Source organism: Caretta caretta, chromosome 7 (genome assembly GCF_965140235.1).
Source record: "Caretta caretta isolate rCarCar2 chromosome 7, rCarCar1.hap1, whole genome shotgun sequence".
NCBI lineage: Eukaryota > Metazoa > Chordata > Testudines > Cheloniidae > Caretta > Caretta caretta.
In genome coordinates, this window is record NC_134212.1 from 126,440,637 (window position 1) to 126,500,096 (window position 59,460).

Below are 59,460 nucleotides of genomic sequence, written 5' to 3' on the forward strand. Positions count from 1 at the left end.
AACGTAGCCAATAAAAGATATTCCCTCTCCCCTCTCCCCCCATCCCATCTCTCTAACATCCTGGGACTGGCATGGTGACCCCACCACTGCAAACAGAGCTGTTGTAGTAAGTACTAAATAAAGAGTTTGAGGAGATAAATCCTCATGTTTCAGAATTTGAAATAATTGCTCATTATTCAAGGTCAGGATGAGCACTCCGTGGGGGCCAGATGATCCTACATCTGCCTAATGCGAGGGTCTTACCCCTTCTCCTGGCCACTGCCAGAGACAGGAGACTGGGCTAGATGGACCATGGCTCTGATCCAGTCTGACCAGCCCTAGGTTCCTCCATTCCCACTGTTCTGTGATGCCCACAGAAAATCGCCTTCCACTGCCTATCTCCTTCCCCAGGGGTCACAGGGGTATTGTTACCTCACCTCAGGCCCTGCAGCCTGGGCCTGTCGTGTTTCATTTGGTTTTCAGTGGGTAGTCTGGAGGTGGGTTACTAAACCACGTTTGTGTCTCGGAACAGCCTACAGTCCCCATCTCTGCCTCGCTCCTGGCTTGCTGCTATGTGACTCCCTTGCCTGCAGGGCTGTGGCTAGAAAAGCCATTAGCCATTAGGTTCCCTGCCAGCCCTGCTTCTGGGCACTTCACTGTGCTGAGCAGGGCTGCACCAGCTGTTTGATTTCAGTGACAAGAGGAACAGATGCAGGAGTTGCTGAGCAATGGAAACTTCTCCGCTGAGCTTATCCAGACTTGGGGTTTCCCTTCCCTGCCCTCTGAGAGCTGTCAGCATTAATGGGAGAGCTCCTCAGCTGCGGCCTTTCCCACAGGACAGCTTCAGTGCAGGGGACCAGTGCAGGACAAGGAAGAAGTGAAGGAGGGAAAGTGAAGGTGCAGCCCTCCCAGCGGCTGATGGGAAGACTGTGAAGAAAGGCCAGATCTGGGCGAATGATGCACAATAATGCCGCCCTGAGAGAGAGACAGAGAGAGGCAGCGAACTATCCAGATTCCTGGCACCGCCAAGATCACGGGAAACAAGGAACTCACAGCACAAAGGAATGCTAGCTAGGACTCCAGAGAAACGCTCCCCCTCTCCCGGGGGAGCCAGCTCCTGTCACAAGGCCACAAGGCAGCCCCATCCCATCTAAACCCTGCCAGAGGGGTCGCTTGACCTCGAAAGCTTCCCTGTCCCTGTAAGAGTTTCCCAGTGTGGATTTATTGCAACAAGGTTTTTTGGCTGGGCACAGCTGCCTCCTCTTCTCCGTGTCCCCCCACTTGGGCTCAGCCCAGGGCATTTCCCGCTTGGTTTGACAGCTGGATGGAAAAGTTCTGGACTCCTACTGCTCAGCACAAGCTGGAGGGTTCAGGGCCTCCAGGGAATTTTACCTTCTGAAGTTGCTCTCATTTCACCTTCCCAGCTGAGCTCCATCCACGCAGGCCGGTGTGGTGAGCAGCCCCCTTCCCAATCCCAGGGGCACAAATCCCAGGGGCGTCTCCCAGGTGGGTTCAACAGGCCCCAGCCTCTGGGTGTCTTGAATTCCCGGCTCCTCATGCTCCAGGCACTCCAAGGGCACCGCTTCCAGGCTGGAGAGACTATCTCAGTAGTGGCAGGAAAGGCAGCCATTGCCTGTGACCTCCCCTCCACGTCTCTGGAGCCGGTCCTGCTGCTGTGCCTCTGGCCAGGAACCAGTGATCTGTGCCAATGGTTAACCTCAGCAGAGCAGGGAGAAGAGAGGGGCAGGAGAGAGGATTTTTCCTGAGTCCCTCCCAGCCCTGATGGGTGTCTGGAAGCTGCCCTGCTGCCTCTTCCTCACTGCTCTGGGGGTCCCCCTAGTTCAGCATGAGATCAGGTCTCTGCAACGCCCGGCACTCAGCCAACAGTTGGAGTCCCAGCTCTTTGCCCACAGCTCAATGGCCCATGTTCTGTGGTGAGTATTGCGGCTATGCAGAGTGCGACCTGTGTGAGAGGGGGAGGAGCTCATGCACGTGGGAAGGGGTGTGCTGACAGGGGCTTTCTGGACACGAGCCATGCACATGGATAAAGTGACCCTCTTTCTTACGGGGTGGCATGGCACATACAGACCTGTAGAGCCCAGGCTCTCTGGCTGACAGATGGGCAACAAGGCCTGGGCTGCAGTTAGCATACGGGGTCTGCCTAAGTCCCAGGCAATAATGGGATGGATTGATGGCTCTCTCCCACTGTCTCCTGTGTCTGTCACCACTCTATGGGGAGGGGTGTGTATTTACCTCCCTTAGGGGTCAGTCTATTGCATTCACGGTCAGGGTAACTCCCCACACTGTTACATTCGTCGGGACAGCGACGGTGCCCAGCACCGCGAGAACATATTCCGAGGGGGCGGTCTAGCTGCTAGACTGCCAGCTCCACCTCATTTGGACTGGGCCTGAGCCAGCTGCTCATTCACCCAGACTCCAGCTTCCTCTAGACGCCAACAGCATTGAGGGGCTTGATGGCTGGGTGGGGAGAAGCTGCCAGGAATGTTGTGAATTGCTAGTTTCCTTTCCAGTGGCCGGTGCCCCCGTCCCTGCAGGATCTGGTTCTGCTACGTGGAATGTCCCATGAGAGCCTATGCTCACTGCACAGCCCATCAGCAGAGAGTCAGGTTCCAAGCAGAGTCGGGGACGCCTCCCTGGGTGTCAGGGTAGCACCTCAGCCAGGAGGCAGGTTTGGCAGCCTACCCTGAAGGTGCTAAGACTCAGCCTTTGTCTGGTCTCAGGTGGAAGTTTGTTCCGCAGCCCCTGTGAGGTGTTCCCTGGACTCTGTCAGCCAGGCTGCCCAGCTACCCACGAGCGTCTTTGGGTACCATCACTCTGCTCCTCCATCCCCGCCTGTGCTCACAACCCTGGTTCATACTGTGGAACGAAGGCTCTCTGGCATCCCCAGCAGTCAGGACGTTTGCAGAGCATGGAGAGGCCGACCTGTCTGTGGGAAAGGCCAAGCTGAATGAAAGCCCTGCAGTGAGCTGTAGCTCACGGAAGCTTACGCTCAAATAAATTGGTTAGTCTCTAAGGTGCCACAAGTCCTCCTTTTCTTTTTGCGGATACAGACTAACATGGCTGCTACTCTGAAACCTGACAAAATTATCTGTTACTTGCACACTTTAGGGGCAGCCACCCTTACCCTGTTCCTAAGGCTCAGGGTGTAACCTTATGCTCTAGGGCACCCACCTTTACCCTTCTGGGGGCTCAAGGCATAAGCCTGTTAATTTAGGCCCCCATCCTTACCCCATTCCTAGGGCTCAGGGTGTAACCTTAACACTCTGCAGGTTTGTAGGACCTTTTACCAGTGAAAGAGCCTTACACAGTAATATCCTACATCACCTCTATTTATTAACAATCACCAAAACAGAATGCCCCCGCTAAGCAAACAGTGCTCACCACTCCCAATAAGGCAGATGAACTTTTCTTGAGGGCCAGTCAGGATAAGGTTGTCTGGGGGACTCCAGCTTCTGCACAGTGTGGTCGGCAGGGTGTTGAGGTCTGGCAGCTCTGATCTTGGGGGTGTGTCCTGGAGTTGATTCCCAAGAACTTCCTTTTGGACCCCAGTTTATATAACAAAACTTGAGTCCTGCTTAGCTGTACCGTAACCAATCATTTTACTAAAATATTACTAAACAATTCTCTAACCAATCCTAGCATATTGTAAAACAATTCTTTAACCAATCCTACCCCACCACCATGATTGATTTACACCTAGCAAAATTAGTTATGTAACAGACAGAAACAGTCAAAGAAACAGACAGAGACCATACAGATAAACAATAGAGAAGTGGGGACCATTAAGGCAAAACAATAGAAGTATAGATTTTACAATCACAACTGTTGATAAGTTTCAGAGTAGCAGCCGTGTTAGTCTGTATTCGCAAAAAGAAAAGGAGTACTTGTGGCACCTTAGAGACTAACCAATTTATTTGAGCATAAGCTTTTGTGAGCTACAGCTCACTTCATCGGATGCTCATGAAAGCTTACGCTAAAATAAATTTTGTTAATCTCTAAGGTGCCACAAGTCCTCCTTTTCTTTTGATAAGTGTTGATAAGTGATTCCTTGCCAGACAGATGCTATCAAACTAAGTTTTCTTTAACCATCTTAAGCTCTGTTTCTTTATCTGGTGATGTTGGGGGCCATTAGGACAGAAGCCTTCTTAACTGCCCAACATTACCTTGTTTTAATGTAATGTAGATGGAATGTGAGGATGTGACTTTCTGCTTCTTGGTTCATGGCTGCTGCTCTCCTAGCATGGCTGCAGGAAAAGGCCTCAGCCTTACACCACGGGGGTAGGAAAATCCAGCTCCCCATCACTGCGCAGTCATCTGACCCAGTCGCGAGTACAGGCTGATAGCAAACAGGCTCGCCTTGTCATCTGCTCTCTAAGCAACATCTAATCCTGGCCTCTGTTTCACATGCAGGTCCTGCTCTAGAGAGACTCCTCCCTGACTGGCTTGCTTAGGGTGAGCAGACATCTTTGGCTGCTCCGGCATTTTTTTGTTTGTTTTTTGTTTGTTTTTTTTGCTTCCCCCATGTGTCCTGATATTTTCTCTGCTTCATCTGGTCACCCTAGGCTTGCTGGCATCAGTGCCCTGGGTTCGTGTGAGGGCAGCTGGGGAGGGATGTGCTCCGTGACCTGTTCCCCAAGATGCTGGCCAAGACAGCGGCTTCACTGTTCCATCTCCCAGCTTTGCTACAGACCCTCAGAAGCCGATCTCCCCAGGTACAGCCAAGAGCTCTCTCATCCCATCAGCTCATTCTCCTACCCCAGACTCCAGGCTTTGCCCTGGCGTGGCTACCCGTGGTGTCTACAGCAGCCGACAGTGACACTCTGCACCAGGACAAGGGGGCAGGGGAAAGGAAGAAGGGAGCCACTGAGCTCTGCCTCCTGAACGCACACAACGACTTGCTCCCCAAGGAAGCCTCAGGAAAAGCCACCGCCAGCCAAGAGAGCAGCCGAGCCTCAGGGAACCTGATGGTCAAAGAGGAACCTTGTGATCCAAAGAGGAACCTTCTGGGCTGGGGCCACATTCACAGCAGGCAAAGCAAGACCCTGCACCCAGGCACTGGCCTCAGTGCACAAAGCACCTGGTCCGACCACTTCCCCGGCAGCCCCAGTGGGCTCTGTTCCTGGAGAGCCGGGTTTCTCTGGGTACGGTGGGGTTGGTGTCCCTGCAAGATGCCTGGTGAGGGAGAGCATTTCTCTAGGTCCCTCTGATCCCATGACTGTGCTGAGCCAGGCTTCTCTTGGGGCTCCCACCTTTCTCAGCTCATAGAGATCAACTGTGAAAAACAGGAAACAGGTTTGAGATAAAAGCTATAGGTTGAGGTGTGTCTAAACTGGCAGCCCCCTCTGTACTGGGGAGTGTCTCTGTGGGGAAAAGATCTCACGCATGGTCCAGTGAAAGCTGGCGGGACCAGGCCTAGCCAATCACAACCGGTCCAGGCCAAGGGCACTGGCCAGTCCAGTGGATTGTGCCTAATCTGACGTTAGCTGCACCTAGCAATACTAAAAATCTTGTGAAGTAAGCAAGGCAGAGGCAGGAGCAGGAGCTGGGACAGCCCTAGGAAACCAGGCAGCCCATCTTCCCGGGGCAGGACTGGTCCTACATTCCTACAGGACGTTTTCTCCTGGATTGTCCAGTCCAGTTTTGTGTGAGCCAATCCATGGAGCTCCCACCCCTCCCCTGGGAGATGGTTCCACACCTGGATACGGCCCATCTCTCCTAGTTACATACCCTGGAGTCACTCTACATAACACCTCTGCCCCTTGGGTGTTTACATCCTTTACATATTGGGACAGGTTTCAGAGTAGCAGCCACGTTAGTCTGTATCCACAAAAAGAACAGGAGAACTTGTGGCACCTTAGAGACTAACAAATTTATTAGAGCATGAGCTTTCGTAGGCTACAACCTACTTCATTGGATGCATAGAATGGTACATATAGTAAGAAGATATATATATACATACAGAGAAGTTGGAAGTTGCTATACAAACTGTAAGAGGCTAATTAATTAAGATGAGCTATTATCAGCAGGAGAAAAAAACTTTTGTAGTGATACAGTGTCTCTATCTCAGACAGGCTGAATGTTAATCTCTTCCTCGAGCCCTGGCCATTTTTATGCTTTTCCCGCCAGTTTACCAGTAACCTGGTACCCAGAACTGAATGCAGATGCCCAGGCCCTGCTGCTTGGAGAGAGACCCTACCCTCCCTGCTCTGGCCTATGAGGCCCTCCATGCACAAATGGAATTGTGCTGGCTTTCTGCTGTCATATCACATGGTAAACACATGCCTAAGTCACTGCTCATTAATCCCCCACTTGTCTCGTCTTTCCTGTTATTCCAGTTTCTCTCTCTAGGGTGAAGGAGAAGCAATGTTGCCAACTCTTGTCTTGGTGTATTTCTTACAGCCCCAGCTCCGGGAATCTTGGCTTTCAAGAATCCATTTCCTTAAAAATCTCATGAGTTTTAAGCCACTCCCATGCTTTTGGGGCCTGACTTGGGTTGTGTGAATGCCCACGGTAGGCGATGCTGAGAAGACGCTCTTGTGGCACTGTCTGGAGAAATGCTTTGAAGGACCAGGTGCCCTGTGCAAGGGGAAGGTGCAGTCCCAGGTCCCCACAGGCTGTGAGTGGGGCTCAGTTCCCCTTCTTTAGCCATGTTTCCTAAGCCCCCTCCCTCAGTTCCATTGCAGGCAGTGTTGGGGGGTGGGGGGAGGGCTCCAGCACACCTGACTGCCTCTGGCGCAGGTGTGGGGCTGGACTCCAGGCTCCCAGAGATCTGCCTTTGACAGCAGCTAGCTTTGCAGGGGGAATTAGCGTTGCCAGGTTTGTTGTTATAAGACTTAGGGTGTTTGTGCAAGTCGTCGGCACCTGATCTTCTCCGGCCTTGTTTGGAGTTTCCTGTCACAGCCGAGAGCTCCTGTAGGCATGCGTTAGAACTAGGTAGGCCAGGTGTGAACCTGTCATCCCGCTAAGCCAGGAGAGTGAGCTCAGCAGTGCCCCAGGGCACCAAGCCAGCATGGCTGAGCAGGACCAGTTTACAGAAATCCATGCAGCTCTGCAGGGACCGTGCAGCTGGGGTGAAAGGGAATCAGCTGTGAGCTCCCCATCACACCCCTCACGAATACCCTCTCGCCACAGGATGAAAGATTCACAGATTCCAAGGCCAGAAGGGACCATTGTGATCACCCAGTCTGACCTCCCGGGTAAGACAGGCCGGAGACCGTCCCCAGCCAAGCCACCACGCAGCTTGGTACATTGTTCCAGTGGTTACTTACTCTCTCACTGTTAAAACTGTGTGCCTTATTTCCTATCTGAATTTGTCTGGCTTCAACTCCCAGCCCTTGGATCATGTGAGAACTTCCTCTGCTAGACTGAAGAGCCCATTGTTAAATACTGAATGATGACAACTGGTCATTGCTGACCTGTTCCCTTGGGAAACCCATTGACTTGTTGCATGGGCGGGTCTATTCTCTAGATGGCAGGTTTGCCATCACTTTTCACAGTTACATTTTCCCTGTTCAGATAGACATCTTGCTAGCAAACCACCATTCCGCTGTTAAAAATCTGTACGGAGTTGTCTGACAACCATCCTGCATAAGTTTTCCTCTTTAGAACCTATGGGGCTAGCTTTCATAAGAACGGCCACGTTGGGTCAGACCAATGGTCCATCTAGCCAAGTATCCTGTCTTCCAACAGCAGCCAATCCCAGGTACTTCAGAGGTAATGAACAAAACAGGGCAATTTATTGAGTGATCCAGGCCTTGTCATTCAGCCCCAGATGCTGGCAATGAGAGGTTTAGTCCACTCAGAGCATGGGATTGCATCCCTGCCTATCCTGGCTAATAGCCACCAATGGACCTGTCCTCCATGAACTTATCATGAACTTAGTTCTTTTCTGAACCCACACTTATACTTTTGGCCTTCTCAACATCCCCTGGCAATGAGTTCCACAGGTTGACTATGCATCATGTGAAGAAGTACTTTCTTTTGTTTGTTTAAAACATGCTGCCTATTAATTTCAGTGGCTGACCCTGGTTCTTGTGTTAAACTAAGGGGTAAACAGCACTTCCTTATTCACTTTCTCCACACTATTCATGATTTTATAGACCCCTATCATATCTCCCCTTACTCATTTCTTTTCTAACAGACCAAGTCTTTTTAATCTCTCCTTCTATGGAAGTTGTTCCAGACCCCTTATTTTTATTGCCCTTTTCTGAACCTTTTCCGATTCTAATATAGCTTTTTTGAGATGGGGCAACACCAGATTGAAGGTGTGGATGTACCATGGATCTCTATTGTGTCATTATGACATTATCTTTCCCTTTCCTGATAGTTCCTAACATTCTGTTATCTTTTTTGACTGTTGATGCACATTGAGCTCTAAGATCTCTTATTTGAGAGGTAACAGCTAATTTAGACCCCATCATTTCATATGTATAGTTGGGATGTTTTCCATTGCATTTATCAACACTGAATTTCATCGGCCATTTTGTCGCCCAGTCACCCAGTTTTGTGAGATCCCATTGTAACTCTTCACAGTCTGCTTTGGACTTAACTAACTTGAGTAATTTAATATTGTCTGCAAACTTTGTTATCTCACTGTTTACCCCTTTTTCCAGACCATTTATGAATACGTTGAACAGCACTGGTGCCAGTAAGATCCACTGTGAAAACTGACCATTTATTCCTACCCTTTGTGTCCTATCTTTTAGCCAGTTACTGATCTATGCAAGGCCCTTTCCCTCTTGTCCCATGATGGCTTACTTTGCTTATGAGCCTTTGGTGAGGGATCCTGTCAAAGACTTTCTGAAAGTCCAAAGTACACGATATCCACTGGGTCTCCCTTCTACACATGCTTGTTGACCCCCTCGAAAAATTCTAGTAGATTGGTGAGGTCTGATTTCCCTTTACAAAAACCAGGTTGACTCTTCCCCAAAGTATTTTGTCCATCTATGCGTGTCTGACAATTCTGTTTTTACTATATCTTTAAACACAGGCCTAGTTTGACTTCTATATTTGGGCTGGGGGCGGCTCCAGTCAGGCCAATGGGGCCGCGTGTGGGGGTGGGGGACAAATTCTGTGCCTGCCCTCAGGGCGCCATTTCAGATTTCGGGGGAGGGGAGCGCAATTTTAACTGTGATTCCAGGGGCTACTTATGCAACCAAAAACTCTAGTGTTCTTGCAGATAATAACTTAGAAATTATCTGACAGGAGCATTGTATCTAGTCCCTATATCAAGAAAGAAAATTAAATAAATATTAGACCCAGTCAGTTCTAATACTAACATGTTCTGACATCTTGTGGCAAGTCACTTATGCGACACTGGTTAGGTTTAAAATTGTAATGTCTATTCTTACTCAGATAATCTTACTAAAGTCAGAAGGGACCATTGTGATCACCTAGTCTGACCCCCTGCATATTGCAGGCCACAGAACCTCCCTCATCCACTCCTGTAATAGACCCATAACCTCTAACTGTGTTACTGAAGTCCTCAAATCATGGTTTAAAGACTTCAATTCCAGAGAATTCACCATTTACATTAGTTTAAACCTGCAAGAGTCCCCTTGCCCCATGCTGCAGTGGAAGCCAAAAAATCCCCAGGGTGTCTGCCACTCTGGCCCAGGGGAAAATTCTTTCCCAACCCCAAATATGGTGATCAGTTAGATCCTGAGTACCCAGCAAGACCCACCAGGCAGATACCTAGGAAAGAATTGTCTGTAGTAACTCAGAGCCCTCCCCATCTCGTGTCCCATGTCCAGCCGTTGGGAATTTTTGCTACAGGCAGTCACTGCTGGGCCATACTCCATTGTAGGCAGTCCTGTCAGATCATCCCCTCCATAAACTTATCAAGCTCAGTCTTGAAGCCATTTAGGTTTTCTCCCGCTGCTCCCCTTGGAAGGCTGCTCCAGAACTTCACTCCTTTGATGGTTACAAACCTTGACCTAATTTCAAGCCTAAACTTGTTGATGGCCAGTTTATAGCCATTTGTTCTGGGGTCCACATTGGTGATTAACTTAAATAACTTATCTCACTCCCTCATATTTATCCCTCTGATGTGTTTAGAGACAGCAATATCTCCCCTCAGCCTTCATTTGGTTAGGCTCAACAAAACAAGCTCTTTGAGTCTCCTCTCATAAGACAGGTTTTCCATTCCTCAGATCATCCTAGTAGCCTTTCTCTGCACCATTTCCAGTTTGAATTCATCTTTCTTAAATATGGGAGATCAGAACTGCACAAAATACTCCAGATGAGGCCTCACCAGTGCCTTGTATAATGGTACTAACATTTCCCTGTTTCTACTGGAAATACTTTGCCTGATACATTCTAGGACTGCATTAGCTTTTTTCACAGCAGCATCACATTGACAGCTCATAGTCATCCTGTGATCAACCAATACCCCCAGCTCTTTCTCCTCCATTTTCACTTCCAACTGATAAGTCCCCAGCTTATAGCAAAAATTCTTGTTGTTAGTCCCTAAATGCATGACCTTGCTTTTTGCACTATTAAATATCATCCCATTTCTATTACTCCAGGTTACAAGTCATCCAGATCTTCTGGTATGATATTCCGGTCCTCCTCCATATTGGCAATACCTCCCAACCTTGTGTCATCTGCAAATTTTATTAGCACTGAAGTTAGGCTTATTGGCCTGTAATTGCCAGGATCACCTCCAGAGCATTTTTTAAATATTGACGTCACATTAGCTATCCTCCAGCCATCTGGTACAGAAGCTGATTTAAATTATAGGATACAAATCACAGTTGTAGTTCTGTGATTTCATATTTGAATTCCTTCAGAACTCTTGGATGAATAGCATCTGGTCCTGGTAACTTATTACTGTTTAGTTTATCAGTTTGTTCCAAAACCTCCTCTATTGACACTTCAATGTGGGACAGTTCCTCATATTTGTCACCTAAAAAGAATGGCTCAGGTGTGGGAATTTCCCTCACATCCTCTGCAGTGAAGACTGATGCAAAGAATTAATTTAGCTTCTCCGCAAAAGCTTTATCTGCCTTGAGTGCTCCTTTGGCACCTTGATCGGCCAGTGGCCCCACTGGTTGTTTGGCAGGTTCATTCACTATGTGGCAAAATGTCTTATTTACTGCACACTGATCAAAACCTAATCTGAAGACAATTATTTATTTCTTCATGGGTTTTTCCATGATGCTCAGCATTATAGAATCATAGAACAGGAAGGGACCTCGAGAGGTCATCTAGTCCAGTCCCCTGCACTCAAGGCAGGACTAAGTATTATCTAGACCATCCCTGACAATTGTTCGTCCAACCTGCTCTTAAAAATCCCCAGGGATGGAGATTCTACAACCTCCCTGGGCAATTTATCCCAGTGCTTCACCACCCTGACAGTTAGGAATTTTTTCCTAACGCCCAACCTAAACATCCCTGGTTGCAATTTAAGCCCATTGCTTCTTGTCCTATCCTCAGGGGTTAACAAGAACAATTTACCACCCTTTTCCTTGTAACAACCTTTTATGTACTTGAAAATTGTTATGTCCCCTCTCAGTCTTCTCTTCTCCAGACTAAACAACCCCAATTTTTTCAATCTTCCCTCATAGGTCACGTTTTCTAGACCTTTCATCATTTTTGTTGCTCTTCTCTGAACTTTCTCCAATTTGTCCACATCTTTCCTGAAACGTGGTGCCTAGAACTGGACACAGTACTCCAGTTGAGGCCTAATCAGTGCGGAGTAGAGCAGAAGAATTACTTTTCGTGTCTTGCTTACAACACTCCTGCTAATACATCCCAGAATCATGTTTGCTTTTTTTGCAATAGAGTTATACTGTTGACTCATATTTAGTTTGTGATCCACTATGACCCCCAAATCCCTTTCCACAGTTCTCTTTCCTAGGCTGTCACTTCCCATTTTGTATGTGTGCAACTGACTGTTCCTTCCTAAGTGGAGTACTTTGCATTTGTCCTTATTAAATTTCATCCTATTTACTTCAGACCATTTCTCCAGTTTGTCCAGATCATTTTGAATTTTAATCATATCCTCCAAAGCACTTGCAACCCCTCCCAACTTGGTATCATATGGAAACTATATATGTGTACTCTCTAGGCCAGTGGTTCTCAAATTTTCTTTTCGCAGACCACTTGAAAATTGCTGAGGCTCTCGGCAGACCACTTAATAATCTTTCCAAATGTTGTTTGCACCATTAGCTAACTATTGTAAAGCACTTTAGATAAAAGCTGTCATAAATATAAAGGGAAGGGTAAACCCCTTTGAAATCCCTCCTGGCCAGGGGAAAGCTCCTCTCACCTGTAAAGGGTTAAGAAGCTAAAGGTAACCTCGCTGGCACCTGACCAAAATGACCAATGAGGAGACAAGATACTTTCAAAAGCTGGGAGGAGGGAGAGAAACAAAGGGTCTGTGTGTCTGTCTATATGCTGGTTTCTGCCGGGGATAGACCAGGAATGGAGTCTTAGAACTTTTAGTAAGTAATCTAGCTAGGTACGTGTTAGATTATGGTTTCTTTAAATGGCTGAGAAAAGAATTGTGCTGAATAGAATAACTATTTCTGTCTGTGTTTCTTTTTTGTAACTTAAGGTTTTGCCTAGAGGGGTTCTCTATGTTTTTGAATCTAATTACCCTGTAAGATGTCTACCATCCTGATTTTACAGGGGGGATTTCTTTATTTCTATTTACTTCTATTTTTATTAAAAGTCTTCTTGTAAGAAAACTGAATGCTTTTTCATTGTTCTCAGATCCAAGGGTTTGGGTCTGTGGTCACCTATGCAAATTGGTGAGGCTTTTTATCCAACATTTCCCAGGAAAGGGGGGGGGGGTGCAAGTGTTGGGAGGATTGTTCATTGTTCTTAAGATCCAAGGGTCTGGGTTTGTAGTCACCTAGGCAAATTGGTGAGGCTTTTTACCAAACCTTGTCCAGGAAGTGGGGTGCAAGGTTTTGGGAAGTATTTTGGGGGGAAAGACGCGTCCAAACAGCTCTTCCCCAGTAACCAGTATTAGTTTGGTGGTGGTAGCGGCCAATCCAAGGACGACGGGTGGAATATTTTGTACCTTGGGGAAGTTTTGACCTAAGCTGGTAAAGATAAGCTTAGGAGGTTTTTCATGCAGGTCCCCACATCTGTACCCTAGAGTTCAGAGTGGGGGAGGAACCTTGACAAAAGCGCTATATAAAAAAAATCTTAACTTTTTTTGTTCTACAAATAAAAGCACACAACTCATATTTTAATATCAGTAGTCTTACCTTTCTAATGCAATGGATGTGCCCTCTCTCCCCCGCCACGGCAACCCCACAGCTGGGGCTGGGAAGGAGGGGGGGTCTCTCCCTCATCACAGCAGCCACAGCTCTGAGGCTGGGAAGGAGGCTCTCTCTCTCCTGGCAGCCGCAGCCCTGGAGCTGGGGAAAGTCACCTCTTTCTCTGGCTGCCACAGCCCTGCACGTCCAAGATTCCCCCCACCAATTGTTCTCACCTCACTGCCCCCTCCCACTTGCCCCTATTCCCCTCAAGGCCACCACCTCACCTTACATGTGCATCTTCTCCAGGGTCCAGGCATCTAATTAGTGGAGACGCACAGACATGGCTCCACTAATTAGGTGGGTGGCCCTTCATTTTCTCGTGCAACCGCCCAGGCACACAACTTACAGGGAACTATCCGTGGACGGCCTGAATGGCGCTTGCGGACCACTGGTGGTGTACGGACCACAGTTTGAGAACCTCTGCTCCATCAATGATTTAGAAAATGGCATAAAGATATTTAACAGAACCAGAACTGATCCCTGAGGGACCCCACTCATTATGCCCTTCCAGCATAACTGTGAACCACTGATAACTACTGTCTGGGAATGATTTTCCAACCAGTTATGCACCCACCTTATTGTAGCTCCATCTAGGTTGTATTTCCCTAGTTTGTTTGTGAGAAGGTCATGCAAGACAGTATCAAAAGCCTTACTAAAGTCAAGATATACCACATCTACCGCTTCCCCCCTATCCACAAGGCTTGTTACACTGTAAGAAAGCTATCAGGTTGGTTTGACACGATTTGTTCTTGACAGATCCATGCTGACTGTTATTTATCACCTTATTATCTTCTAGGTGTTTGCAAATTGATTGCTTAATTATTTGGTCCATTATCTTGCTGGGTACAGAAGTTATGGTGACTGGTCTGTAATTCCCTGGGTTGTCCTTATTTCCCTTTTTATGGATGGGCACTATATTTGCCCTTTTCCATGACTTTTCAGAGAAAATTGCTAATGGCTCAGATATCTCCTTGAGTATTCTAGGATACATTTCATAAGAACCTGGTGATTTGAAAACCTCTAACTTGTCTGAGTAATTTTTTACTTGTTCTTTCCCTGTTTTAGACTCTGATCCTATATTTTCACTAAAAGAAAAGGAGTACTTGTGGCACCTTAGAGACTAACCAATTTATTTGAACATAAGCTTTCGTGAGCTACAGCTCATTTCATCGGATGCATACTGTGGAAAGTTTAGAAGATCTTATTATATACACACAAAGCATGAAAAAATACCTCCTCCCACCCCACTCTCCTGCTGGTAATAGCTTATCTAAAGTGATCACTCTCCTTACAATGTGTATGATAATCAAGGTGGGCCATTTTCAGCACAAATCCAGGGTTTAACAAGAACGTCTGGGGGAGGCGGGGGGTAGGAAAAAACAAGGGGAAATAGGCTTGAATAGAGACTGGGAGTGGCTAAGTCATTATGCAAGGTAGCCTAAGTTAATTGTACCCAATTTGCAAATGAATTCCAATTCAGCAGTTTCTCGCTGGAGTCTGGATTTGAAGTTTTTTTGTTGTAAAATAGCGACTTCCATGTCTGTAATCACGTGACCAGAGAGATTGAAGTGTTCTCCAACTGGTTTATGAATGTTATAATTCTTGACATCTGATTTGTGTCCATTTATTCTTTTACGTAGAGACTGTCCAGTTTGACCAATGTACATGGCAGAGAGGCATTGCTGGCACATGATGGCATATCACATTGGTGGATGTGCAGGTGAACGAGCCTCTGATAGTGTGGCTGATGTTATTCGGCCCTGTGATGGTGTCCGCTGAATAGATATGTGGGCACAGTTGGCAACGGGCTTTGTTGCAAGGATAGGTTCCTGGGTTAAAAGAAAAGGAGTACTTGGGGCACTTTAGAGACTAACCAATTTATTTGAGCATGAGCTTTCGTGAGCTACAGCTCACTTCATGCTGTAGCTCACGAAAGCTCATGCTCAAATAAATTGGTTAGTCTCTAAGGTGCCACAAGTACTCCTTTTCTTTTTGCGAAGACAGACTAACACGGCTGTTACTCTGTTCCTGGGTTAGTGGTTCTGTTGTGTGGTATGTGGTTGCTGGTGAGTATTTGCTTCAGGTTGGGGGGCTGTCTGTAGGCAAGGACTGGCCTGTCTCCCAAGATTTGTGAGACTGTTGGGTCATCCTTCAGGATAGGTTGTAGATCCTTAATAATGCGTTGGAGGGGTTTTAGTTGGGGGCTGAAGGTGACGGCTAGTGGCGTTCTGTTATTTTCTTTGTTAGGCCTGTCCTGTTGTAGGTGACTTCTGGGAACTCTTCTGGCTCTATCAATCTGTTTCTTCACTTCCGCAGGTGGATAGGGTAGCTGTAAGAATGCTTGATAGAGATCTTGTAGGTGTCTGTCTCTGTCTGAAGGGTTGGAGCAAATGTGGTTGTATCGCAGAGCTTGGCTGTAGACGATGGATCGTGTGGTGTGGTCAGGGTGAAAGCTGGAGGCATGCAGGTAGGAATAGCGGTCAGTAGGTTTCCGGTATAGGGTGGTGGTTATGTGACCATCGTTTATTAGCACTGTAGTGTCCAGGAAGTGGATCTCTTGTGTGGACTGGACCAGGCTGAGGTTGATGGTGGGATGGAAATTGTTGAAATCATGGTGGAATTCCTCAAGGGCTTCTTTTCCATGGGTCCAGATGATGTCATCAATATAGCGCAAGTAGAGTAGGGGCGTTAGGGGACGAGAGTTGAGGAAGCGTTGTTCTAAGTCAGCCATAAAAATGTTGGCATCCTGTGGGGCCATGCGGGTACCCATAGCAGTGCTGCTGATCTGAAGGTATACATTGTCCCCAAATGTGAAATAGTTATGGGTAAGGACAAAGTCACAAAGTTCAGCCACCAGGTTAGCCATGACATTATCGGGGATAGTGTTCTTGACGGCTTGTAGTCCATCTTTGTGTGGAATGTTGGTGTAGAGGGCTTCTACATCCATAGTGGCCAGGATGGTGTTATCAGGAAGATCACCGATGGATTGTAGTTTCCTCAGGAAGTCAGTGGTGTCTCGAAGGTAGCTGGGAGTGCTGGTAGCGTAGGGCCTGAGGAGGGAGTCTACATAGCCAGACAATCCTGCTGTCAGGGTGCCAATGCCTGAGATGATGGGGCGCCCAGGATTTCCAGGTTTATGGATCTTGGGTAGTTGATAGAATATCCCAGGTCGGGGTTCCAGGGGTGTGTCTGTGCGGATTTGATCTTGTGCTTTTTCAGGGAGTTTCTTGAGCAAATGCTGTAGTTGCTTTTGGTAACTCTCAGTGGGATCAGAGGGTAATGGCTTGTAGAAAGTGGTGTTGGAGAGCTGCTGAGCAGCCTCTTGTTCATATTCCGACCTATTCATGATGACAACAGCACCTCCTTTGTCAGCCTTTTTGATTATGAGGTCAGAGTTGTTTCTGAGGCTGTGGATGGCATTGCGTTCCGCATGGCTGAGGTTATGGGGCAAGTGATGCTGCTTTTCCACAATTTCAGCCCGTGCACGTCGGCGGAAGCACTCTATGTAGAAGTCCAGTCTGCTGTTTTGACCTTCAGGAGGAGTCCACCTAGAATCCTTCTTTTTGTAGTGTTGGTAGGGAGGTCTCTGTGGATTAGTATGTTGTTCAGAGGTATGTTGGAAATATTCCTTGAGTCGGAGATGTCGAAAATAGGATTCCAGATCACCACAGAACTGTATCATGTTCGTGGGGGTGGAGGGGCAGAAGGAGAGGCCCCGAGATAGGACAGCTGCTTCTGCTGGGCTGAGAGTATAGTTGGATAGGTTAACAATATTGCTGGGTGGGTTCAGGGAACCATTGCTGTAGCCCCTTGTGGCATGTAGTAGTTTAGAAAGTTTAGTGTCCTTTTTCTTTTGTAGAGAAGCAAAGTGTGTGTTGTAAATGGCTTGTCTAGTTTTAGTAAAGTCCAGCCACGAGGAAGTTTGTGTGGAAGGTTGGTTTTTTATGAGAGTATCCAATTTTGAGAGCTCATTCTTAATCTTTCCCTTTTTGCTGTAGAGGATGTTGATCAGGTGATTCCGCAGTTTCTTAGAGAGCGTGTGGCACAAGCTGTCAGCATAGTCTGTGTGGTATGTAGATGGTAATGGATTTTTTTACCTTCAGTCCTTTTGGTACAATGTCCATCTGTTTGCATTTGGAAAGGAAGATGATGTCTGTCTGTATCTGTACAAGTTTTTTCATGCAGTTGATAGATTTCCACTCCATACGGCTAAATGCAGTGCCTTGCATAATGACAGGTTTCAGAGTAACAGCCGTGTTAGTCTGTATTCGCAAAAAGAAAAGGAGTACTTGTGGCACCTTAGAGACTAACCAATTTATTTGAGCATGAGCTTTCGTGAGCTACAGCTCACTTCATCGGATGCATACTGTGGAAAGTTTAGAAGATCTTATTATATACACACAAAGCATGAAAAAATACCTCCTCCCACCCCACTCTCCTGCTGGTAATAGCTTATCTAAAGTGATCACTCTCCTTACAATGTGTATGATAATCAAGGTGGGCCATTTCCAGCACAAATCCAGGGTTTAACAAGAACGTCTGGGGGAGGCGGGGGGTAGGAAAAAACAAGGGGAAATAGGCTACCTTGCATAATGATTTAGCCACTCCCAGTCTCTATTCAAGCCTAAATTAATTGTATCCAATTTGCAAATGAATTCCAATTCAGCAGTTTCTCACTGGAGTCTGGATTTGAAGTTTTTTTTGTTGTAAAATAGCGACTTTCATGTCTGTAATCGCATGACCAGAGAGATTGAAGTGTTCTCCGACTGGTTTATGAATGTTATAATTCTTGACATCTGATTTGTGTCCATTTATTCTTTTACATAGAGACTGTCCAGTTTGACCAACGTACATGGCAGAGGGGCATTGCTGGCACATGATGGCATATATCACATTGGTGGATGTGCAGGTGAACGAGCCTCTGATAGTGTGGCTGATGTTATTCGGCCCTGTGATGGTGTCCGCTGAATAGATATGTGGGCACAGTTGGCAACGGGCTTTGTTACAAGGATAGGTTCCTCGGTTAGTGATTCTGTTGTGTGGTATGTGGTTGCTGGTGAGTATTTGCTTCAGGTTGGGGGGCTGTCTGTAGGCAAGGACTGGCCTGTCTCCCAAGATTTGTGAGACTGTTGGGTCATCCTTCAGGATAGGTTGTAGATCCTTAATAATGCGTTGGAGGGGTTTTAGTTGGGGGCTGAAGGTGACGGCTCGTGGCGTTCTGTTATTTTCTTTGTTAGGCCTGTCCTGTTGTAGGTGACTTCTGGGAACTCTTCTGGCTCTATCAATCTGTTTCTTCACTTCCGCTGGTGGGTATGGTAGTTGTAAGAATGCTTGACAGAGATCTTGTAGGTGTCTGTCTCTGTCTGAGGGGTTGGAGCAAATGCAGTTGTATCGCAGAGCTTGGCTGTAGACGATGGATCGTGTGGTGTGGTCAGGGTGAAAGCTGGAGGCATGCAGGTAGGAATAGCGGTCAGTAGGTTTCCGGTATAGGGTGGTGTTTATGTGACCATCGTTTATTAGCACTGTAGTGTCCAGGAAGTGCATTTTCACTGGCATTCACTATGTTAGACGTCCAATCGCCATTAACCTTCTTGGTGAAAATCAAAGCAAATAAGTCATTAAGCACCTCTGCCATTTCCACATTTTCGGTTATTGTCTTTTCCCCCTCATTGAGTAGTGGGCCTACCCTGTCCTTGGTCTTCCTCTTGCTTCTAATGTATTTGTAGAATGTTTTCATGTTTCCTTTTATGTCCCTAGCTAGTTTGATCTCGTTTTGTGCCTTGGCTTTTCTAATTTTGTCCTACATACTTGTGTTATTTGTTTATATTCATCATTTGTAATTTGACCGTGTTTCCACTTTTTTTGGGACTTTTTTTTGAGTTTTAGATCATTGAAGATCTCTTAGTTAAGCCAGGGTGGTCTCTGGCCATACTTCCTGTCTTTCCTACACAGGGGGATAGTTTTCTCTTGTGCCCTTAATAATGTCTCTCTGAAAAACTGCCAACTGTCTTCAGTTGTTTTTCCCCTTAAAAGTGCTTCCCATGGGATTTTACCTACCAACTCCCTGAGTTTGCTAGACTTCCCTCTTGAAATTCATTGTCTTTATTGTGCTGTTCTCCCTCCTACCATGCCTTAGAATCATGAACTCTACTATTTCATGATCACTTTCACCCAAGTTGCCTACCACTTTCAAACTCTCAACCAGTTCCTCCCTATTTGTCAAAATCAAATCTAGAACAGCCTCTCCTCCATAGCTTTCTCCGTCTTCTGAAATAAAAAATTGTCTCCAATACATTCCAAGAACTTGTTGGATAATCTGTGCCCCGCTGTGTTACTTTCCCAGCAGATGTCCTAAGCAAGCTGTACCCTTCTATACCAATATTCCAGTCATGTGTATTATCCCACCAAGTCTCCGTGATGCCAACTATGTCATAGCTGAGTTTATTTACTGGCATTTTGAGTTCTTCCTGCTTATTCCCCATACTTCTTGCATTAGTATACAGACATCTCAGATACTGATTTGATTCCCCTCCCCCGACTTCTGTCTTGTCTCTCCTTTATTTCTGCTATAACAGCCCATGCTCCCCCCAGATTCTGATCCTTCTCCGAGGTCTCCATGTTTTTTTACTTACCTGTGGGCTTTGGTCACCTGCCCCCATCGAACCTAGTTTAACGCGCTCCTCAGTAGGTTAGCCAGTCTGTAGACATATATGCTCTTCCCCTTCCTTTATGAGGTCAGCCTATCTCTGATTAGCATCCTTCTTCCTGGAACAGCATCCTGTGGTCAAGGAAGCCGAAACCCTCCCGGCGACACCATCCTCGCAGCCAGGCATTCACCTCCAGGATGCATCGGTCTCTGCCTGGGCCCCTACCCTTAACTGAAGAGAACAGCACCTGCACTCCCAACTCCCTCACCCTTACTCCCAGAGCCCTGTAGTCACTTCAGATCTGCTGAGGATCAAACCTCGTAGTATCATTTGTGCCCACATGGATGAGTAGCATGGGGTAGTAGTCAGAGGGACGGATGATCCTCGACAATCCCTCCGTAACATCTCAGATACGGGCAGGCAGCATACCTCCCGGGATGCCATGTCAGGGCAACAGATAGGTGCCTCCGTCCCCCTCAGAAGAGAGGCTCCCATCACCCCTACCCTACGTTTCCTCTTGGGAGCGGGGGCTGTGATCCTCCCAGCCTTGGGGGTACATGGCCTTTCCTCCTCCACCTTTGGGAGCAACGAGTGATGAGGAATCGCCAGGGCAGCATATCGGTTTTCCATCCATCATGGTGGGTGGGTTGGGAGTAGGGATGGGGCACAGCCTGCTGCTGGAAGTCACCAGCAGCCAGTGTCCTCCCTGTGACAGAGCCATATCCTCCTCCCCCGGCGGCATGTGCAGTCCTCTCTAGCTGGATAGCGTCCTCAGCCATGGAAGCCTCCATATGAAAACTGTCAATGAATTCCTTGTGGGCACGGATGCGCATCGGCCTAGCCACCTCCTCCTGTAGCTCTCCCCCCTGCTTCCTGAGAGATTCCACCAGCAGGCACCTTTCACATTGGATGCTCCCCCCATCCTGGCTTTCTGAGAGTGGGAAATGCAGGGCCCAGTCTCTGCAAGTTCATGTCAGGATCTGGGTAGAGACATCCACGGTTAGGTTCTCTGTCTGGATACAAGCGCAGGAGACAGGAGCAGTGTGGGCACTGGCCATGTGGCCATTCCTAAGCATAACAATAATATTATGACTCCCTCCTACAGACTCCTCTCTCTAGCTCCCCTTGGTCGCTTAGGCTCTGACTTTTAAGGCCTTCCGTCCTAGGTCAGCCCTACCCCTCGTTAATCACACAGGGGGAGGGTGATCACAAGGCTGACTGAGGCTGAGCAAGGGAACAATGGCTCAGACTGTCCCCAAACACACAATCCCATTTGACCCTGTAACTGAAATAACCTGAAAGAAAAAGAAAAAAACTGCCAAACAAACTCTCACCCCAAGGTTAGTACTCACACTATAGTATCTGAATACTTCACAGATATTAATGAATTTATTTTCACAACATCCCTGTGAGGTATGAAAAGGGATAGCCTCTGTTTGCAGAAGCTGGGAATGGGCAACAAGGGATGGATCACTTGATGATTCCCTGTTCTGTTCATTCCCTCTGGGGCACCTGGCATTGGCCACTGTCAGAAGACATCCGATGAAGTGAGCTGTAGCTCATGAAAGCTTATGCTCAAATAAATTTGTTAGTCTCTAAGGTGCCACAAGTCCTCCTTTTTGCGAATACAGACTAACACGGCTGCTACTCTGAAACCTGTCAGAAGACAGGATATAGGTTTGATCCTAGATGGACCTTTGGTCTGACCCAGCCTGGCCGTTCTGATGGTCTTATGTTATGTTCTTGTGCTGGTTTCTCCTTCTCTTCTCTCTCATATTGACACTGCCTTTCCTGGTCTGCAAAATGCTGGAGTTCCAGGCACCCTCTCCTGCTCCAGCCGTTGGGTTGTCCACTGCTCCGGTTGCAGTGGGGTGCTTGGCCAGGATGGAACAGGCTGCAGCTTTCATCAGCCTCGTTCCTGCTTCCCTCCAGGGCATTGGCCCTAAGATTCTCCCCATCTGCTGGACCCTCTGCCAATGCGCTGGAGGTCTGCGGAGAGCCTGGACCATCCTTCCCTGGCTGGTTATTAGGATAGACAAATTGTGGTTCTTTGTGATCACAAATTCACCACAGCTCCAGCTCAGAACAAGCACCTCAGTAGGCCCAGTCCTTCCAACTGTACGCTAAGGACTGGGGCCTTCCACAGACCAGGGTCCTGTCCATTTGCTGGATCAGAAATAAGGCCCTGAGCCAGTTTAAAACCAGGCTATTTATGCAAAAATCCTGTGTGTGTGTGTGCGCGCACGCACATGTGCCCTGGAGAATCTGATTTGAACCAGTACATGCATCTCTGTCCAGGGGGGTGACTTCATAGGGTTGCTCAGGGAGGAAGTACAGTATGAGAGAAGGCACGTACAATGCCACAATAGCATGTACACAATTACACATTTAATACAATGGACCCCAAAGGCATCAATGCTAATCCTAGAAGGTTTAATGTCCTTAAAGTTTCTCTCACTTATATAAGGTTTGTTCAGGATATTACAGCATATTGTCTGTCTGTCACAGCCCGTGCAGGACAGACCCATTCAAATAATCCATTGGAACAAGCTAAAATTGTGAACAGATGTTAATAGACATTAGATACCATAAATGCTAAGCACTTCCTCCAGGGAGTCATCTTGTGTGTGGCAATGTGGGCTAGCTGCCTCGCCTCCAGGGACCCCCACAGGGCATTGTGGGGTATGTGCAATAAGCCACAGGCTCTGCCATGCCTGCGGGGAGAGCTGTGTGGATGCAGTGCACCATCCCACATTGCACCAGTTCATTCACACCCCCAGTGCAAGAGGCCATGGACTGTCGCCATGTTTCAGAGGCCAATTTGTGAAGGTTTGGGGCCGGGAGAGCAGGGAGTAAATTCCAGAAACCCCTCTGCAGTGAACAGAGAAAGGCAGGGGGAGCAGTGTGTGGAAAGGCCAGGACTAAACCCTGCGACCAAGGCCTGACTGGTCCTGAAAGCATTTGTCCTGGTCTCACCAGCATTACTGGCCCTGGCAAGTCACAAGGAATCAGATCTTAAAATGATCAGTTATTGGTGTTCTGGTAGCTCCCATGACGTGCCATGTGCTACCTACATGTAGTGGGAGACAGGCTGTGAATTCTTGGCAGAGAGCCCTCGGTGGAGATAGAGGTGGTTAGAGACTATTTAGAAAAGCTGGACGTGCACAAGTCCATGGGGCCGGACGAGTTGCATCCGAGAGTGCTGAAGGAATTGGCGGCTGTGATTGCAGAGCCATTGGCCATTATCTTTGAAAACTCGTGGCGAACGGGGGAAGTCCCGGATGACTGGAAAAAGGCAAATGTAGTGCCAATCTTTAAAAAAGGGAAGAAGGAGGATCCTGGGAACTACAGGCCAGTCAGCCTCACTTCAGTCCCTGGAAAAATCATGGAGCAGGTCCTCAAAGAATCAATCCTGAAGCACTTGCATGAGAGGAAAGTGATCAGGAACAGCCAGCATGGATTCACCAAGGGAAGGTCATGCCTGACTCATCTAATCGCCTTTTATGATGAGATTACTGGTTCTGTGGATGAAGGGAAAGCAGTGGATGTATTGTTTCTTGACTTTAGCAAAGCTTTTGACACGGTCTCCCACAGTATTCTTGTCAGCAAGTTAAGGAAGTATGGGCTGGATGAATGCACTACAAGGTGGGTAGAAAGCTGGCTAGATTGTCGGGCTCAACGGGTAGTTATCAATGGCTCCATGTCTAGTTGGCAGCCGGTATCAAGTGGAGTGCCCCAAGGGTCGGTCCTGGGGCCGGTTTTGTTCAATATCTTCATAAATGATCTGGAGGATGGTGTGGATTGCACTCTCAGCAAATTTGCGGATGATACTAAACTGGGAGGAGTGGTAGATACGCTGGAGGGGAGGGATAGGATACAGAAAGACCTAGACAAATTGGAGGATTGGGCCAAAAGAAATCTGATGAGGTTCAATAAGGATAAGTGCAGGGTCCTGCACTTAGGACGGAAGAACCCAATGCACAGCTACAGACTAGGGACCGAATGGCTAGGCAGCAGTTCTGCGGAAAAGGACCTAGGGGTGACAGTGGACGAGAAGCTGGATATGAGTCAGCAGTGTGCCCTTGTTGCCAAGAAGGCCAATGGCATTTTGGGATGTATAAGTAGGGGCATAGCGAGCAGATCGAGGGACGTGATCGTTCCCCTCTATTCGACATTGGTGAGGCCTCATCTGGAGTACTGTGTCCAGTTTTGGGCCCCACACTTCAAGAAGGATGTGGATAAATTGGAGAGAGTCCAGCGAAGGGCAACAAAAATGATTAGGGGACTGGAACACATGAGTTATGAGGAGAGGCTGAGGGAGCTGGGATTGTTTAGCCTGCAGAAGAGAAGAATGAGGGGGGATTTGATAGCTGCTTTCAACTACCTAAAAGGGGGTTCCAAAGAGGATGGCTCTAGACTGTTCTCAATTGTAGCAGATGACAGAACGAGGAGTAATGGTCTCAAGTTGCAGTGGGGGAGGTTTAGATTGGATATTAGGAAAAACTTTTTCACTAAGAGGGTGGTGAAACACTGGAATGCGTTACCTAGGGAGGTGGTAGAATCTCCTTCCTTAGAGGTTTTTAAGGTCAGGCTTGACAAAGCCCTGGCTGGGATGATTTAACAGGGAATTGGTCCTGCTTTGAGCAGGGGGTTGGACTAGATGACCTTCTGGGGTCCCTTCCAACCCTGATATTCTATGATTCTATGACTGACACAACAAGCAACATATGAAGAGGGAAGGACAGGGATAAACCAGACAGCCAATGCACACAGTTTGAAATACACAGCCCTGGAGCCCAGCCCTGGAGCTTTGCCATAACCTCCCTGCTGAACAGTCTGGGTTTGGACAGCTCTAACAGATCCAGACTAGCCAATGAGGCACACTGCACAGAAACTTCAAATCGGAACCTGATGGTCCCAGGAGCAACCCTTAGAAATCAGAGACCTCCACCAAGTGGAACAGCCAAAGATTTGTGCAGTTCCTGCCTAATGCCTCTGTAATAAATAAAGGTCCCACCTCAGCTTCTGGCTCCTAATAAAAAAGCAGCCGTTGTTACGCTGTCAGATTCCATTGGCCCAGCACTGCTCCTACAGGCAGCCACGCTTCCAGATAGTGAAAAGGAAGCAGAGCCTCCCTCTGGAACCCTACGCCCTGCGCTGACAATGGACTTGGAGACAGAGGTCCACAGCAAAGGGGTGTAGCCCTTCTGCCAACAAAAAGGGAAAACAAACAAACAATACTACCCTGGGCACCTTTGGTGAATAATACTTCCCCACTCACCAGCACCGAGTCCAGAGATATGAAACAAAGAGAACTTTACTGGGGGGTGCGGGTGGGGAGGCGGGGCGGGAGACACACAAGGTGGGAGCAGGACAGCAGAGTGAATTGGGGAAAACCTGCAATTAACAAATTCTGTGTGTTAAGACTCCCCCATGCCATGGTATCTTAACAATAGTCCCAACCTCAGTCCTCCTCCAGCATTTATGAGTGGCGGGTGTCTTCTACCACTTCCCTCCTGCACTGTTCCCCAGTCATAGTTTATTGTCCTGAATCACAGATGATCAGAGTTGGAAGGGACCTCAGGCTCAAAGCAGGGCCAATCCCCCACTAAATCATCCCAGCCAGGGCTTTGTCAAGCCTGACCTTGAAAACCTCTAAGGAAGGAGATTCCACCACCTCCCTAGGTAACGCATTCCAGTGTTTCACCACCCTCTTAGTGAAAAAGTTTTTCCTAATATCCAATCTAAACCTCCCCCACTGCAACTTGAGACCATTACTCCTCGTTCTGTCATCTGCTACCACTGAGAACAGTCTAGATCCAGCCTCTTTGGAACCCCCTTTCAGGTAGTTGAAAGCAACTATCAAAACCCCCCTCATTCCTCTCTTCCGTAGACTAAACAATTCCAGTTCCCGCAGCCTCTCCTCATAACTCATGTGTTCCAGGCCCCTAATCATTTTTGTTGCCCTCCACTGGACTCTCTCCGATTTTTCCACATCCTTCTTGTAGTGTGGGGCCCAAAACTGGACACAGTACTCCAGATGAGGCCTCACCAATATCGAATAGAGGGGAACGATCACGTCCCTCGATCTGCTCGCTATGCCCCTACTTATACATCCCAAAATGCCATTGGCCTTCTTGGCAACAAGGGCACACTGCTGACTCATATCCAGCTTCTCGTCCACTGTCACCCCTAGGTCCTTTTCTGCAGAACTGCTGCCTAGCCATTCGGTCCCTAGTCTGTAGCAGTGCATTGGATTCTTCCATCCTAAGTGCAGGACCCTGCACTTATCCTTGTTGAACCTCATCAGATTTCTTTTGGCCCAATCCTCTAATTCCAAGGATTCTCCCAGGCCCATGCTGCTCATGGGACTCTACCCCATGACTCACCGGAAACAACTTCAGCTTTAATTACTGGCTGGGACGGGCTGCACGCAGCCTGCCACACACTGTGGTTTTATCTTCAAACACACCATCACCCTGCAGCGCAACAGTCACCACATCTACCCTGCCGAAGCAGCTACAGCAAAGCCACATCCACGTGTCTGGAACAAATCAGTTTAACTTAAAACCCGCACGTTACAACACCTGCCCCTTCGCTCCACCCCTCCCCTTTGCCACCAGCGTTTCCAATCTCCCTGACCCAATTGGGCCTCACCGCAGCTGTGGTCAGGGTGACTCCAAACACCTTTGGGTCAGTGTTTTGTCCCTTCTTTTCCCAAAAGGGTCAATGCCACTGGATTGCCCCAAACTCAAAGCTTAGAGGTAGTTAAAAAACGTGGCCCAAACGGCCACGGAAAGGAAATGCAAATGAGGCAGGCCCGTTCAGCCCCTTCCCCCCTGCTCTCCAATGGACAAGCAGAGAGCACCCTTCCCTAGGAGCCCCTGGCCACCTGGAGCTCTCAGGGAGCTCTGAGCAGCTCTTCCCTCCAGTCACCAACAGTTATCAATAGCGAGCTCCATTCTCTTTAAGGCCACAAGGCTTATAGAAAAAAAATCAGACCAAAGAAATACTTTTCCATGCAACACACCATTGGCCAGTGGAACTTGCTGCTACATGAGACCATTGAGGTCAAGAGCTTTGGAGGATTAAAAAAAGGATTTGATAGTTCTTGAGAGAAGATCCAGAAGTTATAGTAAAAGAATTGGGGGAAGCAATCCAATCATTCACAGGCAAGAACCAACCTATCTGGGCTCACAAGGAAGTTTTCCCTGCAGGCAGAGGAACCCATGCTTGCCTATCCCTGCATGTCAGTGCAAGAAGTACCTAGGATTGGTCCCTGCCAGAGACAGGTCACTGGATTAGCTGGCTTATTGCTGTGATCCAGTACAGCAATTCCTATGCTCCCATGGCAAACAGAGCCAGCTGTCTTCCCAGCACTGCATGCTGGACAAAGAAGGCAGCAGGAAGGTATTTAGGGCCCAGAGTATCAGTGAAGTTAAGATGCAAGAGACTTGTTCACCAAGGAGGCTCTGACCCAAAGGCCACTCAAGCCTTTCCATTTATTTCCATGGGTTTTGGATCAGCCCTATGTCCATGTCTGTGCCAGCAGAGGAGACAGCCCCAGAGGTGATGTGTTACATACATTGGCTCAGCCAAAGGCCAGCAACTGGCTCATCTCCCCATGGGCAGGAAAGCTGTAGCCCCCTCCTGGAGCATTGCAGAGCACTGCAATTGCCCTATGGGCTGTAGCTCCAGTCCTCTCTAGCATTAGCCTGCATGAAGCCAAGAGCCCCCAAAATGCCACCCACTGCTCTTATTCACACCCTCTCCATCTCACCCATGCTCTTCGCTGACCTTCCTGGTGCAGGTGAACTGTCCTGAGAGCACCTGTATTTCAGCCACACCACACCCTACAGACACTCATGCAGAGCAGCTAGCAGAAGGTCAGTCCTGTAGCCCAGACAAATCTCCTGCAGCCTCTCCCACTTCTGAGCATGATCCATGCCAGCTGCTGAGCAACAGGTCATGGGCTGGAAATAAATAACCCACCCCCCAGCTGGAAATAAATAACCCATCCCTACCACTGAGCACCAGGCTCTCTCTCACCTTCTCAGAGGGCAGCCAAGGCTCCCACTCCTCCTTGACTAGCAGCCAGAGGCCCTTCCCATACACCTACTCCTCCCTCCCTCAATAGCAGCCAGGAATCTCCTCCCTTTACTCCCCAACTCTGCAGGAACCCAGCCCCTGCCTAGAGCTCTGGAACGATTCCATAGTGAGGGCCATACCTTGAGAGAGCTTCTCGGCATACATCCCATTGACCACTAGCTGGTCCCACTTCTCCCAATAGGGATCATCAGCCAGCCCAGTCTCCCTTCCTTTGCTGTCACTCAGCTCCCCCTTTCTCCGCTTTCCCTCCCAGCCACTGCCGTTTTCCCATCGCACCTCATTCGCCACCACCCTGCCCATTTCCCAACTCTCTGGCTGCTGGCTAACAGCCCTGCCTCACCACCAGCCTGCCACATTCTCTCCCGCCTCTCTCCCAGCTCCAAGCAGGGAGCTTTCAGCAGAGTTAGTTACATCTCCCCAACGTGCAAGATGGGAGCACCATCCGCAGCCTGTACAACTGCATAACACTCGCTGGAGAGCTACTGAAAGACCCCAAGCCAGACCACAGGAGCTGGGCTTTACAAGAGTAACAAGGGACATGACAATAAAGCAGAATTATTTATTGGAGGCGCCAAGAGTAGGAACAATCACAAACCTACGAACTCCCCTCCCGGGCAATCCTTCCTGCCAGCTGGCAACAGGGCAGTCGGTGTCAGGCGTGCATCTGTGTGTGCGTGCTGCTAGACAACGGCTAAGCTTACACTTCCCCCAGCCAGAAACCAGCCAATAGCCCTTGGCACTCCAGGCAATGGCAAGGACCTTTCCTGAGCACCTTAGCTTTGACTTGCCAGTGGTGGGTCATGGTATTCGTTATCCCCAGAGAGACAAAGCTTTACTTTCAAGGAGATTTGGTAGGGGGAAGAGCAGGAACACAGCTCCTAGGTGGAAGTGCAAGGGCAGGTAACCTGGGCTGTAGCTTACAGGATGACATCACTCGAGGGTTCTGGGGACAGGGGCAGGCTGTGCTGTCTGAGCAGAGCTGCAGCAGCCCCAGGCAACAGATGGCCTTGCTAGAACCCAAGGGCTTTCCTGCCTCCCCGTCTCCCGCACAAACCAAACCAAAAGGGAGACACCGAGAGGCAGAGGCAGGGAGGGGAGATTACATGGGCCCAGAGCAGGGCCAAGCTCTGATTCACTTCCCAGCCCGGCGCTCCTCCTGGCGCTTGGTGAGGATGTATTTGAAAAACTCATACACGGACCAAGCAATGGCTGTGGAGGGCATCTGGTAAATGACCCGGGCCTGGACCCCACGGAAGTAGGCGGTCACACCGCCCACTCGGTACACCGTCCTGAAGGCATTGGCCATGCCTGTGATATGTCCACTGATGTTGGAGTTCAAGGCCAGGGACTCCTGGGTGTTGAGCAGTGTTTTGCAAACGTCCAATGGCGTGGTAGCAGCGGCGGCCACAGCACCCGCGCAGGCCCCTGAGACCACATGGGAGCCAGGGTTATACTGTCTTTGGGGGTTGAGCTGCTCCTGCAGAAACTCGTAAGTCATGAAGTGGATGGCTTGGAAGGGGATGTTCATGGTGAGCTGGGTGGTGTAGCTGCGGTAGAAGGCCCCAGCCCCTTCGTTGCGCCATACGGCCTGCACACAGTCCGTCACCCGCTGGTACGGTGAGTTGTACATCTGCATCCTCTGCTTGACCACTTGGGGCAGATGACAGCAGCAAGCAGTCAGCGACAGCGTCCAGTGGCCAAGCCACCAAGGGGATAATGAGAGAGAGAAAGGATGAGTATAGGGCTAGGGAGCTCCCTGGCTTCTAGTCTCACTGGCTTCAGAGACAACTGACAACTAAGACCAGAAAACCCCTGGTTCAAGATCCGTAACTCCCAGCAACCCCACACCCAGCCAGGAATCTAGCTAGAGCAGGGGTTCTCAAACTGGGGGTCAGGACCCCTCAGGGGGTTGCAAGGTTATTACATGGCGGGGTCGTGAGCTGTCAACCCCCACGCCAACCCCACTTTGCCTCCAGCATTTATAATGGTGTTAAATATATATAAAAAAGTGTTTTTAATTTATATGGGGGGTGGGGGGGTCGCACTCAAAAGCTTGCTATGTGAAAGCGGTCACCTGTAAAAACGTTTGAGAACCACTGAGCTAGCACTGCTCTTTGCAGGGTGCCAGCTACCTCACCATATTAGTATCCGGCTGCACACCCCAGGGTTGCTACACTTCGTTTCAGTCAGCTTTCGCACACTGAGCTCAGCACCAAGCATCTACGCCATCCCTTGGAGAGACCAATCCCTCCCTCTGTTGTTACAGACCTATGAGGCAGTCAGAGAACATCATTCCGTCTCTCAGATGGATCTCAGCATCTGGGCAGATCCCTGCATTTCTACAGCATCTTCCATCCCAGAATATCCCCAAGTATTTCACTAATTCAGCCAGACACATGTGCTCATTTACAGCCACAGCCCAGATTACTTCCAAGTGGAAAACAGCAGCTGTTCAAGAGCCTAACTCAAGCTCTACGCAGCAGAGCAGAAACAACTCTCTGACTGCGACTGCAGGGGGATTCAGGAGACAGAACACAAATAACTGAGCTGGAATTTGGGCGGGACACCAGGCCTAACACCCCATGTCCTGCAGAAAGAGCCAGACCACACCTTAGTGTGGGGCATAGGGGTCAGCCTCACCACAAGGAGGGAATGTCATCTACTGAGCCAAAAGCACCTGCATGTTCTTGGGGAGTAACATCCAAGCAATGGGCAAGCCCAGCTCTTTGCCTTTGCAGGTGCACTCAGACTCAAGAGGCATTTGGCTGCAAGTATGTATCTTGCGAAGGCTCTCCTAGGAACACCCTACAAAGGGGATGCAGAACCTTGAGGGAAGGCCGCTTCCACAGAGCAGTGTTTCCCAGCACTCACACCCTCTCCCTAGCCTCAGCACAGGTGGGCCTAGGTGAGAACTGCACTCACCACAGCCCAGATCGCTGGTAATCTGAATCCAGATCCACTAGCTAGAGCTGCTGCTTTTTCTGCTGATCCCCATGACAAGTCCCTTGGGGGAAATGGCTGACTCCCTCACTCTCTGCCACTAGATTCCCCAGACTGAGGCTGGCTCCTTTTTCCTAGGACAGGAACCTTCTGGCTAATCCAACTCCCTAAATGGATATCACTGAGCTATCCAGGCCTGGGCCTTAGGCAGGGGATGTTGCTCTCTGCAGGACTCTCCCTCATTAGGGCAGAATGAGAGCGCCCCCTGGTGCCACAGACAGGAGCACAGCACAGAGATGAATTCAGCTCCCACACAGAGGAAGCACCACACACCCTCACCCCCGCCTATGGGGCCTCCCCTGCAGAGGAGATGGGGTCATCATTACCTTCCACAGGGTTCATAGCTGCATCATGGAGCAATGTTGCTACACACCCCGCTGCACCTGTAAAACAAGAACTGACACATGTGAGGGGAGGAGATGGCGAGAGACCCGGGGCTCCACTGAGCCCCAGAGCCCCTCGCCAGAGAAGAGGGAGACACCCACTGCCAGGACTCCACTACCAGAAAGGAGAAGACTGGTAAATTCCTAATGCAGCCACCACATCCTGCCCAAGAAGAGGGCCAGATGCCAGCAACCCCCAGCTTCAGAACCCACAAATTGAGGGGAAGTGCAATAATCTGCCAGATCCCTATGGAGACGACTAGGCCTCACTTAATCCCAGCACCTACTAGAGAGAAGATGCAAACAGACTCACAGGGACCCCATCGGACCATGCCTCACCGTGTCCCAGAGTGAGAAACCACTCCATAGTCAGGATCCCACTGAACCCCAGAATCCACCAGGGTAAAATACACCCTCCAATGCAGGTCCAACGAGTCCCAAATCTGTTCAAGCACAGCAGCGTGGGGAGCCAGAGAAAGTCAAAGGCACCCTAGGAGTAAGGCACGGGAACTCTGAGGGCTGCATCCTGAACCCTGCTCCACTCTACCTACCCACAATGCTGCAGTCAATCCCAGCTCAGAGACGAGGGGAAGTCCTGCAGGCAGCTCCCATCCACAGGTGTTGCTGTGAGCAAGGGGAAGGTGTTGGCCAGCTCCCAGCCCCACTAACCTGTTCCTCAAAGTCAGATACCTGGGAACATCTCAGACAGGTCTATGAATAGGTTCAAGCACGAGTACAGTACTTCCCCTTGCCCAGCGCTGGGATTGGTAGGGAAGGGTGATGTGGAACCAGAGCACTGCGCAGATGGGCTGCTAGCTAATGACTGGAGAGAGGACATTGCTTAGGACATCTGCTCCATCTTCAGCAGACTGGCCTGAGTGCAGCACATCTAATGCTTTAAGCCCACCGCACTAAGTATCAGCCTCGGCTATTGCTACCAGTTGTGTCTCCCTGCCCATTGGCCACCATCACCAAGGAAACCTTGCCTTGGGCTGGGCGAGGAAACTGGTGGCCTTACAGCACCTTGGAGAGCCACACAGCAAGCCCAGGCCCCTACGCCTGACTCCCCAAAGAACCGGCACACACGCACCGTGCTCCCCTCCCATTAGCTGGGGCACAGTTGTTTTCCTTATTGCTGCACCTGGCCCCATGAACAGGTCTAAACAGTAGCAAGCACCTCTAGTGCCACTCATGCTCTCCCCTTGATGCACACAGCCCTTGCCTGCTCTACCGCCAGTGCAGAGGAGTGGACACAGAGGCCCAGCAGAGCTGGTACAGAGCTATGCAGGTACAGGTCAGGGCACAATGTCTGGGAGATGGTACCTATGCAGAGGGAGAGAAACAGCTCTGACAACCAGTCTGAGCTCTCTTGAGTCATCCTGAGGGAGCACAAGAGACCTGGCTTCTGGGGATGCCCTGTCCTTGACTTTACCACCCCAGCCAGCAGGGCTGCCCTCAGCTGCTCTAACCCGTCGGGGATGGTGGTGCAGGGAAGCGGTGCAGGAAGGATCAATACCATTGGCCACATGGCTATTGCCCCCAGCATGGATAACATCACTCAATGTCTTTTTTAACTTTTCATAGCAGGCAAAATACAAGGCGTGGGCAGGGCCGGCCCCAGTGGCCGTGATGTTCATGCCCCGCATTGGCCTCCAGAAACCCTCTGTCTGGACGATCCGCCACAGGGCCTCGAGCACGTTCCGATAGCGGGCGGCAGGCTCCGGCTGCAAACTCTGCATCCGCGTCTGAAAGGGCAGCAAGAGAGGGGCGTTACGTGCACCGAACAGCTCTGTGGACAGCCCAGCCCTGGCCCCCAGCTCTCCCCAGGCTGCCTGGGCTGGGCTGGAGAGCCCAGGCAGCAGCGCCAGGCGGGATGTCGGGCCGGCCGGGAGGGAGGGTCCTGCCCCGGGCCGGGATGTCGGGCCGGCCGGGAGGATCCAGTCGCGGGCCAGGGAGCAGCGCCAGGCGTGAGGGTCCTGCCCCAGGCCGGGATGTCGGGCCGGCCGGGAGGGAGGGTCCTGCCCCGGGCCAGGGAGCAGCGCCAGGCGGGAGGGTCCTGCCCCGGGCCGGGCCGGCCGGCCGGGAGGGTCCTGCCCCGGGCCGGGCCGGCCGGCCGGGAGGGAGGGAGGGAGGGTCCTGCCCCGGGCCGGGATGTCGGGCCGGCCGGCCGGGAGGGAGGGAGGGTCCTGCCCCGGGCCGGGATGTCGGGCCGGCCGGCCGGGAGGGAGGGTCCTGCCCCGGGCCAGGGAGCAGCGCCAGGCGGGAGGGTCCTGCCCCGGGACGGGACGTCGGGCCGGCCGGGAGGGAGGGAGGGTCCTGCCCCAGCCAGCGCCAGGCGGGAGGGTCCTGCCCCGGGCCAGGGAGCAGCGCCAGGCGGGAGGGTCCTGCCCCAGCCAGCGCCAGGCGGGAGGGTCCTGCCCCGCTCGCGGCGCGCCCCTCACCTTGACGCAGTCCACGGGGTACATCACGCAGTGCTCCAGCACCCCCGCCACGGCCCCGGCCAGCATGTGGGTGGAGACGGCGGCGCCCTGCGGCAGCGCCTCGTAGTCCGGGTCGGAGGCGGGCTCCGGCCTCCGCGCCGCCTCGGAGCCCCCGGGCCCGGGCGCGGCCTCCGCCCCGCCCCGCCGGGCCCAGCCGTGGCCCCCGCCCAGCAGCAGCAGCAGGATGCGGCCCGGCCGCGGCCCGCCCCCGGGGCCCGCGCCCGCCCCCGCGCCCGCCCCCAGCTCCATGGCGCCGCCCGGGGCCTCGGATCCCGCTCCGGGAGCCGCCGTCTCCGCCACGGGCCGCGTCCAGCCGGGGGCTCCCGCTCAGCCCGCCACGCCTCCTCAGCGCCTATTGGCCGGCGGCACTTTCCGCCCCGCCCGTCAGCGGCCTCGATTGGCCAGACTCGCCGCCCGCCTACCGACACCTTCGATTGGTTAGCCGCGCACTGGGCCCCAAACATGCCCAGTTCCCATTGGGCAGCCGCTCCCTCCGACACACGCATCCACAACGCCTACTGGCCAGCTGCGTCTTCAGCCACGCCCATCCGCAGAGCCTATTGGCCAACCGATCCTTTTCTCCCGCCCATTTGAAGAGCCGATTGGGCTGGCGATCTTTGACCTTTTGTACTCTTCAAGCTTTATTGGTTCTTCCTTTCCCTCAAAATCGACATTATTATGGCAGAGGAGCAGCTATTGGGTTTTTCGGCTGCCACTCAGAATCGCGGATCTTGGTTGGCTCTTGCTTCGAGGGCCAACGCAACTGTTATTTGTTTGAAAGCCCCTGATTGGTTCTTTCATGATGGTGACGCCCGAGGAGGAAGCCGGATAAGCGTTAGCTGGTACTGCGATTGGCTGAGAAAACCTAAAATAGAGCGCGTATCTGCAGATGACCCCGCCCAAAGGGGCAGAATCACACTGCGGCCCCTGCGATTGGACAGCGCTCCGGTGACATTCGCCAATGAGAGGGAGCTACTGATCTGAGATTCGGTGTCTGATTGGCCACGACCGTGACGCAAGAGGAACTGCTGGGCTCCGCCAGCATTGTGATTGGCTCCTCACGCTGTGGGGGTGGGGTTCCGGCGCAGAACAGGGCACTGATTGGGTTTTGGAAAGATGGACAGGTCCAAGATGATCCATTCAGAGGACGAACCTTGGGGAGCCCCCCTTCCCTCATTGCTGTCGCCTTCGTGACGTGGCCGCCGCTGTGCCCGGCCCAGTTCGCGGCGCGGCTGAGGGGAGACGCGCTCGGGACCGGCTGACGGGCGGGGCCCGCGGAGCTTCCTGCCCCTGGCTCGGCGCCCGGCCCGCGCCCACCAGCCCGGCGGGGCGATGCCTCTGCGGCCCGCCGCGGCCCCGGGCCGGGCCAGGGGGGAGGGGAGGTGACGCGCCGCGGCCCGCACCGAGAGCGGGGCCCATGGCCAGGTGAGTGCGGGGGGGCCCGCGGGGAGACGGGGCGGGGGGGGCCCGCGGGGAGACGGGGAGACGGGGGCCCACGGGGAGACGGGGCGGGGGGGGGGGGGCCCGCGGGGAGACGGGGCGGGGGGGGGGGGGGCCCGCGGGGAGACGGGGCGGGGGGGGGGCCCACGGGGAGACGGGGCGGGGGGGGGCCCGCGGGCCGCCGCCGCCGACCCTGGGGGGCTGCCCGGCCCCGGGGACACGCCAGCGCCGCCCCCGCCCCCGCCGGGCTGCCCGCGGCGCCCCCGGGACTGTGTCGGCGCCAGGCGTGCGGCGGGCTCCCCGCCTCGGTGCTTCCCCAGGGCCGGCCCCGCCGCGGCGCCCGTGCGAGGCCGGGCAGCGCTGGGCGGCTCCTGCGGGCGCTGGGAGCGGGGGCCCGCGGCCGCAGTCGTGGCAGAGCAGCGACCCGGGGCCGGTGTCCTGAGCACTGGGCTGTTCTTCCGCCCGCCGCCGCCGCTTGGCTTTGCTGTGGCAAGTCGGGGCGGGACGCCCTTTGGGGTTTGCGGTAACCTAAGAAGAGCCCGGTGCCTGACTGTTCCTCGTGCCTGGCGCCTCTTCTCACCCGCTTCTCACAGGGCCAGCCGCGCTTTGGGGGTGAGGTGGGATCCCTTGGCTTGTGGGCGCAGATGTAGGAAGGTGCGAGCAGTCTTGTTGTAGTCATGTTGGTCCCAGGATGTTAGAGACACAGGGCGGGGGGGGCGTGTGTCTTTTGTTGGTCCCACTTCTGTTGCTGAGAGAGATGAGCTTACACAGGCAGAGCCTCTTCTTCGGGTCTGGGAAATGAACTCAAGGTGCCTCAGCTACATACAAGATGGAACAGATTGTTTAGCCTCAGTAGTTAACACACATTTCAAGGTTAAGTGACCAGTTAACATTTCTCCAGTCATGGGTGCCAGGACGGTGGTGGGAAGAGGCTGTGGGAGCTGGTTTACATGGATTACAGATGGTTGTAATGAGCAATCAACATTGCTCAGAAAATGAGTGAAGAGCATGGAGAACAATTACATTACACTAATGCTGCTACTTACTAGAGTCTCCATCTTCCAGCAATTTCCTTAATGCTATTTTCCTTAACAGTACTTCTAGAGTAAAATCAGAGTCTGCACATACATTTTAGAGCACTTTGAAATATTAACTCTTAAACCAGAAGTGTTGCTCTCAGGCAAAACTTCCAGAAAACACCCATGCAGAACGCAGGCAAGGAGCAGCTAATCTGCTGAACGCACAGTCTCCAAAAGCTGCAAAGGCAGGACTCAAACTCACAGTTCATGGGTGCTGCTCCAGATTAGTGGCCACCCACTTACTCTGCTGTCCAGGTGCCTGCAAACACTCTGGCTTGCAAGAGCCTCGTCCTGCTTCAAAGGCACAAATGACTTTCTCTAGCTTATCGGTTTTGCTCAAGCCACATTGTAGGTCCAGCATTTCCCCCTGAATAGCTTTAAAAATATTGTTTCCCCAAAGGGGCAGTGGGTGTTTGACAAAAGCTATGATCAATCCTGAGCAGGTGATAGCAGGTTGGGGAGAGTCAGAGCCATAGTTTGAGCCCCAGATTTGCAAAAAATTTGATGTCACATGTTTTTTTGGGGAGGAAGGGAAGGGCGTCTGTGTCTTGGGAACCCCTTGCTCCAATGTCCTCCTGTTTGGGTTGCTACCCTTACTCCAGCCCCATGAGGCACAGCAAATTTCAAGACCATCCAAGTCAACATTTGGATTTTAGACCACTTAGAAAATTTGGCTATTAAACAATAAGCTAGTCTCAGCCTTAACTATAGTGATGGTACTGTCCCACTACCTCTCATGAGTGAGCATCTTATCTCAAGGGTAGCAAGGATCCAATGCTGATGGGAGTGGGTGTGACAGGGAGGAAATTGCAGTGGAAGCTGCAGGGTGGGGTAGGGGAAGAGTTGGGGATTCAATTGGTGTGTATGGGGTGGAAGGAGGAGGTATAGGAGAAATCAGGGTGTTTAAAAAACAAACCAACCCCCAAATCCACACACTAGCATATGTATAACTGACAGACCATCACACCCCAGTGTGTTATACACCCCTTCCTGCCGCCTTAAGGTGTGGACAGTGCTAAGCGCACTGTGGGAGCCAATGGCAGGCTGGACAGTGCATCTATACCTATGAAGGAGGGCCTGGGGACATTTCTGGTAAGTGAGTAGGAGGCAGTGTGGGCTTGAGGGCCCTGTAGGGTCCTCCAGGTACCTGCTGGCTTTTTGTGCTCTCACTGCTCCCTTCTGTCCTCTTTCAGAATCAGCATTTCCTGCCTGTGCCCAGCATCATGGCATTTCACTGTGCCCCTGGTGAGCCTGTGTCCCCGTCAGCGACTGGCCCTGCTGGGACTCTTTCTTGGAGTCTGTCTCCTGCTACTCATGGCAGCCACAGATCTGCGCAATTGGGGCTCCTCTCCCCCCCCAGACAAGCAGTTTGAGAGGTGAGTGAGCCCTGGGTTTGAGTCTTTTCTCTGTACCTGGCAAAGGAAGAGGAGCTTGGCATCATGGGCATTTCAGAAATGTGGTGAAATGACAAATTGGTGGGACGCTGTATGACTTAGAATTAGATTATACAGGCAGGACAGATTATGCCATGAAGGCAGGGCAGCAGACCAGGACACAGAGAAGATTCTGCAGAATCTAGCAAGAGAGAATTTTTGAGGGGAGAGGGCCACACAGCAGGATCTGTACAGCTACAAATCCTAACCCATAAGAATGTGATTATACATGTCGGGTTAGCAGCCTCCTGCCCGGGGACTGGAGACTGAATGCACGAAGTGGAGAGGGATCAAAGTCTAATGAAACCAGTAATAATGTGTGACTTGGTATAAGCTAGTGAAATGTCTCAGCAGGACAAGGTTTAGAGAAGCCATTTGTTGAAACCTTAAACAACTGCTTCTTGAAACCACTAGTTCCAGAGCACACAAGGAGAGAGGTTATTCTCACCTTAGTCCCGAGGAACATGCAACAGCTGATTTAAGGAGGCACAGTTGATCTACTAAGCGGTCTTGACAACAATATAATCAAGTCCAGCATCCTCAGGAGACAGAGGGTTGGGACAATAAACTTCAGAAAGGGGGATTTAAAATAAAATAGAGACTCAACAATAAAAAAATAAGGAAATGAAATTCCTTAGACTGCCCAGAAGCTGCTTACACACGTCCCCCTCTGTGTATAGACAACAGCTCATAGTAAATTGTTCAGAGAAACAGAAACATTGTACTAGTGTAGGGAGCTCTGTGTCTTGCTTTCACTCTTTGCTCAGAGCTGTTGCCTTCATCCTCACTAGCAGTACCTCCTCTGGGGTTTATCAGGCAGATGATCCTGCCAGGTGCATGTGTTTGACTTCGTCGCCACTTAGCCCTTTCCTGTTAGACTTCTGAAGAACGGCACAGATGACAGAAATGTTATGCAGTTTACTTCTCATTGGGTGACCCCTGGTCTTGAGTCCCGTATCTTCCCCATAGATGGGGAGCATCTAGCAAGGGAAGTGTGGTGCTTTGCATTCATCCACAGTTCCTCTCCAAGATGACATTGGAATTTAAAGTTAAAAGACCCTTGGTGTTCTGCTTGGAGTGGACTAAATCCCTCAGCAAGTCTACCCAGCTTCTTCTTTCTCCAGACACCAATTCAGTGGACAGTGCTGTTCCCAAGAGTACTATGGATGTCCAACTGCATGTCACATTGTATCTGTCACCTGGCTGGCCTGACACTAGAAGGCAACAGTAGGCTGTCGCATCAGCCAGTCTCAGGAGTGTCTCCATCACAGCTATGTGCAAAGCTGCTCTGTGGTCCTCTTCCCCCAACGTCCCCAAGCATCAGTGCTTGCACTGGCTACCAAGGAGGAGTCCTGTTTCAGCCCCTCCACCCTACAGAACTCGTTTCCACAGTAGAAAGGCCAAACTCTCCGGCCCCCAAGAAAAGCTTTGTTCTCTCTTGGGGAGTCCTGTATTAGCAGTTGGCCAACCATGGGCACAGGGCTGTGTCCCTAATTGCTGCTCCTGCACGTTGAATGTTGTCTGAAGTTGCCCTTGAAAGAAGGGATTTGCTCCTTTCTGGGTCTGTTTCTACGTATGGATTAAAGAAAGCCCTGTGTGGAAAGTTCAGGAGGGGGTGGCATGTGACTGATGTGAAACTGCCGTGCTATTGTTGCTCTGGGGGAGCTCCAGGGATCTCACGTGGCGGGGCTGAGAGGCCAGAGTGAGTCCTGCTGGAGCAGCATCTCCAGAGGCACAGGCTCACAAGGTCAGTAATTTTCCCCTCCCTTGTCAGAGTGCCGAGGGCTCTGGCTGTAACACAATTACCCCAGAAGGGCCAGTGAGGCGCCAGCTCTGTGCTGGGCAGTTCCACTTTCAGCACCAGCTTTGGGGCTCAGGGAAGGGCAGGCGTGTCCCACAGTGCCACTGTAATTGAGTTGAGGTTGTTTATTGTCCATATTATAGCCCCGGGGTCATCGGAGCCTCATGGAAGCGGATGCTCTGGATTGGATAATGGTGCTGAGCTAGGGCATCCTAATTCTGTTATTCCTTTTACTAATGGAAAGTGAAGCTGCAGCCCCCTGGTTCTGCCCTGACTGCGCACATGTGGGCAGCTAGCATTGCGCTGACTCAGCCAACGGGCACAGCTGCATGTGCAGCCAGAGGGGGGCTTGTGAGGGAAAGGATCAATCAGCCATATTGATCTCCTGCCCTGAGGATCCAGAAGAGCTCGTCAGTGCCCTGAGGGAGTCTGGAGCTTTCTTGCCACTTTGGAAGCAGAGCTCTGAGGGCAAGTTCTTTGTGCAGCATCAGCAGAGCCTACAGCATAGGCTAATGAGGAGAGAAGGCCCCGTCAGTCTGTGGGTGGTTACATCTGCCCTATGGCCTCTGGAAGGACAGACCAGACATTGTGTGGGGGCAAAGCCCTCCTAAGGTTCGCTGTTAAGTTCATGTCCCTGGACTCTGCCATCAGCCACGGCCAAGCCCCTACAGTGCCCTTGTCTGATGGGTGTATGTGTGTAGGGGCGTGACTCCTCCCTGACTCCTACAATGACTGGTTGATGTTCTGACCCCTGATATTCAGTCCCCCCTCGTAGCCTCCAGCCCCCATGTGGCTGATGCCTAACGGTTGGTGCAAACATTCGGTCCAGTAGACACCTCTCCTGGCTGCTGGGCTGATGGGGGCTGGTGTCTGAGGAACCTGCCCGGCTACAGATGCTGTCAGTGGAATTTCCCCAGCACCACAACTGCCCTGACTGCATGGGATCCCTCCCAGTGCACCCTGGGTGGAACTGAGTCCTTGCTGGCTTGTCCCATCTGCTCTCCATTCTCCTCCCCTGTGCAAGGCCTACCCAGGTCTCACCCTTAGGGAGGCAGAGAGCTACACGTTATCGCAAGGCAGTGTTGTGTGGAACAGGCTGGCTCCCAGCGCTCATGCTAGCCTGATCCTGGTCATGCTCATGTTGCTATGGGGCTGTGCCTTGGGTGGCCCTCTGCTCCTCCTGCCTATTGGGCTGATCCTCCCTCTTCCCCTCTCCCAGGTACCTGGCAAGGGTGGGAGACCTGGAAGCTACAGACACAGAGGACTCAACGCTGAACTACGGGATTGTTGTTGATTGTGGGAGCAGCGGCTCCCGGGTCTTTGTGTATTTCTGGCCACCGCACAATGGGAACCCTCATGACCTGTTGGATGTCAAGCAGATGAGAGACCGGAGCAGCCAGCCCGTTGTCAAGAAAATCAAGCCAGGTCTGTGCCCCCTTCTTCCCTACGCGAACCCAAGCAAGGGTTGGGGATGGATCACTTGCTTTTCCCTTCATGCAGGTGGGGACAGAGCTGGTGAAGGCCATGCAAGTGAAGGAGCTTGTCCACCCTGCAGTCTGGGGCAGTGATCTTGTCCCTTCACCTCCTTCAGACTGGGGGGGCAGTCCCTGCGCTGTGTCTAAGTGACAGAGCTTTGCTGCCTTTCTATGTGTGTATGTGACACTGATTTCTTACTTTTCCCCGTGCAGGGATCTCCGTGCTGGCAACAACTCCTGACCAAGCCAGTCACTACATGCGCCCGCTGCTTAGCTTCGCTGCAGCTCATGTGCCGGTAACGAAGCACAAGGAGACTCCGCTCTACATCCTGTGCACGGCGGGCATGAGACTGCTGTCTGAGAGGTGAGTGCCCCCCAGTGCACCTTGCTTATGTCACTGGGTTCCACCAGCATTAGGGGCACCCAGTCACTTGGCGAGCCAAGGAGGGCAGGGAGTTCGTGAGAGAACCCTGGTGCCACGAGCAAGGGAGAAAGGCGCATGCTGCTCCTGAGACCACCCAGTAGGTGTGCTGGGGGCAGAGAGGATGGCTTGGGGAGCCCAGGTGTGGAGACAGAGGGGAGGCTTCAGGAATCCTGGAAGGGTGTGGACGGGGGTGTTGGAGTCACTGCAGCCTTTGTGATGAGGGGCAACATTTCAGTCTCAAATGAAGTAGCTAAAATCCCAATCCCCTGGCTCCAAACCAGAATGGGCATGTTGAGGGGGATTCATTGTGCCTTAACCCAAAGGGAAGGAGAGTCAGCCATTGGGCAGGATGCTCACTGCCTGTCTCCTGTACCCTCCACAGACAGCAGGCTGCGATCCTGGAGGACTTGGTGAGGAATGTGCCCCTGGAGTTTGATTTCCTTTTCTCCGAGTCGCAAGCTGAAGTGATCTCAGGGAAGCAGGAAGGTGGTAACAATATCTAGCTCCTCTAATACCTAAACATGTGTTATGAGTAGGGAGCCTGGGGGAGATAAGACTTCACCAGGTGCCTGTAGGAAGAGGCTTGGCTGCTCCCTCCTGGGGAGTGTGGTTCTAGGGGCAGGTGGTGCTAATTATTATTTTCAGGAGGAGGGGCCAGATGCTGGAGTGGGAACAGTGCTGTACAAGCATTGTGGGAGCCCTGGTGCGTGCTCTGAGATGGTCTCACTCTGAAGCCAGACAGCATAGGCAGGGTGAAGACGATGGGTCTTTGTACACTTTATTCCCTGCCACTGAGCTGATAGTGCAGACTCACCAATCTGCTGGCCTCTGCACTCCCTTAGGCCTGATGAAACTATCCTGTCAGATGCTGAAAGAACCCCCCGAGTGCTGGTCCTTCTCCAGTCTAGGGACTGCAGATTCCAAGAGCTAACTCTGGCTCCAGCGTCCCGGCTGCTGCAGGCGCTTTGCCTAACGAACTGGTTTGTGTCCCCCCACCTAGGGGTCTATGCCTGGATTGGGATCAACTTTGTCCTGGGGAGATTCGATCACGAGGAGGGTGAGTCCAGCCAGTACCTGCGTCTCTCTCTAGCCTGTGGGGCTGGGGCAGGTGGATCTCTGCTGGAGTGAACCCAGCACCCAGAGCAAACCAGGGCCTGGCACGTTGACAGTCCAAGGCAGCAGACCCCGCCACAGGGGAGGGAGAGTCCCTGAGCCTCCGTCAGGTGGGGAGAAGGAGGTAGTAGAGAGCTGGGGGGTCAGTAGGGATGGTGGAGCAGGGATGGGAGGGGGCGGGGCAGGGCAGTAGAGATGGAATGAGGTGGTGTGTTTGGAGTTGGTGTCTCAGGATGTTGTAGGAGCAGAGGCTTGCAGAAGTGGTGGAATCTCTTTAGTTGCTGTCAGCCATTTATGCCACTTTGTGGAGCTCCCTGCATTAGGCAACAACCAGATGGGATCCTGGCCCCGTCCCTGTCCCCAACACAGTTCAGTTCCCAAGGCCCTGACCTGGTGGGGGAGGGAGGCTGCCATGTGAGATTGGTTCCTGGGACCCTGTTAGTAGCGTGCAGAGCAGGAGGCTGCCCTGTGCACTTTGGTCCCAGGGTCCTGCTAACATACTTCTGTGGGCTGCAGAGGAGGATGCGATGATCACTGTGGCCCTGGGGGGTCAGGCAGAGTCCCTGGTGCGGAAGCGGACGGTGGGGATCCTGGACATGGGTGGTGCCTCTCTGCAAATTGCCTATGAGGTGCCCAGCATAGAGACCTTCTCCTCCCCACAGCAGGTGCGTATCTTGCTGGCAGGGCAGGAAAGCAGCCCTTAGGGTCCCCAGGGTTGGCCCTGCTGCTCACCCCTCTCTGCCCTAGGAGGAGGCTGCCAAGAGCCTGCTGGCGGAGTTCAACCTGGGCTGTGATGTGCAGCACACAGAGCATGTGTACCGTGTCTATGTCAGCACCTTCCTGGGCTTTGGGGGCAACTTCGCACGGCAGCGCTACGAGGAGCTTATGCTGAACCAGACTCGTGCCCTCAACAGGTAATGCTGCCCCAGGATCAGCAGACCCCCACTGGTACTTGCCTGCAGCGGGGAGTTCCTCGGAGGTCCCAGCCCCTGGAGATGTAGGGCCTGTAACTGGAGGGTGACCTCTGTGAGGTCTAATCTCAGCACTCTCTGCAGAAGCCTAAAGGGTGATGGTGTAAGATGACTGCTTTAAAATGGCCCCTCTTAGTCTGCAGGGCTACTCCTCATGGGTATGCATCGGAGCTGGAGGTCCCGCTATCTCTGAGTATGTGGAGGCCAGCACGTGGGCAGTCAGGGTTCTATGGGCTCTGCTAACAACCATTGGCCCTGCAGGGCCAGCCCAGCCTGTGCGGGGCTGGGTTCTACGTGCTCCCATGGAGATCAGCCAGGGCTTGTGGGAAAGAATCTCAGCTCCAGCTGGAGGAGCATGTCCAGGGCTCACTGCCCTTGTTTTTATCTGTTTGGGGGACTCCCCAGTGCTCACCCAGGGTATCTACCTGTTCTCATGGGATGCTCTCCTGTTGCATGGGATCTTCCTGAGGGTGATTAGCTGTGGTGTTACCCTCCCTCCAGCCTCCTCTTCTCCAGGCAGCCGACGCCTTGCCTCTCCAGCCCATCCTCTCCTGGGATTGATGCCGGGTGCCTCCCTGCAGCCCATGCCACCTATCTCTGGACCCCACCGTGGGCTGGGACGGCACCAGGGCCCTCTGCAGAAGTTGCGGACTGGAGTGGGTATTTGCTCGTTTCAGTCAGGGTGAGATTCTCCAGCAGGTTTAGGCAGATGGGCGATGAGGCAGCAGCTAGTGCAGCTGTATGAACACATGTGGTCCTAGCACCCAGAGCACAGCGCTGCCCCTCCCAGCTTCCCAGTACCCACCGCCCCCTGGAGGCGGCTGTGCCTCAGTTCCCTCCCCTTCCTCAACCTGGCCTCTCCCATGTCCCCTAGTGGGATGACCCAGCTGCCGGAGCCCACGTCAGCAACTCTTCTCCCGCTCCTTGCTGACCCAGTCTCTCTCTCTGATGTTTCTCTCCTGCTCTCCATTTCTCTAGTGCCTGTCTTGGAATGCCATGTGGAGTTGTAGCCAGGGCCAGACACACTCAGTGCCCAGAGCAAACCTCCCTGCCAGAGCTTCAGGGATAGTCTAGTGCCGGTAACCCTGTTTCTGCCGCTGAGGCCTGGGGCTGTGTTCCTCCCATTGGGTGGGCAGGGTGTCCCTTTGCACAGCTGTGTGCTCTTTGCTGTGTGTGTGTGCGTGCCCAAAGGCAATGTGTGCTTGTCAGGTTGGGAGGATCAGCCCAATAGGCAGGAGGAACAGAGGGCCACCCAAGGCACAGCCCCATAGCAACATGGGCATGGCCAGGATCAGGCTAGCATGAGTGCTGGGAGCCAGCCTGATCCACACAACACTGCCTTGCGATAACGTGTAGCGCTCTACCTCCCTAAGGGTGAGACCAGGGTGGGCCTTGCAGGTGTGTCCAGCAGCTTGGGGTGTGTAGCAGTGGGCTGCGCTTGTTGGGGTGTGCCCAGCTGGGCTGGGGGAGGGGGAATGTGGCTCTTAGCAGGGGGTGACTCTGCACTCGGGGTTATTCCCAGTGGCCGGGGCAGTGAGCACATGTGCGCCTAGCAGGGGGCACAGCTCTGTCAGTGCAGAGCCCTGTTAATCAGTCTCTTCCCTGGCTCTCGTTCCAGGCTGCAGGGCCAGCAGACGGGGACAAGTGCCGAGACACCCTTTCTGGATCCCTGCCTGCCTGTGGGGCTCGAGGACACAGTAGAAGAGGGTGGCCAGACCCTGCATGTCCGAGGGCGAGGAGACTGGCAGGCCTGTGCACAGCTGCTACACCCTCTGCTGGCAGGGGTCAACGGCAGCCAGGCCTCCCTGACCCACACTTACCAGGCGCCCATTGACTTCAACAACAGTGAGTTCTACGGCTTCTCTGAGTTCTTCTACTGTACTGAGGACGTGCTGCGTCTTGGGGGCCGCTACCATGCACCCAGCTTCACCCGCGCTGCCCAGGTGAGAACTGCCCTGACCTAATGCCCGGGGGGTGGGGACCGGGCTGCACCTGGATGGCCACTCTGCCCAGGTGAGCACCACCCTGATCCAGGGGATTAGCTGGGGGATGAGCATGTTACTTTGTGCCCAGATTCACTTGTTACACCCTGACCCTTCTCTAGCTCCTGTGGGGATCCTTCCCTGACAGGGTTACTGGCCTGGTGGATGGGGGTAGCAATAGATAGGATTTCTTGATTTTTAGTGAGCCTTCTGGTGCATTCTCATAAACAAACTAGGGAAATGTGGTCTAGATAACGTTACTATAAAGTGGCGCACAACTGGTTGAAAGATTGTGTTTGCTGTCGAACTGGGAGGGCATAGGTATCTGTTGGGGTCTGCCCTTCGTCTGGTGCTATTTACAATGTTCATTAATGACTTGGAGCAGAGAGTGTGCTTATAAAATGTGCAGATGATACCAAACTGCGAGGAGGTTGCTGGCACTTTGGAGGACAGGATTAGAATTCAAAATGACTTTGACTAAGTGGAGAATTGGTTTGAATTCAACAAGATGAAATTCAATAAACAAGTGCAAAGTGCTTCATTTAGGAAGGAAAAATGAAATGCACAACCAGGAAATGGGGACTAACTGGCTAGACAGCAATACTGCTGACAAGGATTTGGGGGTTAGAGTGGATCACAGATTGAGAATCTATAATATGCAGTTGCAAAAAAGGCTAATCTCATTCTGGGGTGCATTAACATGGGTGTTGTAAGACGCAGGAGATAATTGTCCTACTTTACCTGGCACTGGTGAAGTCTCAGCTGGAGCACTGTGTCCAATCCTGGGCACTATGGTTGAGGAAAGATGTGGATGAAGTGGAGAGAGTCCAGAGAGGAGCAACAAAAATGACAGGTTTAGAAAGCCTGACCTATGAGGAAAGGGTAAAATAACAATTGTTCTCCATGTCCACTGAAGGGAGGGCAAGAAGTAATGGGCTTAATGTGCAGCAAGGGGGATTTAGGTCAGATATTAGGAAAAACTTTCTAACTATCAGGGTAGTTAAGCTCTGGCCTAGGCTTCCAAGGATGGTTGTGGAATCCCCATCACTGGAGGTTTCTAAGAACAGGTTTGACGAATACCTGTCGGGGATGGTCTAGGTCAGTGATCCCCTATGCGGTGCCCGTGGGTGCCGCAGTGCCCGCTGGGGCATTTACATGTGCCCGCCTAGTGAGAAGGGAGCGCTTCTGCCAGACAACCCGCCTCCGAGGAGCGCGGCCGCTGGACAGCCAGCCACCGAAATGACGCCACTTCTCGGTGGCATTTCAGCAGTGACGCTGCTTGATGACGCCGCTTCTCGGCGGCATTTCAGCGGCTGGTTGTCCGGCGCCCACCACACTCTTCTGGGAACATGAATATGCTATAGCACCCGAAAGGTTGGGGACCACTGGTCTAGGTTTCCTTGGTCCTGCTTCAGTGCAGGGGGCTGGACTTGAGGTCCCTTCCAGCCATACATTTCTGTGATTCTATCTGCTGTGCCGGTGTTACCTTGTGCCCAGTGTCACTGGTGCTGCCCTGTGCCCCGAGGGAGGGGGCACCAGTCTCTCCACTGACAGTGCGCTCTCTCATTTGCTGCCCCAGGATTACTGCAGCCTGAGCTGGTCAGTGCTGACTCAGCGGTTCCAAGAGGGCCTGTACTCACCACACGCAGACCAGCATCGGGTCAAGTAAGGAGCTTCCCCTCACCACAAGCACAGTTGGGGCTCCTGTCAGTGTGTCTAGCACCAGGGGCTCTCAGAAGCAGGAGGCCTGGTATCTGGTTGACTGTCCCATGTGCTCTGTCTGTAGGTATCAGTGCTTTAAATCTGCCTGGATGTACCAAGTCCTTCATGAGGGTTTCCACTTTCCCCTGGATTACTCCAGCCTGCACACAGCCCAGCTGGTGTACGACCGCGAGGTGCAGTGGACCCTGGGAGCCATTCTCTATAAAACACGGTTTCTGCCACTCAGGTAAAGCAAATTTGAGGTGGGAGCCCAGGGGCTGCCCTGCAGTGCTTGGCCTGCAGAGAGGGATTCATAGATTCCAAGGACCGAAGAGACCATGGTGATCATCTCATCTGAGCTCCTGTATAGCACAGGCCAGATAACGTCCCTACAGTAACTCCTAGAGCAGAGCTTTGAGAAACATCCCATTTTGATTTAAAACTTGTTCCAGCTCGCAGTCACACACCAGCGCGAGCTCCTGGCTACTCCAGTCCCAGCAACGGCATTGTAGGGAGCAGGGCAAAGGCACTGGCTGTAAGGGGAGAGCCTGACCTCTCCCAGCAGGGGGCACTAAGTGCCGGGAGTAAGATAAGGTGCATGTGCTGCATTGCCACCTTTCATGGTAATTCTTCAGTGGCGGGTGCTGACCTCTCTTCCTTTCTCCCCGCCTAGGGATCTCCGGCAGGAGAGCAGCCGGCAGGCCCACAGCCCCTGGCTCCGCCTCTCCTTCGTTTACAATCACTATCTCTTCTTCGTCTGCATCCTGGTGGTGCTGCTGGCCATCATCCTCTACCTACTGCGGCTGCGCCGCATTCACAGATGCCAGCTGCGCTCAGCTCCGCTCAACCTGCTGTGGCTGGAAGAGGTGGTGCTGTTGCCAGGCCAGGAACTGGGGCCCTAATGCTGCCACAGCCCAGGAATCCGTCTGAGCCACAATTCAGCCTGCTTCTAGCTCCCAGTTCCAGCATCCGAACTGGAACCTAGGCTGGATGACAAGTGCCCAAAGTCTCCTGTCAGGAGGTCCATCATCTCCCCCTCCTAGAGCCAGAACCAGTGTCCGACAGGTCCCGAGCAGCACAGGACGTGGCTCTGGTGCTTGTATTTCTGACCAACACAAAGGCCTGGAGGGGCTTCCTGCTGAGGCAGGAGAGGTGATACCCACTAAGAGGTGGCATCAGCAAGGCAGAGCTAGCACTTCCTACGCATGGAAGTGTAAAGGCAGCACAGTTGTAGCATTTCCTCTGATCTGCTATCTTGCAAACCTGTGGAACTCACTGCAATAAGATATCAGTGAGGCCCACAGTTGGTAGAATTCAGAGGATGACTAGACACTTGAAGGACCAACAAGCACAACTGCGGTTCCCTCTGAAAAGTCAATCCTAAAGGACTTACAGGTGCCTAAGCCAGCTTCTGCCTGCGAAGGAGCAGGGAGCCCTAGCCCCTAAGTCTCTGTCCTTCTGCCCTGTTGGGGACACAGAGGAGCCCCTGCCCCTCCTGTCTTCACAGACAGGCTGCACCCTTTGCTCAGTTTTTCTCTCCAAGGGGACGGGACTGGGACCTGGAACCTTGGGACTGGGACCTGGAACCTTGGGACTGGCTTTATGTTCAGGCTGTGCCTGCAGCAGTCGGAGAATTGGCTGGAGCTGGCCAGCCAGCCAGCATGATGGGCTTCCTTGGGCACTACCGGCCAAGCTGTCACATCAACTCCCTGGAGCCAAAGGGCCAGAGTCCCTCACCTCATCTTATCATAGAATATCAGGGTTGGAAGGGACCTCAGGAGGTCATCTAGTCCAACCCCCTGCTCAAAGCAGGACCAATCCCCAACTAAATTATCCCAGTCAGGGCTTTAAGCCTGACCTTAAAAATATATAAGGAAGGAGATTCCACCACCTCCCTAGGTAACGCATTCCAGTGTTTCACCACCCTCCTAGTGAAAAAGTTTTTCCTAATATCCAACCTAAACCTCCCCCACTGCAACTTGAGACCATTACTCCTTGTTCTGTCATCAGCTACCACTGAGAACAGTCTAGATCCATCCTCTTTGGAACCCCCTTTCAGGTAGTTGAAAACAGCTATCAAATCCCCCCTCATTCTTCTCTTCTGCAGACTAAACAATCCCAGTTCCCTCAGCCTCTCCTCATAAGTCATGTGTTCCAGTCTTCACAGAAGGAGAGGAGTTTGACCCAGCACAAAGGGCTGAGCAGCAGAGAGTCTGTTTCCATTGATGTGTCCTGTTCCCAAGCAATGGGGTGCCTCGTGGTCCATAGGGCATAATGCCTCAGTCTGAGCCATGGGGTCTCTCAATTTCAGACAGGGGTCAGTACTTGGAAACTGCATAATTCTGTGCTGAAGTGGGTTTCTTCTCCCTATGCCCCTATCCCAGTCTCGGGGCTTTAAGCCTCTCTCCAGCCCACCTCTGTTTGGTAAAGAGGTGCACAGACCCAATACTGCATCCCTGCAGCTCTCACCCTAAGGAGGGGCGCTGTTATCTCAGATTACATTTGATGTCTTGTAAGGGCTGATAAGACACTGGCTGCAGCAACAGGACTGGAAGGGCCAATAGCTTGTTCTCTGGAAGGGGAGGCAGTACTTGTCTGTGGGTGGGCAGGGGCCTTCCTCATTCCAACCCTATCCTATGCTCATTTGCTGCCAAATCACTTTCCCTACCAAGGGCAGCAATCCCTCCCCCAGCCAGTGCTGGCTCAACTTGGCCATGGAACCCCTGCTGAAACCTGCCTCCCCTGGCTCCAGAGGCTAGCTCTGGAATTCTTCTGGCTGGGACTGCACTGGGTCTCTGCAGGGGTTCCGAGTCTTCCCCCACAGCCAAGTCCATGTCTTCAGCCTCCAGGCCCTGCAGAGACTCCTTTATGGTGCAGGTGGTCAGGCAAAGAGCATGTTGGTGCTTGCCTTCCTCTGCCATGACTAGCAGCTTTTTCCTCTAGCCTAGGGGGTCTTCCCCCCCAGCCTCTCAGAGCGGCCAGCTTTCTGTCAGAGCTGCCTCCAGACCTGAAAGCTGCTACCGGTGAGAACGGAGCCTCTGCTACACGACCCCATCTGTGTGTACAGGTGGTAGAGTTCCCGTGGGTGAGCTGGAGGCTGGTCCTGGCAGAAACCACCAGAATCTGAGACATCCTGGACTACAACTGGGTGGATCCCCAAGCGCTTGGTCAGTGCATGGGGCTTTCCACCCTGTGCATACTGCAGGGGGTGGGGGAGGCCTTGTTGCCCACCTCTTGAGTGGATCCTGTGAGAGGGTGCTCCCTATCCATCCCAGGCCCTCCGGATCTTTTCCTTGGGCCCCCCCCTCCCCTCGATGATCTGAGCCGGCTGCATATTATGCAGCCAGTTCAATTTCAAACCATGCCAAGGGAACAAGCATACATGCTTGTGCTCCACGTTTCACTTCCACACCCTCGTGTCCTGCCCTGATATCAAGTGGTGGGACTTGGGAACCTCCCCCAGTGGGCCAGCCTCTATTCCACACTGGTCTCTCAGTCCCCCAGGGATATTGAGACCTCCTGGCCCTGGACAAAGTGGCCATGTACACCACCAGGAGGATGCTGGATGAGGGGATGCTCTGTGACTGGGACCTATTTCTGGTCCTCCCTAGTCTCATGCATCCAGGCAGAATTCCTCTGGGCAGCACCCACTGGCTCCCTAGACAGGTTTGAGGGTTCTCTGCTCAGTGTCCCCATCTAGAACTCCTCTCCCATCCCTGTTATTCCTTAGTTATCCCCTGTATTCCTTTGGATCCTTGGTCCAGTGGTCCCTCTCAAAAGGCTGAGGGAGGGGCCTTTGGACACAAGTGGTCTTGCACCCACCTGCCTCCTGGAAATTCCAATAAGGCCTCCCCTCCTTGAGCTGGGCTGTACATCCACTGTTTGAACCCACTTGGATTACTTGAACCCCCCCACTCCAGTTACTAGAGCAATAAACAATCTATTGACCACCCACAACAGCCTCTTTGTCCATATATGTGCTGGTAACAAGCTCTCGCTGATCATGTCCATGCTCACTATGGTCTTTGCTGCAGGACCTCTTCCCCTCCATACTCTGTGGGAAGAGACCCCAGGAGGAAGCTCCACCCAGTCGCAGATGCTGTGTCTCACATCAGCTGTTTGCAGCTATCAGCACATGCTGTTGTCCCAGGTGCTCAGCACAACATGGGTAGCTCTGATCCAGGCTGCACCTGCTGACATGATCACTGCAGAGGGCACAGGCATGAACAGCTGACAGCCAGGGACAGGAACTGCAGTGTTCCACCAATCCCCTTAGAACAGCTAGGAGGGGGAGTAAGAAATCAGAGCAGCACAATGCCTTGCCACCAGATGTCCTTCAGCTAGGAGGGATAGCTGCCTTCCCCAACCCAGCAGGGCACAGGCAGGGGCCTGCACCCGAAAGGGGTTACTGAAATCACATAGCCATTGTTATTATGAGATCAAAGTAGACCTGAGACACAACTGTGCTCCCACAGCTGTTATGGGAAGGCAGCTGCACTCAGCTGACACCGCCTCCACCACACACAGTGTTGTGAAGACCCAGGCTACACACAGAAACAGCACCATGGTACTCAGAAGTAGCAAGAAGGGTAGATTTCAGAGTGGCAGCCGTGTTAGTCTGTATTCGCAAAAAGAAAAGGAGGACTTGTGGCATGCATCCCATGAAGTGAGCTGTAGCTCACGAAAGCTCATGCTCAAATAAATTGGTTAGTCTCTAAGGTGCCACTAGTCCTTTTCTTTTTAAGAAGGGTAGAGTATATTCTGCATCCTCCCCAAAACAGTTCCCATGCTAAGTCCAGGCAAGGCCCACATTTCTTCTCCCCTGCAGCAAGGCCAGCTTGGGGGCAGGGGAAGGAAGAGATGCTGCACCTAGGGCTTTTCCTAGACCTTTTGGCAGTGGCAAGAGAGACCAGAGTTGCTGCTGCCAGACACACTTACTAGAAAAACATTTATTTTCACAACACAAATTTACATACCAAACAAGACAAATAAATACACTGCAGTTAACCAATAACTATGGGAAAGGGAGGGGTAGGCCGGGACACTGCCCAGATTATCAGCACCTGCCCCACAACCAGAACACGCAAGAGGGGGTGGGAGTGGCAACCCTTTGAACAGAGAAGAGCCTGGTGTCTGTGGTACCAGCTCCAGGACCAGGATCTCTGGGAGGCTCAGGGGGAGGGAAAGAGGAGTCCTCTCCCTCCAGACTGACACAGGAAAGTCCCACCCTGACCTACCCACTCACCATGTCAGTATCCTATTCCTTAGGACTCCCCCTCCCAGAAATAGGTTCTGATTGGTGGCCATTGTTGACTATCTTGAAAGCAGGGATGCTGGTCCAGGTACCTCACCCCAAGGGGGCTCAGTATTCAGAGGATGCCTCGGGTTCTGGTTCTCACATGCACAGGCCCAGAGGATAGAGGCTGCCAGGACCAGAAGAGGCCTAAGATTCTATGGCTGGTTTGGGAACAGGTTTTCATGCAACAGGAATCATGAGGATAAACTCAGGTCTCCACTCCCTCCTTTAAGGGCTAAACAGAGGCAAGTGGTGCTGCTCCCAGGGGTCCTTGTATCTGTCCTTTAAGGGAAGGGGTAGGGGTGGTCTTCAGCACCAGCCAATTCCCTGGGAACCGGAGCTCAACCAGCCACCATTTCAGAATCCCTCCCACACTAAGGAGGTGGGACTTTCCTCTGCAGTGCCTGGCTCAGAAAAGGGAGCTTAGGCCCAGCTCTGCTAGGGGAAATCCTACTTCTCAGGGCCCATCTTGGGGTGGGGATCATGCCTCAGACAGGGCTGCACAGGTGGCCCTTTGCTTTTTGGTTCCTCGATGCAGTGGCTCAGGTGTGGCGCTGCAGCTGGTCCGACCTGGGAACCAACTCTGGCAGGACAGCACTGGAGGGTGCAGAGGATGGGGCAACATCTGGATTTCAGAAGGAGCTGAGAGAGAGAGGGGGGGGCAGATGTTTAGTGCCAAACTCTTTCCCACGAAGGGGACCTAAAGAGCCACCCCAGGGAGAGGGAGACCCACTTACAGGGGAGAAAGGCCCTCTCCTGGCTGAATCCAGGGATCCTCTGTTTGGCTCCAGAACAGAGCACTAACAGGCAGCCGCAAATCACCTTCCCAAGGAGCCACCGACAGAAACCAAACCCAACTAGAAACTGCCCGGGCAGCTGCAGAGTAAAGCACCCCAGCTTGCAAGACTTCATTTTGGTAAAGTAACTCCTGCCCCCATCCCAAACCATGTCAGGGCAGCAGGTCAAGGGAGGGCCCTATACCACAACCCCCCCACTCCCCAAGTCCAGGTGGTTTGTCCCACAGGAGGCTCCATTCACCATGATATATGGGTGCTGATCTCATGTCCTTCCTGGTACCTTCTGAACTGGCAACAGGTCACTCCCACAGGAAGCGCACATACCAGATGGTCTCATTCTTCAGCTGGGGCCCAAACAGGGGGTTTGCCTGAGCCAAGATGGCTATGAGCCAGCTGCAAAGAACAGACAGTGAATGACTCTTCCCCCGTGGAGACCAGCAGGAGCTGGCAGGTACTACAGAACACCCCAAAGGGAAGGTACTAAGGGGGCACGTGTGGTTCAAACTCAGGGTTTGAATCTGGAGGTGACAAAGAGTGAAGAAGTGTGCTAGGCATCTGAGTAAGAAGCGAGAGGAATTGGAAATTACAGGCTTAGCTACAGTGCTGTAATGCCATAGTGCAGATGCTTCCCACAGTGACAAGAAGGGGATTACCCACCACTGTAGGAACTCCACCTCCCCACACAGCGGTAGCTAGGCTGACAAGCATTCTTCCAGCAACCTAGCCATGTCTACTCTGGGGGTTAGTTGGCATAGTTATGGTACTCGAGGGTGTGAATTTTTCACACCCCTGAACAACACAGCTACGCCAATCTAAATCTTAAGTGTGGACCAGGCCTTGCTATAGCTGGTATTACTGAGACCCTGTGGGTCAATTCACATGACTGGAAGGTTAAAGTCACTGGTTACAACCTCTTATAAAAGACAGAGCGGCAAAAACAGGAGTGTGGGGGAAGTGGCACTCTACCTCAAAGACACTGTTATTCATAACTCAGAAGCACAGGTTCTTGAAGGTATCCATGTGCTAACTAACAAAGCCCAGGATGGGGTACTGGTGGGGTCTGTTACAGAACATGGAATCAAACCAGAGAACAGGAGAAGTTACTCTTTAGGCACCTGTGTGTAAGGTGTGGGGGAAAAACCTGTTGTTGTACAGGGGACTTCCCTGGGGGAGATCTGGCTGTGTGAGCCCTCTAGCATAAGAAAATCTTAGAAAATTGTACGTTTTAGAAACTAACACAGAAGATGTATTGCTCCCAACATGAAGTAACTACTTTGAACCTCAGTAGGATGGATAAAGATCAATCAATCATTGGACTGGAAGTTGGTGGTCACCTAGGAGACTAGTGATCATGATTTGAATATAGTCGTTATGGACAGAGGACAGTCCCAACTGGTAATTTTTATCTGTGTCTGTCTGACATAGCTTCAAAAGGGCTAATTTCCCAAATCTGAGGAAAATTTTAGACAGAAAAATGTGAATAAAAATTAAAAGTTTCTTTATGAAGAGCTTAGATGTCCAAAAAACCCACAATTCCATAACCAATAAAGTGGACAACTTTGGCTAAAAGCTTATCCTGGTTCAGTGGGAAACTGCAGGCAGACATTAGAAATTTATATAAACACACTGGGGGAGAGGGGGAAATGGGGAAAACAGCAATTGATATAAATTAGTTATGAAGTGTAGAAAACGCATAAGGGAAGCTGAAGACTGTGCAAGAAAAAAAATCCATAGCTGGCATGAAGAAGGTACATTAGCAATAAAAGAAATCCTAACAATGATCCAGGCCCATTACTTGAGATGGTAAAAGAGACAGAAGTGTTCAATCAATATTTCTGTTTTTCTGCCCCACTGATGTTCATTTTAGTAAGTTTTGCAATATCAGGGAAATTCCAGAAGAGGGCTAATGTGCTAAAAGGGCAAGTGGGATTACCTAGGAAATTACAGGCTGGTTACCTTGACATCAGTCACAGGCAAGCTAATGGAAAAGCTGATACCACCTCAAATCAATGAAGAATTAAAGTTAATGCCAGTCAACATGGTTTTATGGAAAACAGGTTTGTCAAATAAACCCAACTTCATTCTTTGATGAGATTACAAGTTTGATTGATAAATGTAAACACATAGTTGTAATATACTTTGACTTAGTACCACATGACATTCTGATTAAAAAACTGGCACTATACAATATCTGTAGAGTACACATTAAATGGATTAAAAACTGACTGAGAAGTCTGAACAGGCAGTTGTCAATGGGGAATCATCTTCAAATGGAGGCGTTTCTAGCGGGTTTCTGAGGGACCGGTTCTAGGCCGGACACCATTCAATGTTCTTAATCAAAAGCATGGAAGTAAATATAAAAGCACTGCTGATAAACCTGCAGAAGACACTAAGATTGGCAGAATGGTAAATAATGATAAGGACAGGACAGTCAACTAGAGGGATCCGAATCACTTGATAAACTGGGCCCAAACAACCTGCATGTTAATGCAGCCAAATGCAAGGTCACACCTCTAGGTACAAGGTGTGCAGGCCATCATGTAGAATAAATACAAAACTAGAGAATTAAAGTGAGCTTAAGTTTGGTTAAAGAAATGTGTTGTAAGAAAGGCCCTGACTAGCAAGTAAAAGAAAGCAAGAGTTATAAGGGCAGAAAGAAAGAAGTAGGGAGGACTTCCGGTTCAAAGAATAACTGATGAGATACGGGCATGTTACTAAAAAGAAGGTCTCTGGTGATAGGGGTGACTGCAGATTTTAAAGAAGACAAACAATCTGTCTTAAAATGAGCTGACATGGCCCTTCCCAACCCATACCAGTGTTATCTTAAAAGTAAAACCTATGTGAACCCAGGTGCAATGGATAATCTGTTACTTATTGAGCATGTGCATAGTCGTCTAGTCAAGCGAAGGCATCTTCAGTGGCATGATGTAGTTCTTCTAGGCCAGAGGTGGCCAACCTGTGGCTCCGGAGCCCCATGCGGCTCTTCAGAAGTTAATATGCAGCTCCTTGTCTAGGCACCAACTCCGGGGCTGGAGCTACAGGCGCCAACTTGCCAATGGGCCACGGGGCACTCACTGCTCAACCCCCGGCTCTGACACAGTCCCTGCCCCCATCCCACCCCTTCCCGCTCCCTCCCCTGAGCCTGCCTTGCCCTCGCTCCTCCCCCCAGAGCCTCCTGCATGCCACAAAACATCTGATCAGAAGGTGCAGGGAGGGAGGCGGAGGCACTGATTGGAGGGGCTGCCGGTGCGTGGGAAGCATTGGGGAGAGCTGACGAGGGGCTGCTGACATATTACTGTGGCTCTTTGGCAATGTACATTGGTAAATTCTGGCTCCTTCTCAGGCTCAGCTTGGCTACCCCGTTCTAGGCCACTGCTGAACAAAATTGGCAGGCATTCTTCGACCTGTGTCACTGTCTGTGTTGCTCTGCAGCTGCACAAAGGGCTGTCACGAATGCCCCAGCGATACTGGTTGGCTGCACAGAGACCTTGCCTGGTCTGGAACCTGTTCAACAGGGACCATTGACGACGGGGCAGGTCAAAACCAGGCAGACAAATTGTGTGGTCAGTGACGAGAGACTGGTTGGGGGATTATGACATCCACCTGTTCCTCTCGCAGAGTGTTTCTGTCCTAACATCCTGGCCTGGCAGATAAGACCATAATGGGCGACGTGACAGCAAACGTGCAGCTGGTGGTTTAAAAAGGTCATTGTGCAGCGGCAGGCTTGAATTGGCGCGTACTTTCTCCAGTAAATTGCCAGTGGCAACCTTTCATCTGATATGAGGAAGAGCAATTTTGCTCAGAACTGGAAGCCATGGGAATAGAGTCGGATGCAGGGTGCTGGAGACGATACGCATGGCGGCATGTAACTGCGTAGCCACCAGACTGGTGTGTAGTACTCCACCGCCGAATAGGAGGTGGCAAGAGCTGATGTCCGCAAAGTTGGAGCACGAGCACCCCATGACGAACCTGCTAGTTTGCTAAGAAGATTGTTGTGTGTCTTAACTGTAGTAAGATGAGGCCCTTTTGAAACACAAACCCTTAGATCAGAGGCCCGGTATGAGGCCTAACGCCTGAACTAAAGTAATGGTCAAGACTTTGCTAACATAAAGCAAAGTTAAGCTGTGAGCCAGAGGCTAGTTCAACCTGCTCAGTTTACCGAAGCCAGGAGGGAGAGGCGAGCCGACTGCAGCGTCAGGAATCTTCGCCAGCAGAAGACACCAGGTACCAAGAGGCTCATCTACCCGGCTGAGAGCCGCAGAGCAAGTCAAGGGCGGGTGGGGGCGGACAGGCCCGTTCACAGCGGAAGAGCAGGTCCGAGCGTCTCACGGGGACGGGGCGGAGCCTCCCCAGCGAAGCGGCGGAGTCTCCGTCTCCTCACGCCCCGCCTGGCGGCCCCGGACCGGGGGGATGTTAGGGCTTTTCTGGGGGAGGGCGGGGCAGGCGAACGTCCCTCTGCTCCCACAACTCGACGGATCCCACAGCGCAGGGCCCGGGGGTCCCGCCCGCCAGCGGGGCCGCCCTGAGCCCGGCGAGGGGCCGACACACCCACCAGCCCCCCGCCGCCAGCCCCCCGCCCCCGCGCCGCCCCCCCGGCCCCCGCGCCCCCGCCGCCAGCCCCCCGCCCGCCCCCCGGCCCCCACCGCCAGCCCCCCGGCCCGCGCCGCCAGCCCCGCGCCCCCGCGCCGCCCCCCCCGGCCCCCGCGCCCCCGCCGCCCCCCCCGCGCCCCCGCCGCCAGCCCCCCGGCCCGCGCCGCCAGCCCCCCGCCCCCGCGCCGCCCCCCCGGCCCCCGCGCCCCCGCCGCCCCCCCCGCCGCCAGCCCCCCGCCCCCGCCGCCCCCCCGGCCCCCGCCGCCAGGCCTCCGCGCCCGCCGCCAGCCCCCCGGCCCGCGCCGCCAGGCCTCCGCGCCCGCCGCCAGCCCCCCGGCCCGCGCCGCCAGCCCCCCGCCCAGCCCCCGCCGCCAGCCCCCCGCCGCCAGCCCCCGCCCCCCGGCCCGCGCCGCCAGCCCCCCGGCCCCCGCACTCACAAGAGGTAGCAGCACACGGCGCCGGTGACCAGCATGGTGATGGTGACCCTGCGGAGAGAGAGGCCAGTTAGCGGAGGCGGCGGACCGGACCGGACCGGACCGGACCGGAGGGGGAGGGGCGGCGGCAGCCCCGGGCTCTTACCCGCGGTTGGGCCCCTTGGGCACGAACCAGGGCGCGGCGACGCCCACGAGGCCCCAGAAGGCGGAGAAGAGGATCAGCGGGAGCGCGAAGCTGTGCGCGGTCATGGCGGCCGGGCGAGAGAACCGAGCCTCCTCCGCCCCGCCAGCGCAGCCACCGTAGCGAGCCGCAGCCCCGCCCCCTCGAGACCCATTGGCCCACGCAGCCGCTCGCTCCCGCCCATTGGCGCAATCGGAGACCACTCCGAGTTAGAGCGGGCGCCCCGCCCACGGCGGCCGCCTCCATTGGCCGGTTGCCGGGCTGCGGGCGGTGACGTCGACGGGGGGCTGCAGCGGCCTGGGCCGGCCGCTAGGGGGAGACGGGGTGGGGCCCTGCGCGTCCGCCCTTCCTCGGGGCGAGGGGGGGGCCTCGCTGACAGCGCGTGCGCAGTGCCGGCTCCGGGGGGGCGGGGGGGGCCTCGCTGACAGCGCGCGCGCAGTGCCGGCTCCGGGGGGGCGGGGGGGTTCCTGGCTGGGTCCGGTGAGAGCCCGCGGGGAAGGGGCGGGGCTCCGTGGACCGGCTGCGGCCGCACGAACAGCCGGGGGCGCCGGGAACCCGCCGGTCCGCCAAGGGGCGGGGACCTGCCCCGCGCCGCGCCCCCGCCGCAAGCGGGGCGGGAGCAGCCGGGCCACGAGCCGATGCCCGGCCCGCCCCGCCCGCCCAGGGGCGCCCTCGGCGTCAGGGCCGGCTGCGGGGGGCGCTGTGGGGGGCAGGGGAGCTGCAGGGCGTGGCGGGGTGCTGCGGGGCGGGGCTGTGGAGGGTGCTGCGGGGCGTGGCGGGGTGTTGCGGAGGGGGGTGCTGCGGGCCGGGGCTGTGGGGCGCGGAGGGGGCTGCGGGGGGCTGCGGGGCG

The 59,460-nt window shown here is 52.6% G+C and overlaps 3 protein-coding genes across 4 annotated transcripts; 1 reads left to right on the top strand and 2 right to left on the bottom strand.

The window, feature by feature from the left end:
- Positions 1–28,575: 28,575 nt before the first annotated feature.
- Positions 28,576–34,241, bottom strand: SLC25A28 (solute carrier family 25 member 28). Of its 2 annotated transcripts, XM_048857311.2 has the most exons (4): positions 33,855–34,241; positions 32,930–33,158; positions 31,357–31,413; positions 28,576–29,680 (listed from the first exon to the last, which is right to left on the bottom strand). In XM_048857311.2, the coding sequence occupies exons 1-4, from the start codon at positions 34,140–34,142 to the stop codon at positions 29,163–29,165; spliced, it is 1,092 nt and encodes a 363-aa protein (XP_048713268.1). In that variant the 5' UTR covers positions 34,143–34,241; the 3' UTR covers positions 28,576–29,162. The 2 variants fall into 2 exon arrangements, with proteins under 2 accessions (XP_048713268.1, XP_048713270.1); XM_048857313.1 differs by lacking the exon at positions 33,855–34,241 and having other exon boundaries at positions 32,989–33,083.
- Positions 34,242–35,086: 845 nt separating this feature from the next.
- On the top strand, positions 35,087–51,269 carry ENTPD7 (ectonucleoside triphosphate diphosphohydrolase 7). The gene is made up of 12 exons (XM_048857278.2): positions 35,087–35,318; positions 37,606–37,788; positions 40,866–41,071; positions 41,335–41,485; positions 41,928–42,031; positions 42,546–42,602; positions 43,175–43,323; positions 43,406–43,572; positions 45,248–45,572; positions 47,191–47,276; positions 47,398–47,559; positions 47,986–51,269. The coding sequence occupies exons 1-12, from the start codon at positions 35,311–35,313 to the stop codon at positions 48,212–48,214; spliced, it is 1,827 nt and encodes a 608-aa protein (XP_048713235.2). The 5' UTR covers positions 35,087–35,310; the 3' UTR covers positions 48,215–51,269.
- A 977-nt stretch (positions 51,270–52,246) lies between these two features.
- Positions 52,247–58,733, bottom strand: ATP6V0E2 (ATPase H+ transporting V0 subunit e2). Its single transcript, XM_048857345.1, has 4 exons — positions 58,575–58,733; positions 58,433–58,480; positions 53,647–53,798; positions 52,247–53,250 (listed from the first exon to the last, which is right to left on the bottom strand). The coding sequence occupies exons 1-3, from the start codon at positions 58,676–58,678 to the stop codon at positions 53,705–53,707; spliced, it is 246 nt and encodes an 81-aa protein (XP_048713302.1). The 5' UTR covers positions 58,679–58,733; the 3' UTR covers positions 52,247–53,250; positions 53,647–53,704.
- Positions 58,734–59,460: the final 727 nt, after the last annotated feature.

Excerpts from the sequence above, each read along its gene's own strand:
- ENTPD7 (XM_048857278.2), top strand. Across the intron at positions 37,789-40,865 it reads CCAGACAAGCAGTTTGAGAG|GTACCTGGCAAGGGTGGGAG; the intron begins GTGAGTGAGCCC and ends CCCCTCTCCCAG. Across the intron at positions 42,603-43,174 it reads GAGATTCGATCACGAGGAGG|AGGAGGATGCGATGATCACT; the intron begins GTGAGTCCAGCC and ends TGTGGGCTGCAG.
- ATP6V0E2 (XM_048857345.1), bottom strand. The coding sequence starts at position 58,678 with ATGACCGCGCACAGCTTCGCGCTCCCGCTGATCCTCTTCTCCGCCTTC. Across the intron at positions 58,481-58,574 it reads CCCAAGGGGCCCAACCGCGG|GGTCACCATCACCATGCTGG; the intron begins GTAAGAGCCCGG and ends CTCTCTCCGCAG. Across the intron at positions 53,799-58,432 it reads GCCGTGTGCTGCTACCTCTT|CTGGCTCATAGCCATCTTGG; the intron begins GTGAGTGCGGGG and ends TGTTCTTTGCAG.
- SLC25A28 (XM_048857311.2), bottom strand. The coding sequence starts at position 34,142 with ATGGAGCTGGGGGCGGGCGCGGGGGCGGGCGCGGGCCCCGGGGGCGGG. Across the intron at positions 33,159-33,854 it reads ACCCCGTGGACTGCGTCAAG|ACGCGGATGCAGAGTTTGCA; the intron begins GTGAGGGGCGCG and ends CTGCCCTTTCAG. Across the intron at positions 31,414-32,929 it reads CAATAGCCATGTGGCCAATG|GTGCAGCGGGGTGTGTAGCA; the intron begins GTATTGATCCTT and ends CTTGTTTTACAG.